At 34.3% G+C, this 72,089-nt stretch overlaps 1 protein-coding gene across 2 annotated transcripts; it reads right to left on the bottom strand.

The window, feature by feature from the left end:
• Nucleotides 1–38,391: 38,391 nt before the first annotated feature.
• On the bottom strand, nt 38,392–48,543 carry TGA10 (bZIP transcription factor family protein). Of its 2 annotated transcripts, none has more exons than XM_078973848.1 (11): nt 47,889–48,543; nt 47,554–47,687; nt 46,844–46,935; nt 46,600–46,728; nt 46,416–46,484; nt 46,255–46,314; nt 46,052–46,129; nt 45,857–45,935; nt 45,489–45,751; nt 43,108–43,347; nt 38,392–38,772 (listed from the first exon to the last, which is right to left on the bottom strand). In XM_078973848.1, exons 1-11 carry the CDS (start codon nt 48,215–48,217, stop codon nt 38,623–38,625), a joined length of 1,623 nt encoding a protein of 540 aa, XP_078829974.1. In that variant the 5' UTR covers nt 48,218–48,543; the 3' UTR covers nt 38,392–38,622. The 2 variants fall into 2 exon arrangements, with proteins under 2 accessions (XP_078829974.1, XP_078829973.1); XM_078973847.1 differs by having other exon boundaries at nt 45,489–45,760; nt 47,889–48,542.
• Nucleotides 48,544–72,089: the final 23,546 nt, after the last annotated feature.

The following is a 72,089-nucleotide window of genomic DNA, read 5'->3' as shown; positions in this document are numbered from 1 at the left end:
ATTTTACAAAATATAAAAATATCCATAGATTGCATAAAAACAATAAATAATTTTTCTACCAAATTTAAATACATATATGAAAAATCAAGTAGAAAAAAATTATCAGAGTAAAATTAGAGGTAAAATAGATAAACCATATATATATATATATATATATATATATATATATATATATATATATATATATATATATATATATATATATATATATATATATATATATATATATATATATATATATATATAATTTTGTCACATGTCAATCTCTAGTAAGTTTTAATAACACTTGTCATTTTGTGATATATTTAAATAAATAATATCCACATGTTAATTTATGATTTTTTTTAATTTTTAAAATTAAAAAAACACATAATCTTATACTTATATATATATATATATATATATATATATATATATATATATATATATATATATATAAAGTATCAAATCTAATAAATATTATACTAAATTGCAATCAACATGTTTCTTTATTTCGTATTTCAAATTTTATTTTAAAAAATATTTATTATTATATTATAATATCTTTTTATCAACCCATCTAATACACAGGTGTTTACACTAGTATATGCAAATTTTATCAATGATACTTTTAATGTTGAAAATCTCAAAATTTGTTTGAAGCGGCTACCAACGATAAAAATAGGATAAATAGCACAAAAAACACTTTGTTTATACCAAAATTCTAATTTGACACTGTGTTTTTCTTTTTTCAAATTTGACATTGTGTTTTCCAGTTTGTTACAATTCTAACCACTTGACCGGTCAACCAGGTTACATGCTGACGTGGCATGATGACGTGTCAGTTTTGATGATATGGCATGCTGATATGATATGCCGACGTGTTAAAATTGAAATTTTTTTCCACAAAAAACACTAAGTTTTCATTTTTTTTTTCGATTTTGACACTAAGTTTAACTTTTTCTTTCAATTGTGACACAATGTTTTTTTGTTCCAAATCACACATAATTTATTTCAATTTTATTCAATATTGATAATTTTCTATTTGAAACCGTATAAATATTCTTTTAATACATTTAAACCATATAAATATTTTTTTTTCAATTAAAAACCATAGTTTGTATGAATACACCTTGTATTTAAATAAAAATGTGGGTTTTAAACCAAAAATATATTTATACGGTTTAAAATGTAATAAAAAATATATTTATTTGGTTTGGAATGGAAAATAGTCAAAATTGGACTAAGGGTAAATGACACATAAAACACTTTTTTTATATAGAAATTCGATTGTGACACCTTTTTTTTTTTTTTTTTTTTTTTTTTTTTTTTTTTTGTCAATTTTGACATTGTGTTTTCCAATTTGTTACAGTTCTGACCACTTGACCGGTTAACCAGGTTGCATGCTGACGTGACATGCTGACATGATATGTTGACGTGTCAAATTTGATTTTTTTTCCACAAAAAGCATTAAGTTTTCACTTTTTTCGATTTTGACACTAAGTTTAATTTTTTATTTCAATTTTGACACTATGATTTATTTGTTCCAATCGAACATCATTTATCAAATTTTGTTCAATTTTGTCTATTTTTCCATTTGAAACCATATATATATATATATATATATATATATATATATATATATATATATATATATATATATATATATATATATATATATATATATATTAAAAGGTGTTTTTTTTTCTTACATTCAAAGCATTAGTTATATCATGAGAATCAAACTAACCATAAGCTTCTAATAAGATGTAAAAATTTGATGGGTTGCAAACTTGATATCCGAGTTTTGATCGACTACACACCTTCAAACCTCCAAACACATTTTAAAGTTGCATATTTAATATAAAATATAATTTATATATAAGTAATATATATTTATACATAAAAATATGGTTTGAGTGTAAAAAAAATTGTATTTATACAAAACTATGGTTTTTAAATGAAAAAAAACATATTTATACGGTTTAAATGTATTAAAAAAAAATATTTATATGACTTCAAATAGAAAATTGTCAGCAATGACCAAAATTGGAAAAAATAATGTTCGATTTGGAACAAAAAATTATAGTATCAAAGTTGAAAGGAAAAAATTAAACTTAGTATCAAAATCGAAAAAAAAAAAAAAAAAACTTAGTGTTTTTTGTGAGAAAAAAATTCAATTTTGACACGTCAGCATATCATGTCAGCATGCTATGTCATCAAAACTGACACGCCATCGTGCCACGTCAGCATGTAACCTGGTTAACCAATTAAGTGGTCAAAATTGTAACAAATTAGAAAACACAGTATTAAAATTGACAAAAAAAAAACACAGTATCAAAATCGAATTTCCATATAAAAAAATGTTTTTTTTGCCACTTACCCATAAAAATATTTATTTCCAACAATACATTCATCAAGTTGCAAGATTAAAAGGTCCACTGATCACAGATTCTCAAGGCCATTTTGTGAGCCCATTTCATATCCAATTAAAAACAATGGGACAAAACACAAAAGAATCAAAGACAAATTTCGAAAGTTTGTTCAAAAGTCAATGGCAACTGAGGAAATCAACAAGAAAAGCTAATGGTGTGTTTACGAAAAGTAGTCTGTTTTTCCAATAGGATTTCAAAAAAAAAAAAAAAAAAAAAGAATTCGTTTAGTTCAATTATTTTTTTAATTTTTTTTACAGAAAAATTAAAATTTTTCGTTTTTCAAAATTACAAAGAATTTTAATAAAGCTACAAAACCCATAATTATTGTTTTTATATTTTTTTTAATTTTATTTTTTTTAAATACAATGTTGCAAAACTCGTCAGGCGTTCTCAGGGCGCTCGACTAGCGTCTAGCGAGTATTCGGTCTAACCGGATGATACTCGAATTGGATAAATTATATGAAATTAATTTTAGAATATATATATATATATATATATATATATATATATATATATATATATATATATATATATATATATATATATATATATATATATAACAAGTTTATTAAAAATTATAACAAAATAGATAAATATCAATAATAATTATAGGTTTTTTCTAAAAAAAAATCGAAACTTATGAGTTTTTCCTATTTTTCTGATTTTTACCGGATTTTATTTTCAATTTTGACAGATTTCGGATTTTTCGATTTTTACCGAATTGGACCCGATTTTGACCGATTATGAGTTTTTTTGTTGATTCCTAATTAGAGCCTTGTCCCTTACCCAATTCGGATTAATGGTCTGTCTAGGCCGATTTTTTGCAACATTGCTAAAATACAAACACACACACACACTTCTACCCATCCACCTCTACATGCCCCCACCACTGCCACCGCCATTGCCAACACGACCGCCACTATCACCACCGTCGCCACCATCGCATCCACCACCACTCCACCCCCACCGCTACCGGTTTCTAAAAATGAAAACCGATAACAAAATACACGTCTAAACACGTTTTCTTATTTTCTAAAACATAAAATAAAAAAAAATAAGTTTTAACTATATGCATTTTCTAAATTTTTCCAATGAAAATTAAAAACTGAAACGAAAAAACAAAAAATGATAACGATTTTTCCGTAAACTAAAGCTTCTAGATTTATTAAGAAGTAATTATCAAGAAGAGATTTATAGGATTTATCTTTCAGACTTTTACAAAGTTTAAGAGGTTTAAAAAGAAATGCCAAACATAGGAAGTAGAGAGCTTGGTGGATCGAGAAATACACCACCATAAATTAACACCATACACCATCACTACTCCTACCATTCATCCACCATAACCCACTCTCACCACAACCACATACCACCCTTATTCCTCCATTTTGACCTACATATCCACTTTTCCCCACCAACCAACACCATATCTACCACGAAAAATAGAAAAAAAGAGCATGCCTTGTTCATCCTCTTCTCCACAACCCCAAAAAGAAACCATCATCATAACCTGCAACGCATCCCCATTACCCCCATTTCCGATCACCCACCACTTATAGAGCCTCCTCTCTACAACCCTAAAAGGGGGTATACATGGTTAAATTCGTAAATACACTTAAATGTAATTATGATTACTAAAATTTAAATGTGTAAGCTTAGCTTACAAGTTGTGCCATTTGAGCATATTTAAATTTGGATAGAAATATGGATGATCAAACAGTCTCACCATTGCATTGCTATATTCATTTCTGATTTTTACCACTACAGTCTATCCATTTCCAAATTGGAAGACAATATTTTAGCCGTTTTCACTCTTTTTGTCCCTCCTACTTGATATCCTCTAGTGGGTAAAAAGGACTTAAATACTTAATCAATGTCCATGTAGACATCAACTGCGTCAATTCTTGCATATAACTCACCAAATGAGATTCTACGTCCATAAGTAATCAACTGCAAAGGAAACGAAATTAAACTAAAAACCATGTGCAAATTAAAAACTAATAAGATAACAATAATATAGATTTCATAAAAATATAATATAGCATTTACTGTATCTAGCTTACATATCATCCAATGTTATCAACAATATGATTGCTTCCATCAATGTGAAGAACCAATGGATATTTAAACTCCAAATAGTTACAAATTGCTATTTAATAAGAAGTTCAATAGATTTACATTTGTTATTTAAAATGAAGAAACGGTCAAATTAAGACGACACAAATTACCTGATTTTGAGCATGAATAACATCATCATCTGTGACTCGGTAACATAGCATGTTTATCTCTTGCATTATTGCAAAAGCTAAATCATCCAAGCAACCAGGCTACGAAAAACACAATTCATTATCTTTAATTCAAAAACAAATGTTCTTTCTTTTTTCTATATAATAAAGATTAACCATAGCAACAAATAACACGTTTTCCTAACAAAATAGGAGGCCAAATACATGTAGCTAGAAATGTGATTCGTATCATTACTCCTTCGTATTTCCTCAACAACTGTTGTTGAATAGGAACAACTCCTGAAGACCCATAATTCCTAGAACACCAAAGATTTTAGGGTTCAATAAGAAGTTAATTGAGAATTTGAAATATAAACAGAAGATAGTGATTGACTCACGGACAACGGTGAGTGGTGGTCGTGTGGTTGCAAAATGAAAAACAATCTTAAATCTTGATCCAGACAACTTTGCGTTAAACAGTAAATTTACAAATACATTTTCCAAAATAAAGACTAAACAAAAATACAATCTTAATCTATAAATCTTTGCCCACAAATGAATCATACAAAAGGACAAAACAGTGGAGTATTCGCACTAAACCCCTTTTATTGTCTGGGTTTTCAGATGCATGCATATTGTTGATCTGCCTTGCAAGGGCTGTAAAGGCCATTCTGGTACGAATTTACCAAAATCACTAATGTGACAAAGTTTTTGGAAATCAATTATAGTTTCGATAAAGTCCAATATCAACTCGTTTGGAGTTATAGATTCTGTTTTATGATCAAAACATAGAGAAGGAATCGGACTGGGAAAAATCTAAAAAATATATAACTTAATTAACTCATTGAAACGTTGGTTGTTTTCGATAAATGTATGGTGTGTGTGGTTATTAGTTCAAGCCTAATTGTATCAGGAGCGGAGCAAATGTGAAGGGAGGTATTCAAGGAAAAGCCTAATTGCATCAGAAGCGGGCCATTTGAAGAAGTAAAATACATCCATACTCAATCTATGCAAGAACATCAACCACACAAGTGGACATACGCCTTTGAATCCAGAACCTATTAACATGGCACACATGATAAATAGATACATCACAAGGTATTAATAGCATAATCACCTTAATATGGAATGCAAAACATTTGAAATGTAAATTAAGCAAAGTAAACTACATCCAATTGTGTCAGCTCATTCAATATCCTTCAAATTCAAAAGGTACGTAATAAAAGATGTTAATACACAGGTAGTGGTGGCAGATATAGATATCTTCATGCCCATACACAAAGAATATACACCAAAGGAAGTTTACAACACATTAGATATGCAAATTTGAAGAATATCAAGGATAAATCAATGAATCACACTTTGAAAATTACCAATATTACTCTATTATAAACATGAAATGCATCATTTTTACATGTAGTTGATGTAAATATCACATTAAAATATGGACATTGATGTGCAGATACATAAAATGGATTAAGCTTTTTCCTGCATATAATGAATAAATACTACATGGATGATGTCTAGAACATATTCCCCTATTTTTCTAGACTTGTAGTTGTTTCTGAAGGAGGAAAGGTAAAATAGTTAGCTTTTAAATCCAAAACCCCTATTATAAATAAAAAAGAAAGGTAAAATAAATACCTTTTAAAAATGGTGTACTAAAACAACCAATAGAATAAAAAGAAATGAAGAATTTGCTCATAGAAAAACCTAATTTAAAAGATTTGGAATTAAGAATTCTTATTTTTGATGTCATTTTCTACAAGAGAGATATGGCTCCTTGAAAAAGGGCTCCACAAAGAAGAAAAGTCAATAAAGGTCAAAATAAAGACCCTATAACAACAAAAATTGCAGCATTGGGAAAGATGGTGCCTTAAGTTAAACTAAATTTGGCTGATTTCACCTTTTTTTTAAGTAAATATTGCTCTTTTTAGCTACCATCCTTCCTAAGATCCCAATTATTCTTGATTTCTGCACAAAAAAATGAACAAGTTGAGATAAGTGGCCAAAATATGGAGAATAAATGGCGATGGAAGGTTTCTAGATCTACCTAAGCCAAGATTCTAAATTGGATATAACTACTAAAATCCTAGATGCTTGTTAAAAATCAAAACAAATAGAATCCAACAATACAAACAAATGGGTAAAACGGAAAGATGTTTTATTTTTTTATGTTAAAAAAAGATTCTTACCATATAATTTCTTGGACAGATGAAAAAACTCCACATAAAATCCAAAGTCATCTCCAACCTTGACCAAAAGAAAAATGCAATTGTTGAGAAATGCCAATATGATTATAGATGATTATGAGTGGATTATAAAAAAGTCACCGATTTAAGTTAGCCATGCAAGAATAGATTAAATATAACCTTCAACAAATAAACTCATGATTAGTTAACGAGAACAAATTTGAGATGACCTGTAACAGAGAAACTCATGGTTGCTTACCAAGATGACCATATGCAACCATTATGGGTTTATCATCCTGATGGCAGTGTTGGATATTCGATTTCACAAAAAAAAGAAATCAACATAAGGACATGCTTGTCATATGAGGCCGCATCTAAAACCCTAAATTGTGGTTCAAAGAAGAAAAATTATAGAGAGAAATGGAATTGAGGATTACCGTGGTGGCGTTTAAAATCTGATTAGGAGGTGGAGAAGATGAATCATACCATCATCGCGATCGAGACCCAAAATTACCATTATCTCCACTGGAGACACATTATTTTAAAAAGAAATCCAATTAGGTCTACGGTAAGAAAAAAAACCAACGTTTAGAGAAGAATATCGTAGAAAATGTACCTAAGCCATGAAACAATTTATTACATGTCCTTATTCCTTGGAACTTTGTAAACAAAGAATATGAGAGTTTAGGATTAGAATCTTGAAATTTAAATGGCTACATAAATAGAGTGTGGGTTTTAATGGGGGAAGGTCGGAGATAACAATGCGCGATTGGGGAAATAAAGAAGGAAAATCATTTAATTGATGGAAGAGTATCGTTTGATTTTATTTATAAATAATTAATGATTAATGTGATTAATTTTTGAAGCATAAAATGTAATATGTGTATTGAAGGGTAATCATATATTGATTGTACATGATGTAGTAGGTATGGTACCTCTTAAATTTTAAGAAATGTCAAAAATGCTTTATATAATAGTAAAGATATATATATATATATATATATATATATATATGTGTGTGTGTGTGTGTGTTAGTGTGTGTGTGTGTGTATGTGTGTATGTGTGTGTGTGTGTCTAAAATCCGTTATCTTTTATCTTTATCATACTTACGCATATATATATATATATATATATATATATATATATATATATATATATATGTATATACACACACACACACACACACACACATATATATATATATATATATATATATATATATATATATATATATATATATATATATAGGGGTAATTATGATAAAGATAAAAGATAAAAGATAAAAGCCAATGCTTAATGCGTTATTGAGTTGGTTATTCATCCAAAACCCTTGATTAAATTCAGCATATCCCTAATACCTATAATCGTTAATCTTGAGAGAGCTAGGAAGTTATGTATAGATCTATACAGGGCCATGACAACCCCACCTACGATTGCTAGCTATAATCCCAACATGATACCTTCCATATAAGTTACTATTTGACATCCGATGAAGCGTCGTGATCAGGGGTACATTTACGGTCGTAGAGTCGATTATAGGGGCTCACATTTTTACATAAATAATTGACTTAAAGCTTAGATTACCATTAGGGACCTCTTCTATGGTAATTAAAATACGTTAGGCTTGTTAGAATTCCTTGAAATATAGTAAATTAGGATTAACAAAAGACAATCCTAATTAAAATACGTTAGGATTGTTAGATATCCTGAAAATATAGTCATTTAAGATCAATAAAATATATCTTAAATGATAGAAGACTATATGAATAAGAAATGTTTTCACTAAAGAAAAGTATTCTTAATAGGAATTCAAAAATCCAAAATAAAAAGTCGTTCATTCACCAACATTATGTTGACTTTCAAAATACATGTATTCTCAGGAATAAGAGTGTCGAAGAGTATCCCTCGATTATGAAGGAAGTTTGCACGGAAGCTATTGAAGATTAGTATAGTTATATTAAGATTTTGCATCTATCCCTAAAATAATGCAATCCTTCAAAATCATTAATAAATAAATATTTAAAAATATACCTTTGTGTTTGATTGTACCTGTTGCCAAGATCCAATTATCCCTACTTCACACTGCCCGGTGTTTCTGCCAACAATTGGGCATGGTGTGACAGATTGGTATCAGAGCCTCATGGTATAACGAACTAGTAATTCCTTAGGAAATATGACTATAGCCTAAGGCATAAAAACTCTAAATTAGTAAAACCTAATAAAAGTATGAATAATAATAATTGTATGGATAAACTTCTCTTTATGAGGTGTCTAGACTAGAAAAAATTTCCGTATGGTTATATGCCAAAATTGTCATGCCCTTCAACTTTTCCTAACTGGCCGATCCTTGTAGTTTAAAAGTACAAAAAGACAGGATTAAATAAAATACCCCAATCAAACATTAACCAAATAAAGAGTTGTGTAAAGTCTTATAAATGCACCCTCGAATCAAAAAGATTATCCATTCAAATCAGAACTTAAGATTTTAGGTCAAAAACAAATCCTAGGTTTAGTTAGTACTACGACTGAACCACAACTAGACCTAGAATGTGTAACTAAGTTTTATTATGGTCTGACCGACACACTCTCAAACATGGATGCCGTAGTTGAAAATCTAAATGATTAAGGATTTATGGATCGATAGTTAGTATGCCTAGATTAGGACGAAGTCTACGACTAGAAGATGATCGGATGTAGCACTAATCGACTCCCCCAAAGACTAGAGCCATATGGAGTGATACAACGAGAGAGGTTAGGGATTTACATCGTAAAGTTCTTAGGATCGAGTTCGACTTATTACTCGGAGAACTCCGTTCATAGCTCAAGGATGATGATCTAGACAACGCTTACCCGACCACCCTTAGGAGGAACTGACAGTAGATCTGGTACTACCTACTAAATACCTATAATTCTATAATTATATGTATTATGATTTCACTATTATCTCTTATAACCTTTTTGGATGTCTTATGAAGGGTAGTCGGAGCAGGCGTGATCATTAGGAGCTCATCCATGGAGGATATCTGGGAATGGTTTTCTCATCCTTCCCCAAAAGGAGATCAGGTGGTATTGCACCCTCCATTAATGGAGGAGGTTGAGTACGATCCATGGATGTTGAGGCCACCTACCTCCACGAATACATAGTTTATCAAGGACGAGGAGCTATATGATGATGAGGAGCCACTGGAGGAAGATCCGTATGAAGAGCAGGCATGAGGAGATCCATCCGAAAACTCACTATATCCCGACTCGTCATCCCACGGTGATGGACATCCCAACACTCAAGAGGATGAAACTCACAAGTCAGAGCCATCATCAAAGTCTCTAGCCTCAGACCATTCGTCCAGTGTGTACGCCTCAGGACCCTGAGTGATCTACACCCCCATAAAATCCATTCCTATTCCATCTAAAAAAAGAGCAACCTCGCTCCCATCATCTCCAAATCCATCCAAGAAACCTTGCCCTGCCCATAAATGGAATCCCCAAGTGGATCTAGGAGGACAACATTGTCCACTATGAGATCCGAGTGTCATCCCAGGCTTTGAGATACGACCCTATCCCTAAGGATCCCACCGATCGAGCAATTTCAGTGTTAGTTCCATGTGTGCATGACACGAGGATCACATACATCAATTAGTCGAGGATCGTGACTCATTGAAAAAGGAGGTTAGGATGTTGATCAACGTCGTCAGAGGTTTAGAGAAGAGGAGGAATTTTGATGAGATAAGAATCCTCTATGCTTGTGATCACCTATAGGAGACCCATTCTCTCGTGCAACATCAATAGATCGAGATTGAGAGTCTTGATCAGCACGCGAGAGAGGTGGGGTTAAGATTGTTGGTGTCAACAATAGGGGCAGCCTCTCTGGAGGCAATGATCAGGTGCCTCCAGCAGCAGTTAGCCGAGATAGTGGTTTAGTTGGTAGTTTACTTTAGGTTATGGTAGATACTTCTAGCGTAGGGTAGCTGGGAACTATGATATTTTTGGGTTTGAGGGAAGGAATAGCAGTGTAGCCCGTATAGGAATCCGCTACTTCTTTTGTGTAAAATAGATCCTATTCATGTTCAAACCACAATTGTATACACTTTTTGGTTATGATAAACTGATGTAAAAAGTTTATGAAAATCTATAAAAGTTTTTATGATCTAAATGTTTATGTGTTATTTGTTTGTTTTGATTGCTTTAAATAAGTTAACCCTTCTAACTTAGCAAGATAAAATAATAACTAACTGATAACTTAAATGTAGAATCATGCCTCACACTAGACGTAACCCAAGATCGCCTAAAAGAAATCATAAGCACTACTAGAAAAACAACCTTTTACGACGCTCATTGCGCGTCGTAAAAGGATCAGACGACGCGCAAATGCACGTCAAGGAAGGCCCTGTCATAAAGAGAGACGACGCGCATTTACGACGCTCATTTACGATGCGCAATTACGACGCGCATTTACGACACGCAATGCGTATCAAGGAAGGCCCAGTCATAACGGAAGACGACACGCATTCGCGTGTCGTAACCTTACAACGCGCGTGTTAATAACACGCAATGCGTATCAAAAAAGCCCCTGTCAAGAAAGGCCATGTCATAAATGAAGATGACACACATTTTTGCGTATCGTAAATTTAAATGTTTAAAAAAAATAAATTTATATATTTATTAATTTTTAAATTAAATTTGCATTTAATTTCTCATAATAGAAAATAAAATACCATATACAAAAAATACAATCCATTGCACAAAAGTTAATGTCATACAAAATACAAAATAAAATACAACAAATAAGAAAGATAATTCATTGCCCTAAAATGTCAAATACAAATAATCATCCCTAACTATATAACCTAATACTACATTGCTATTAAGAGACATCATCATAACTCACTGAAGGTCTTGGAACAATGTTCTCGTCATCAACTCTTACACCAACCTTGCTTTAGTAGATGGTCTTGTAGCTACTATCTTTTTCAGCGTTAAATCGCCACGTATAGCATACCTGCTCTTTGACTATATCCATAGATGGTCTTGGAATTTGGATTAATTAATAAACTATTATAATTATGATAAATATTTAGACAATTTTGCTAACCTTTCTAAAAAGAGCAGGACAATATCTTTCGTTTTGGCTCCTTAGTACTAAGCTCTTTGACTATATCCATAAAATCTTTACAATAAAATAAATGTGCTACATGAAAAATAGCATGGTACTGTAGTATATAAAATGATGAATCACTGGATATTGCTAACATATCACCACTGTCTGACCAGTAAAGGTTCTGGAAACATATACAAAAATATTAGAATATCACTCATATGTTCATGTTGTTGACATCTAATTAAAGAGGTACAAGTTGGTTACCGTGACATGGACATCAATCCTTTGAATCAACCTGCACTCAGCCCAATACAAAAATTAGCATTAATTGCTTATTATAGAATCTTTACTTTTGTTTCAGGGCATTTTGACATGATTTCATTAGTTTTTTTATTCACCAAATGTTTCTATTTTAGACTAAAGATTTTCGCATGTATAAAAATGGTAAACTTTTTTGTATACAGCACAGTGCATAAAAGAAAATAATCTCTTCTTCTTTTCCAGTCTAAAACAAATAGCAATTAACAATAATACAATGCTAAAAACTCCGGTTACTTCTTTGGTGAACCGCCAATAACATCCTCTTCAATAAAGGCCAGCTCCTAAAATTGAAATATGAATGCAGTAGTAGTGAGTTGAAAAATCAGCCTAGTTACACTTATAGCAGTAAGTATTGCTTAATTTATACTGGGATGACATTACCTAGAATTTTAGTAGTAATATAAGTATAAGAACACAACACTGCTATAAAAAAGTCAAAGAATGTACATTTAATCCTTTTTAAAAGAAAAAGAAAAAAACAAGTTGATGGTAAATTTAAGCAAAGAAATAGAAACTTACTCTATCATCAACATCAGCATCATCAACTTCTAGAATATCAGATAAAGCTCCACTGTTGTCAAAGCCAAATCCATGACGATCTTGAAAGAATGTGGCAGGTGTTTCCGTTTCCACATCATATACAAAAGATCCAGTAGATGATGTGGGGTCCGGTGAGGACCCTATTGTTGTCTGAACAAGATATGATCTGGACCCTCCTACATCAATGGTCATGACAGGGGTAATTCTTCCTTTTGAGGTGGAGGTGGAGAAGAGAATGATAAATTATTATGACGATGAATCTGAATCTAATGAGCTCTTGATGACATGTGAGCATCATCGAAAACTTTACAAAGATTATCAGACATCCCTGCACCATGCATAGTTTAATTTTAATGTGGTTAAATTTCTGTTACTGTAAAATAAAAATAAAAAAGCTAAAATTATCACTAACCATTAATTCTTACTCTTACAGGTGGAGTATGAGGAACATGACTGTAATAAAAAAAAAGGCAAAAATTATCACTAACCATCAAAAACTTTACAAAGATTATCATAAATTTCTGTTACTGTATTGTTCTCACTACTTTCTCCTTGATTACTAGGACCTGGATCTTGAAAACCACCAGTTCTTACTCTTACAGGTGGAGTATGAGAAACATGACTGTAATCAAAACACAAAAATGATAGTGAAAATCTTCATTTATCAGTAGAGAAGTGTCCATTCTCTACAAAGCATATAAATCAACAATTTACAGAGTTTCTATATAAACAAAAATAAAATTCAACTTTTACATTTATGAACCGACATCCATTGTTTTATAGACTGTGAATGGAATGGGAGAGACGGTTAATTAGGTATAAGAAATTGAATAGCAACATCTGGTATATGCAAATGCTAAAAGCTAGAATCACTATAATGACTTACGTTTTACCATTTCATGGTGTTAGCTAAAACACTTGAATAAAACAACTCTTTCTTATATTCATACACATATTTAACCTATAAATTATTTTCAAATCCAAGTTTTTTTTATTGTAAATTAATAAAAAAAAGTTAGAAATAACATATCAGTTAAGCTTCCAATGTTAGAAAACATTGTCCATACAATCCCCAAAACAACACATTTTATTGATCCATATGTAATTTCTCAATTTTTTTGGGTAGAACGCATAATTTAGTATAGTACCTCAGCATTTTTGATATCTGGAAGAACAAGGCGGTTGACTAATATATACAACAAAGATTCCCCAGCACATGGAAGAACAAACAATCCAAGTTCTCATCTTCTTCCTTTCTTCTCCCAAAGCACTGATAATGTAGCTAATCCACCTGCAAATCAGTACAACAACTCCAATCACTGCATGCCAACTAGTCTTAAATGGCGCATCCATAAACTTTTGAAGACAAAGGACAACAAAGGCTACAAAAGTCAAAGAGAAATAAAGTGGGAATGTTTTCCTGAATGTTGCTGATGTGGAGTATGCGTTATGAGCCAAACATGATTTTGTGGATGGTTGGATTTTTAAACAGGGTATTGGTAGAAGGGTATTCTTGTAAATCATTAAATTCAGAGTCGTTTATAGTTGATGGGTAAGAAGAGAGTGATGCAATATCTACTAGGGAACCTCTACAACATTTATAGCTTTGTATACGGGTTTAGTAACAAGGCTAATTTTTTGATAAAAATCTTAGTATGATTTTGTTAAGATTTTGGGTCACATTACAAAAGCATACATGACTTAAAATTGTTGAACAAAATGTAAGATTATTAAAAGGAAAAGATATAAAATTTAAGAATCAATATGTACCTGATCACATCATAAAGCAAGAGTAATGAATCCCTGTGTCTCCATGAGCTTCCCCAAAGGGTGAACTTTTTCTTTGATTTTTGCAGAATTATAAGCACACTGTTGAGCAGGAAAAAAAACTAAAATTTGAAAACTTACGTCTTACACGACACAAAACATAGATTACATGACAATTTAATTATCTGCATGAGCAAGCCTTGCAAGAATATATAAAGCAAGTTTACACCTTCGATTGGAATCATCTAATGCTAAAAGAGAAAGACAGACCCGCAATTGAACCAACTAAAATTCTGATCTGCTTCGTTCAATGAAAAAGCAGAGTTAAGGATTCTGATCTCACCGTGAATTTCAGATACTAGATCTTGTTGAGCTGCATCATGAGATGAGGTGATCCTCCGATCCATGATGAATTCGTCCTCTGGCTTCCTCTTTAAAAAGCCCTAGTCTGTATAGATTTTATGAAAAAAGATTACATACTTGACTTCACGAGAAACTAAAGGTATGCCAGGCATCCTTGTTAGACAACGATAATGGTGTAGAAACAGAGGTCGATGTCTTACTAGGATTAATCGAACCAGAAAGGGAAAAAAATAATACTTGTGGTTCTTGGAGGTGCGATTGATTTTGAGAAAGAAAAAGATAATCGGTGATTTTTGGTGGCCTGGTTTGTCGATCGAAGTGTGAAGAGGGAAAAAGACATCTGATCGATTGAAGGGAGAAGGAAGGAATGAATTTTGGAGGAGTTCCTCCATCTGTATGCGATAATTCATCAAGGTATAGCAGGAGAGAGAGAGAGAGAGAGAGAGAGAGAGAGATGTTTATATGATATTTGTAAAGTGTAAGATTGAAACAAGGTAGGAACATGGCGGGCCTTTCAAAACTTTTTGGAATTTCGTTTTCCCCAAAAAAAAGTGACCCGCGTTTCATTTAAAAAAATATAAAGCGACATAATTAGTGGACGCGCATTTTATGTTATGTGCCCTCCGTGTTTTTTTTAATGTAACACTTATTTTAGGGCGAGAAAAAATGCGTGCCCTAAATCCTTCTAATTTTTGGAGATCCGACATTATTTTTAGGGCACACACTATTGCGTATCATAAAACAGCGCGTGTCGTTATTCGCGCGTCGTAAAAGGCTATATTTCTAGTAGTGAAGCCAATGAGCTCTGCCGGAATTGAGGCACTAATTGCCCAAAGTGTAGTCAATGCCATAGAAAATCTAGAAACCCCTAGGTATATAGGATCGGGACACAATGGAGGTGATATTTCACAAGGAGACAATCGAGTTCCCACTAGATTCTGTTCATATAAGGATTTTACAAACTGTAAGCAAAAAACCTTCTATGGAAATGGGGGAGTATTTGGGCTGACTAGGTGGATTGATAAGATGGAATCGGTCTTTGAAATAAGTTTCTGCCCAGAAGCCTATAAAGTCAAATTCATCGCCTGCACCCTGGTAGATGTAACCTTGAGTTTGTTGAACAGTTACACCAAGACCATGGGCGTAAACGTAGCTAATGTCGTTTCTTGGGATGAGTTGAAGCAACTCATGATTAGAGAATATTGTCCACACAAGGAGATGTAGAAACTAGAGCTGGAGCTATGGAATCTGATGATGCAGGAAGTTGATATTGCCACCTATACAAATTAGTTCAATGAACCAACTGATGGGTTTTGGTCATAAGACATCCTATGTGCTCATACAAACCCTAATGCTTGGATCTAGGTTTCTCTATTGTACATGCTTTGAATCCAAGACTAAAAACCCTAATTACAGCATATGGAAATCAATATTAACATATAATTAGGTTTATGATATTACCTTGATTGTTATGTAGCAATAACAATCCCAATTCCTCCTTGAATTGACTTTGGAAGGCTTAGAGTCACAAGTGTCACTCCTCTAATGGCTTACAAACACCAAGAGCAAATGGAGAAGGTATAAAGAGAGAGGAGAGAGGTAGGAATTCGTCCTTAGGACTTCTTGGGAAGGCTTAGACGAATTCATGAGCCTTAGGGGGTTTATATAGGTGTAAAGATTAGGGTTTTAGTCCTTATCCTTATCTATTTGCTTGCCCACCAAGCAACCATAAGATAAGTCTTAGAAATCCTTATCCTAGTCGAATTCTAAGGCATTATCACCTTAAATTCGTTCACCCTATATTTAAGATAACCCTTACCTTATTTTGTAACTATCACATAATTACAATTCAGCCCCTCTAGTTTAATTAATTACACTTGATCACAAAATTAATTCTTAATTAATTATTGACCAATATTAATTAAACAAATATGATTTCTCCTTTAATATATTATTCTTATAACATATTAATAAATCATAATAACCTCTCTCTCTAATTATTTCTCAAATCAAGTTGCTTTGGTGAAGGCAACCCAAAAGGACCATGCACCATCGGGTCAAGTACATACAAAAATAGTTATGGACTTAGACACTAATCCAACAGTTTCCCACTTGGATAAGTCTAACAACTATTCTGCGTATGACTTCAGATCCTGATATGCAATCGTAGCTTTCCAAAGCCGCTATCAACTCTGATCATATCAGATACGTGTGTCCTTAGATAAGCGATCATATATTCCTCCATTCTAGATATCGTATGAGACATGATTTCTAATCATTCTCTTTGTACTATTTCTCGATTCCCGATTTAGGACGACTGACTAATTGAACAAATCAAATTAGCCCTAGCCCGGCCGAGCATTTACGTTTGTCATCACTAAACCATCGAGGGGCCCAAAGATATCGCTTTTATGCTACCTTGGATAAAAGGAACGGATAAACTTTGATACAATGCTTGCTTGCACTTACTAACCAAATCACACACAACAATATGTTTTATAACACCAAGTTACTAGTGTGTTTTCATATTATCAATGTGCAACCAATTCGCAAGATACAACTCACACATCTCGGTTTCAAGAATATAAGATGTTATCGTCTCACCAATCACTCGTGATACAATTCATGGAGTGATCCAAGTGAGCGTGGGTTTAATCCAATGCTCAAATCATATTCATAAGCACTCATGAACGTTGCAGCAAACATTTGCTTATGTCTAATGCTCTTTAGACAATCCACACACCAATTCACGACAGTCTTCATTCATATCTACTTCCAACATATGAACGACTGTGGCCCGTTTGAATAATTTGATTATTCTTAATAAACCCAATTATTCTGGAAGTCAAAACATGCAAACTGAAACACAAGAATAATACTAATCCCATATGGCCTCAAAACTTTAAGTATAAATAAAACTCCTTTTATTTGTCACCATATCGATTACTCATTATTTGTCGTTTCGGGTAATCAACTTCTTACTTGAATTACAACACTTGTCCCATGCTCCTATCATGCACACAATGTTTTCCTATGGTTCTTACTTTGTGAAATAGATCAAATTGAACACATTCCCAATCATTCTCATTTCACAACTCCAAATCCTTTTTCATAAGTGTGAGAATATCAAATTCTTGCTACTTATAGAATATGCTAGATTCTAACATTCTATGCAACTATCCTTTCATAATGTCACTGCACCAAAGTCACAAAGACTATTGCCAATGATATTACAAAGTTCTCTAACGGAGATTGTTACAAGACAATTCCTTAGATATGATGTCTCTCACTCAAAGTACATTTCTGTGAACATCCTTTTGCATAAAAGTTTCTAATCTAGTCATAGTTTTTCAATATTTACTTCCCAATATGGACACACTTCCATATTTTCCATATGAAAATTTATTCTTAATAGAATCTTCTCTATTCATCATAATGTCAATATGGTCCATTAATACCATGCTTCCAACTACTCACAAGCAACCAATCCTCGTCGAACTTTGGATTGTCCTTTGATAGTTGTTTAATTATTTTAGTCAAAACCGATTCTAGTCCCTTTTCCTCTAAATGCGCTAGACATTTGGAAAATTTTAGAATGGTCAAACATTAAAGCATTTTCAATCGATCCTATACCCGAAGCGTACGGGACACGATGCACAATGTTTTATTTGCTATGTTCTCAAAATTTTAATCATAATCATAATCGAAATTTTAAGAACACACTATGTACCTTTGACTAAATTTATTAACATTTCTCAACCTAAGCCTTTAGATTTGAAATGAAGCATAATATTCTCTCCCTTAATTATAGCAAAACAACTTTACAACCCTTACGACTTTGCAAGTTATAACTCTTGTTTTTCTATAATTAATATTGCTAACTTGCAATACTTTCCATAATAATCATACAATCATAACTTTTATGCTCCCACTATCATGATGATTATTATAAAACATAACACTTATGCTCCCACTAGCTTCGACATGTATTCATAAACATCTTAACTTTCAGAAAAACAATACCTATTGAATTTCTTAAGTCCATGTTTCCAATACTTAATGCTTTGATAATCTTTTATCAAGGCTTCTTGAACTTATACACCTTTGCCTTTATATAGTTCATATGTGTGTCTCAACAATTAAGACTAATTACCAAACCTCACAATTCAAATCATGGAAAGGGATACCGTAACCATAATTGAATTCGAGAATGCAACTTTACAATCACTATCTTCTTAAAATCTTTCTTAGTGAAAGCATTTCCTCACAATCATTTTCATGAAGGAGGAAATCTTATGACACTTAGATTTAAATGGTGTATGTGTTCCTATCCATGTGAATTTGTTAAAACCAAGGTTTAGGACAAATTCAAACTCATATGGACCGAACTTTCTTAATCTTGCTTTCTTGCCTTATGGTAGCACAGCTGCCCACCATGTCTTCCAAGTAGTTAAGCAGCTCACATTTTCTTATCAATGTACTTTTCATTGATCAAGGTCCTTGCCTTTTATGCATTCAAATGAGAACTCATATAACTCACATGCATAATTAAATCGATTGGACTGGCACAGAATCAAAATATTGTTAACACGATAGGTTGTAAACCTCAACTTGTGTGCTAGTGATGATCGATAAGGTTTATTTGATTTGTTCTTAAAACCTTTCCAGACCATTAAGACTCCCACTGAATCCTTGACATATAAGATTCTTTTGTCAATAAACATTTCTTGACAAACAAATATTCAAGAGTTAGTGTAGTTTTTTTTATCAAAACACTTCATAAATTGGTCCTAGTCGGTCTTTGTCTTATTCAAGACATCACAACTTTCCACATTTGATGAATGTTATAAACCTTTAATACTTTTCACTCATTGTCACAATCTTAACTTTAATACTTGTTATTGGAACGAAGTATGATAGACTTCTTGATTTAACCATTTCTTCAATCCTTGATTCCTCTTCTTAAATAGACAATTGTACTAAGACTCACTTAGAGGATCAATTGAGATATGGTTCTTAATCATTAAGACCTATCATTAAGCATAAAAGCTACTCTCCCTTCTTCTTAGAATGGAGAAACTTTTATCTTTCTGCCTACTTGATTCTTATTCGTTTTGCTATTGATTTAAACCTTTTAATCAATCCCGAATTACACTTAATCTTATAAGTATAATCATATTTGCTAAACCTTTAGTAAATCATGACGAATATCTTTGTTACTCTTATGGTGGACACACAACTTTGTGTACTCGATCTCCTAGTCCTTCACTTGACACTTTGTCAACGAATTAGTCTAATTATCAAATATGAAATTTCTCATTCATCATGCAACCAAGTTGCGTGATTCCAAATTTCTGTCCAATTAAAACTTTGGGCGATGAGAAACTCTCCCTATTTGGTAAATTCTCGATATTTCCATAAATAACATAACTAAGAATCATATCCATTCGTTGTAGAAATATGCAAACATCAATTTTGATAACGATTTCATTGTAAGGAAGTAAACAAATAAATAAATAAGTCAAAATTTATTTTATTTATAAAAGCAGCGGAAAAACATTTGTTCTTACAATGCAAAATCTATTGAAAACTATGTAAAAGGAAAATTTCTAACAACTCTATCATAACTATCTAAGCTCAAAATCCAATCTTCAAGTCCATGCGATCGAGATCCATCTCTTGTGATTAGATTTATCTTGCTCTCTTATCAAGCTTCCTTTCTTTTCACCCATCCTGCAAAACATTCAAATGCAATCTTATCACATCATGTATTAAGAATCAATGAATAGGAACTTAACAGAGTTAGATAGTGGATTTTACCTGAAGCGTAGTCTTACTTTTGACTCTCCCAGCTCTTAGATCTCTTAGGTAAATAAGGCAACTTCGTCTCCAATGCCCCTTCTCTTGACACTAAAAGCAAATTGACTCTTTTGGAACAACACATGGAACTACTTCAGACATCGCCTTTCTCTTATGATCAAACTTTTCGATCATTGCATGTCTTTCATTGCCATTGTCTATATCCATAGAGGTCTTGAAGGCAGATTCACCAATCAACTTTGCTTTTCTATTGCGCCAAATCATTGCTGATTCAGCAGCAATAAGCATATAGGTGAGATCAATAAGGGTCACGTCGTGGTTCATCATATAGTACTCTCTTACGAACTCACTATACGAGTTAGGGAGTGATTGAAGAACCCAATCAACAACCATCTCTTCACCGACAACGGATCCCATCATTCTTAACCTATCAATGTGTGACTTCATCCCTAAGACGTGTGCACACACCGACTTTCCTTCTTTAAGTTTACTTACCAAAAGGGCTTGAGTGATATTGAACCTTTCAATTTTACAATCTTGTGGGTTAGGGAGAATAATTGGAGGAGGAAGAGGAAGTGAAGCATGATTTCTTGTTCCTCGATTGAATCGTGGAACATCATCTTCATGTGGAATGCTTGTTCCACGGGATTTGGGAAGACCATAGTTGTTGAACTTTGACATCTACAAAATGGGAGAAACAAATTCAAGTTAGTTGATTGATTGATTGAGTCCTTAGTAAATCACCCAAATGAGATACTAAGGCTAGGACCCAACACAATACGCTACAACCTAGAAAAGGGATGCCGTAATCTAGTTGCAGAATATTTGAAGGTAAGTGAATGACGATTCACTAATTTCCACCATGAAAAACGAAAAAGAAATTTAAGTTTTAAATCTATGAAAACTCCTAGATCCTTTGAGATTCATTGAACATTTCAATGGCATGTTTAAATCTCGATATGCCCCTCTTGTTTGTGACTGGGATGCCGAGGATCACAAAGCGGGTGTGAATAACCATGCAAACTTACATGGTGCCCTCACATGTTACAGTCACCTATTCGATGTGCCGGTAAACCACACACGCTCCACCGAACTATGACAAACATTGAGTCACCCTTTGCTACCTTTGCTTAGAACCGTTTAGTGTGCCGGTAAACCACACACGCTCCACTAACATCTTCGCAAGGGCACAAAGTGTAATTTCATGGAATTGCATCAATTCACTTTGCCTAAGTAACTAAGATTGGGAATTTGCAAAACATTTAGTTACTTTGTATTTCATTATACTTATAATCGAAGGTTTCGTCATATCCTACCCATTCGGCTAACGACCCTCCACTAGTCAAGAGTGTGGTGGGTAAGAGTGGATACCCATTCAATCGCCATATTATAGGCAATTTCCTTAAACACCCCTTATAGACCAGCTTCGTGAATGAGGCCTACTAACGGTAAGACTGACTTTTACTCATACATATATATATATATATATATATATATATATATATATATATATATATATAATGTTAGACTTTTAATGTTATATATAGTATAGGGTGCATTTTACACTTTTAAAACATTAGGTGGTTAACTTTAACAATTACACTTTTAATTCAATTAAATGGTTAACCTAGACTTTTATGGATCTATTAAGTCTCTTTTAATTATAAACCTTAATCAATTAATAAAACCATAAGGGAGTGATTTGAACTTTTCAAAACATTACTAGGGTTTTAGAATTTAACATTCCTAATCAACTTTTAAATTCCAAAACTTGAGGGCATGTTTTGAAACCTTTTTCAAAACATTAGGGTTTTAACTATTTAAATTTCAAAACTTCAAAACTTTTGGGTTCAAATTTAAACTATAAAACCTAAAGGGGAAAATATGAAACTTTTCATAACAAAAAGGATCAAATAATTCAAATTAACATTTAATCACATAATTTGATTTATTTAATGATTTCTTGCAAAACAATTTATCAATTTACTCAAAATAATTAATCAATTATCTTATAAGAAAACAATTATCTTATTAATTGATAAATATCTTCAATTAGATCAAAAATATAGTCAAATATATCATATAATCGGATTAATATTGATCTAACATGATAAGGTAACTATCCATATGCAAAAACAACAAGAAATCCCGAGATAAGCACTATCTGCCGAGTTGACTCGTCGAGTCAAGCCTGGACTCGTCGAGTCACCTTTGGACTCGGCGAGTCCAGCCTCTAGAACACCAAAAAACGAATTTTTCAGATATACAATGCATCAATACAATTGAAACCATCCTAGGCTCTGATACCACTGATGGGTTTTGGTCATAAGACATCCTATGTGCTCATACAAACCCTAATGCTTGGATCTAGCTTTCTCTATTGTACATGCTTTGAATCCAAGACTATAAACCCTAATTGCAGCATATGGAAATCAATATTAACATATAATTAGGTTTATGATATTACCTTGATTGTTATGTAGCAATAACAATCCCAATTCCTCCTTGAATTGACTTTGGAAGGCTTAGAGTCACAAGTGTCACTCCTCTAATGGCTTACAAACACCAAGAGCAAATGGAGAAGGTATAAAGAGAGAGGAGAGAGGTAGGAATTCGTCCTTAGGACTTCTTGGGAAGGCTTAGACGAATTCATGAGCCTTAGGGGGTTTATATAGGTGTAAAGATTAGGGTTTTAGTCCTTATCCTTATCTAGTTGCTTGCCCACCAAGCAACCATAAGATAAGTCTTAGAAATCCTTATCCTAGTCGAATTCTAAGGCATTATCACCTTAAATTCGTTCACCCTATATTTAAGATAACCCTTACCTTATTTTGTAACTATCACATAATTACAATTCAGCCCCTCTAGTTTAATTAATTACACTTGATCACAAAATTAATTCTTAATTAATTATTGACCAATATTAATTAAACAAATATGATTTCTCCTTTAATATATTATTCTTATAACATATTAATAAATCATAATAACCTCTCTCTCTAATTATTTCTCCAATCAAGTTGCTTTGGTGAAGGCAACCCAAAAGGACCATGCACCATCGGGTCAAGTACATACCAAAATAGTTATGGACTTAGACACTAATCCAAACAAGTGTAAGGAAATTGGAAACCTCATAAGGGATTGTACACAATTAAGATGTCAAGGTGGTGCTGTTAGAGGCAAGGCATTTTTTATCGGAGCAAGGGAAACCATCGAAGATCCGATGGTAGTTATTGGTACGTTCCTAATCAATAATTTGTATGAAAATATTCTTTTTGATATTGGGGCCAATATAAGCTATATTACTCCCGAATTTAGGAATTTATTAGATCACCCCTCTAGTAAAATTAGGGAAGCCTATATAGTAGAAATGGCTAACGGACACGTCGGTAGTATTAGGAAAATACCTAGGAACTGCACCTTAAATCTAAATTCTCATCCCTTTCTCGTCGACCTTATGCCAATGTTCATTGGAAGTTTCGGCGTCATTATCGGCATGGATTGGTTATCCGCTAACCATGTCGAGGTGCTTTGCTTCGAGAAGGCTCTATGTCTACCCTTACCCGATGGAGAATCCGTGATCATCTTCGGCAACAAGCCTAGTAGAAACCTTAGGACCATCCCGTACATGAAGACTAGGAAATACTTGTAGAAAAAGTATTTCGCCTTCTTAGTTCATATTGCTGATAGGAAAGACAATAAGAAGAAAAAGATCAAGGAAGTACCTCAGGTGTGCGAATTCCCTGAAGATCTACTCGGTCTACCGCCAGTACGTCAAGTAGAGTTTCAGATTGATCTAGTTTTGGGAGCTGCCCCAGTAGCAAAGTCTCCTTATAAATTGGCACCCTCGTAGATTCAAGATCTCTCCATCCACCTACAAATACTCCTTGACAAGGGTTTCATCAGACCAAGCTTTTCTCCTTGGGGAGCACCTTTTTATTTATCAAGAAGAAGGATGCATCTTTCCGAATGTGAATAGACTATAGAGAGCAAAATAAGTTGACCATTAAAGATAGATATCCTCTACCCAGAATAGACGATCTCTTCAATCAATTTCAAGAATCTAGTTACTTTTCTAATATCGACTTGAGATCAAGATATCATCAACTTCGAGTCATGGAAGAGGACATTTGAAAAACTGCGTTCAGAACACGCTACGGTCATTATGAGTTTTTGTTCATGCCTTTCGGATTAAACAATACCCTGGCGGTCTTTATAGATCTTGTGAATCGGGTGTGTAAAGCCTACTTGGATAATTTATGATTGTATTCATCGACGATATTCTGGTACACTCACGAACCAAGGAAGAGCATGGGCAACACCTTCGAGTAATCATAGAGTTGTTAAGGATAGAAAAGTTATACTTCAAATTTTCTAAGTGAGAATTTTGGTTGAGAGAGGTATACTTTCTTGGGCATGTGTTAAGAAGTAGAGGAATTCATGTCAACTCATCCAAGATTGAAGCATTTAAGAATTGGGAAGCACCTAAGATGCCAATGGAAGTGAATCAATTTCTAGGACTTATCGGCTACTACCGTATGTTTATAGAGAATTTCTCTTGTATGGCCAAACCCATCACAATGATAACCCAGAAGAAAGTAAAATTCAATTGGGAAGACATGCATGAAGCAACTTTCCAAAAGCTAAAAGACATGTTGTGTATTGTACCGATATTGTCTCTTCCAGAAGGAAATGATGACTTCGTAGTACACTGCGATGCGTCACACCAAGGAATGGGATGTGTATTAATGAAAAGGGAGAAAGTCATAGCCCACGCCTCAAGACAACTTAAGGTGCATGAGAACAACTACACCACCCACGACCTAGAGTTGGGAGCGGTAGTTTTTGCCCTGAAGATCTGGCATCATTACGTCAACAGCTGAAAGTGTGTGTTATACACGAATCACATGAGTCCGCAGCACATCTTTAATCAGAAGGAACTCAATATGAGGCAAAAAAAGATGGTTAAAGTTGTTGAACGACTATATTTGTAAGATTTGCTACCTCCTAAGAAAGGCTAATTTCGTAGCTGATGCTTTGAGATGTAAGGAACGAGTAAAATCTTTTAGAGTGAAAGCCATTACAATGACCAATCAGTCAAATCTAATCTCCCAGATTAGAAGTGATCAGCTTAAGGCTTTAACAGAAGGAAACATTAAAGAAGAAAGCCTCAGAGGTATGGAAAGATAGCTAGAAGTAAAGGATGATGGAACAAGACATTTCATGAACCAAGTATAGGTTCCGAAATATGGAGGAGTCAAGGAACTAGTCTTAGATCAAGCTCATTACATTAGGTATTCCATTCATTCAGGAGTAGAAAAGATGTATCTAGACTTCAAGGCCCATTATTGGTGACCGAATGTGACATCCCCAAAATCACGGCAAGGAAAGACCAGTTTCATTTATGCTTTAAAACAATTTCAAAGTAAATCCATTGATTTAAAAGGGTTGCGGAATTTGTCCCCAAAACAAAACATGATAAAATAAAATTTATCAAATCATTTCTTAAAAAAAATATTTTTTCATTATATATCAAAACTCGGGATGTCATGTTCCAATACAGACAAAAAAGCATAAACAATAAAACATAGACCTTACACAGTTATGTACAACTACTGGTCTATAAACAAAAACGTCTTCACAATTTCTCCAACTTATGCCCTCGCGCCACTACCTATAATACAAAGAAACTGAGTGGGTCAGGCTTGAGAGCCTGGTGAGCATATAGGGTTTTTAACCCACAATAAATAATTATATTTAATTTCACCAACCAACAATAACCCGATTACCCATTCCCGTTATCCTGACTTTATGTCCCTAAAACAACAACTATCACAAGGGACCTAGTCTAGGATTTTTCATCAGGGCAGACACTACTGCAAAGGGGTTCCCTCAGCAATGAATTTCCTAAGGCAACCATGAGGGGGATAGAATACAACAAATGAAAACCCAAGTTCACTACACCTACATGTTATGAGCCTGTCAGCATTCCACTGAACTGTCTAGAAAAGTCTATGGTTGTCATCCATAATCTACTGGACGACTAGATCAAAATCACATCGAGGCCTCTCATCATTTTTATTTCATCACACATCACTATCTACCCATGTTCTACCCAACATATTTTTAGATAAAATATACTTGTATATATACAGCTTAAAACCTGTATAACATATTCATTCAATACTCATACCACATAACAAATAGTATATAATCACATAGCACGTATTTCATAGAGTATAATTCATATATGTGTATTATAGAAAGAAACTACACACTTACTCTTATCATATATCTAATACGTTCATCAATACTTGTATTAAAATCGTGTATATGAAAGGGACTATGCACTCACTTGATAAGATAACACTCGGACAACACTACAGCTCTTAAATCAGTATTCTTTGGTGAAACTGTGATCTCTTCACACACCGGGCTTCTCGCGCGCAGAGCTTCAGCTTGAAACTCTTTTCTTCTCTGGATCTTCAGAGCGTCGGGACTCGGGATGATACCGGGGCTTCGAGGGTACTTCAAGACGACTAGAGAGATTATCGGGAGTGAGAGAGTGATAAAGGAACAACTAAACCTGGTTGCCCCTTGAATTCTATTTATAGGGAAACTTTTCCTACACTCACGTCATGAGTTTCAAGTGCTCACGTTGTGAGCTCAACCATCATATGATGCGTCACCGCAAGTTGGATTTGATCGACTCTGGGGACATCCGTCACCTGCTCACATCGTGAGGACCCTGCTCACGTTGTGAGCTCTGACAGACCTCGAAGTTTGTGTTCCGAACTTCAGAAATTCATATCTCTCGCATACGAGCTCCGTTTTCGACGTTCTTTATATGCACGCATAGGTGAAATTATGCTCTACAACTCTCGTTTAGACTCCGTCGGCTAATTTTGACTTGAACTTTTATTATATTATTTTAGTAGGCTGGGACAGGAAAACTCCGTTAGAAAGTCATATCTTCTTCATCTGACGTCCGTTTTCGTCTGTCTTTTCACCGTTGGACTACTATCAACGAGATCTTTGATTCTTGTTTAGATTGTTTCGGCTAGAAATCACTCGATCTCATATTCGAACTTCGGGCTGCATACCGCTAAGTCGAAACTTCGAAAAATCATAACTTCCTCATACGAAGTCAGATTTAGATGTTCTTCTTATGCATGCTCTCGATTTAACATATTCGGCAACTTTAGTTTAATTCACTAAGGATAAATATCGCTTTATCGTAAATTCACTATTTACGTCATGCAGTGTCGTACCAGTTCTATCACGAAACTTTGACAGGTCATAACTTCTTCATTATAACTCGGATTTCAGCATTCTTCATATATTCGAAAACCTTGTCACGACCACTACCACATACTTCATAGATATTGGGTTTATCTAACATTTCATTTTGATGCTTATTTTTATCCTTAATTAATTTAAGTCACACAATTAAGCACAAAACACATAATACTCTAATAATACATCTTTATTATTTCAAGATGGGTTACAAAGATTAACCTAGACTATTACATCATCATTAATGCCTAGCCTAGACACATGTGCGTTAGACCGAACATGAAGGATGAAATTGTGACCTACGTTAGCAGGTGCCAAACATGTTCGAAGATTAAAGCAGAACATCAACAACCCTTGGGATTACGATAACAACTAGATATTCCCGAGTGGAAGTAGGAGCAGATTGCAATGGACTTTGTCACCATGTTTCTAAGGAATACTAGAGGTTATGACACTATTTGGGTAGTTGTTGATATATTAACCAAGTATGCCCACTTCATACCGAAAAAAGAGATGGACAAGATGGAGAAACTGACCAGAAACTAGCTTAAAGACATTTTTAGATTACATGGGGTACCCTTTTCCATTATCTCTGACAGAGATAGTAGGTCTACCTCTTGCTTTTGGCCGAGCTCGCAGAAATCCCTTGGTACGCTCCTATATACAAGTATAACTTATCATCCACAAAACCGATGGCCAATGCGAAAGGACCATTCTAACGCTAGAAGACATGCTCGGAGCATGTGTGATAGATTTTGGGAATGCATAGGATACTCACATACCCTTGGTTGAGTTTTCATACAACAATAGTTATCACACGAGCATAAAAGCAACATCGTTCGAAGCATTATATGGGAATAAAATTTGTTCTTTCATCTATTGGATGGAAGTTGGCAACACCCAACTAGCTAAGAAGTTTGCATGGGATAGCTTACGAATAGGCCTAGAGATCATCCAATAGACGACAAAGAAGATAATGCAGATAAGAGAATGCATGAAGGGAGCACATGATCAACAAAAGAGCTATGCCGATGTAAGACATAAACCCCTAAAATTCCAAGTGGGAGACAAGGTGATGCTCAAAGAATCTCCTGGAAAGGAGTTATAAGGTTCGTAAGGTGAGGTAAACTAAATCCAAGATACATAGGATCATTCGAGATCCTTGAAAGGATAGGTCCAATTACATATCGACTCAGATTACCTCTAGAGCTTAATAACGTGCATGACATTTTTCACATGTCAAATCTTAAGAAATGTCTTTCTGACGATACACTCGTCATTCCACTTGATGAAATTAAGGTTAACCCTAAGCTGAACTTCATCGAAGAGCCTATCAAAATAATGGACAGAGAGGTCAAACGGCTTAAGCATAGTTAAATTTCCATAGTTAAGGTACGATGGAACTCTAAGCGATGACCAGAGTATAAATGGGTAAGATAAGACCAGAAGAAGAACAAGTACCCTCACTTGATCTACAACGAAATCGATCTACAAGGTAAAATTTCGGGACAAAATTCCCTAAACACGGGGAGAGTGTGACAACCCTGAGAAATTTCATCGCTAGTCACCAATAGGAAATAATATGGAAATAAATGTAATAGAAAGCATTGTAATATTTTATTTTTAAGATAATAAGAATCAGATATGCGGTTACATTTATTTGCTAAAGATCATCCACTGGGCTCTAAAAATTAGCGATAATTATGAGATCATAAATATATATATATATATATATATATATATATATATATATATATATATATATATATATATATATATATATATATATATAAAGATCATTTCAGGATATATAGCCGGAAGAGGTGTATACATAGATAGTGTGATGTGTCTCCAAATTTGCCCGTCCACCGTCTTCCCTGTTCCTCCACCATTTGCTACGCTTGCTTCCATCCTTGTATCTTCTACATTCGTCCGTTCCCTCAATCTTCCCCGTCTTCTAAATAAATCGATTTTTCTTACTGTTCTCTGTCTTATTGCAACCATAATTGGACCCTCAGAATAACATATATGATCAGCATTTCGGGTTTATTTGCCAATGTCATCTGCTTCATCAGACGGTGGTTCCTCACGTCTACAGCTCTTTCCCTCTCATCGACTCTTGTGATTCATCTGACATTGATTATGCAAATCGATTTTAATTTGGAGGGTATGGTCTCGATTTTGCAATTCTTTTGGTTCTAAGGAATGTAAATTTTGTATTATGGTAAGTCTTTCTATACTTCTATTTTCATCCACGAATAGTATTGTGTTCCCTTTTGATTTCTCAATGATCTAGGCCATCCAGGAATGTAAAAATCAAGTAAGTCTTTCTATACTTCTATTTTCATCCAGGAAAGTTTAGGTATTTAACTTTATTTTACTTTTGTAGTGTGCTTTCTTCATTTTTGATTATAAATTTATAGTTGTATTGACTTTTTTTTTATTATTTATTATTTATTATTATTTATTATTATTTTTATTATTATTATCTATCATATTGTGTGTTATTAATTACAATGTTTGTTGTTATTTATAATTATTCATGATTAACATAACCTGATCAAATAAAATTTTGAAAAGTTATTTATAAGTTTATTTTTATATACATTTCAATCATTAATGAATTTAGCATAAAAGTATTTTTTTAAATCTAAATAAAACATACTTAAAACACAAAAACCTAGAAGTTATAAAAGTTATTTTTCATTCATTAACGAATGAATTCATCTGAAACATACGGGATAAGAAAAAAAATTTGATTATTATTATTATCTATCCTATTGTGTGTTATTAATCACTCTCTTGTCCAAAATTTCGTTTCCCGGTTTCCTGATTTGTGATGACCTCATACGACTTACTAATTAAATACATCAATTTAGTCCTAGCTGGGTCCAACACTATAATTCAACACCAAATTACTGAGGGGCCCATAAATATCACTTTTTCCATTTGGGCAAAAGGAACAAATAAACTTTGACTTATATGTTTGTATCCTTTACTCACCAAATCATACATGACACTACGTTTTATAACATCATGTCACTGATATGTTTTCGCAATAGCAATGCACAACCGACTTGTAAATTATAACTCATATATCTCGTTTCATGAAGTAATTCCCTAAGTGTGGGTTTATCGAATACTCAAAATCTTTATTTTCTAAGTACTCATGAATGTTGTAGCTACATAATTGCTATGTCTAATAGCCTTAGACAATTTGCAATTCAATTCATGGCAGTCTTCATTCACTACTTACTTCCTAAAGTATGAACGACTGTGGAGTTTCGAATAATGAAATCATTCAGGAAGTAAAACATGTAAATCGAAACACATGAATAAAGAATTAACAAAGGAAGTAAAAAAACTCATAAATAATCTCAATTATTCTGTCACCACAATCAATTACATTTATTTTGTTACACGTTTCAAACTAATCATCTAACCACTAAAACTAACATCATCTCTCAAACCAATGCTCCTAGCATGTTGGTTATCCTTAACCCTACTCAAAGCCTTCGTGACAACATTTGCAGGATTATCTTATGATAATACTCTCTTTACCAGGATATGATCTTCTTCAACTCTATGTCTAATATAATGGTACTTTTTTTTCGATATGTATGGATTTACCATGATACATCGGTTTTTTGGTCAAAGTAACCGCTCCTTCATTATCACAAAAAAGTTCCATTGGGTCCTGAATGGAAGGAACTACTCCGAGATCGTCGATGAAGTTCTTTAGCCAAGCTTCTTCCTTTGATGCTTCACTTGCTTCTATATACTCTGATTTATAAGTATAATTAGTCACCGTGTCCTGCTTGGAACTTTTCCAAGTAACCGCTCCACCATTTAATAGGAATACCCAGCCAGATTGAGAACGAAGGTTGTCTCCATCTGTTTGAAAGCATAGTTTATTTGAGGTAGACTATGAAGAGAACGAATGACAGCATAGTAGATGTCATTCATGTTCACTCCTCGCATAAGATGCACCACCATGCGTAGATCCTTAACCAAAAAATGTTGGGTAAGAAAATCAACAGAAAAATTGTTTGCTTTAGATAGTTTGGTACCATAAACTAGATTATTGCACAATTTATCAACAAATAAGACATTATGCAAGTGTAAGGAACGAGATAGAGTGGGAAAGTCGTGTGGCCGATGTGAGATATAGATAGAGCATTACCATTTCCTAACACAATCTCGTCCGGTCCACCATACTATGATAGGATGTGAAACGACGTAGTATTCAATGCAACACGATGCGATGCACCACTGTCAAACATCCATGGTGGGGTTAGGGATGTTGGTTTAGCTTATGATGTGTTAATAGTTGGGTTTTTGGGTGCATTCATGGATAGTGTGATGTTTTTTTCTTTAAGAAACTGGGCTAGTTTCGTAAGATCTTTATTTTCATGACCAAGGATATTGTAGTACTGATAATAACTTGAGTTTCTTTTACCTATATGAATATTGTTATTTCTGTCACTGGAAAGCCCATGACAACAAGGTGGTCGAGTTCTTGTGTTATTGAACCTAGTTAGAGGTCGAGTGTCATTGCTAGACCTGGGTGATTGGCATTTGGAATATTTTTAGGTGTGGTTCACTGTGGCAATGAGAGATACTGGTTGAGTTTCTTTCAAGGATTTTTCATGATCAACTAGTTTTTCATATAAATCAGGAAAAGTGATGGTTGTTTCTCTAATTTTTAAGGCAAAGGAGATTTACGTATATTCATCACCAAGTTGACTTAATATTGATAACATTGTCATTTGATTATATCAAAGAGAAGTTACAAGGGTTCTCAGAGAAAAGCATATAGACTACAATGAATAAAGCGGATATAAATACTAGCTAGACAGAAATCCTAATGGGCTAAAGACAAAAAGGAGCCCATAAACAAGCGGGCTAATAATATAGACTAACCCCCCCCCCCCCCCCCTCAAACTCACAATGCCGCAACAATAAGCATTGAAAGTTTTTCACATACAAACCGAAACCAAGAAGCCGATAAAGCCTTCGTAAAGATATCCGCAAGCTGCAAAGTTGATGAAACAAATGGAAGCGAAATGGTCCCAAGCTGCAAATGATGACGGGTAAAATGACAATCAATCTCAATGTGCTTCGTCCGATCATGAAAAACAAAATTCTTTGCAATTTGTATCGCACTTTTATTATCACAATTCAAGGGAGTAGGTGCCGAAATGTAAACTCCCATATCCGCAAGCAGCCAACGTAAACAGATAATCTCGCATGTAGTTACAGCCATATCACAATATTCAGCCTCCGTGGAAGATCTAGAGACAACATTCTGTTTCTTGCTCTTCCATGAGATAAGAGACTCTCCAAGTAATACACAAAATCCAATGGTAGACTTACGATCATGACGATCACCATCCTAATCAGCGTCACTATAGGCACGTAACTCAAGAGAAGACATCGAGGGAAACAAGAGAGTCTGAAACTGAGTGCCACAAAGATATCTCAGAATACAAAGAACAACTCCCCAATGAACAGAGGTAGGTGCAGTAACAAACTGACTGACAATATGAACATCATGAGCAATATCTGGACGAGTGACTGTGAGATAAACCAAACTTCCCACCACAGTACGATAAAGATTCGGATCAGACAAAGGAACACCATTAGTAGGAGAGTATCGAGCATTGGTTTCAAGAGGGGTATCAACAATCTTATTATCAGAAAGTCCCGCCTGTGTAAACAAGTCAGATATATATTTAGTCTGAGAAAGAAGGTACCCTTTCTTAGACTGAGTGACCTTAATACCCAAGAAATAACGCAGCAATCCCAAATCCTTCATAGCAAATCGACGAGCTAGATCATGCTTCAAAGACTCAATACCACCATGCTCATCACCTGTAATAATCATGTCATCCACATATAAGGATAGAAAAATCCGTCCGGCACTCGAGCATCTAACAAACATAGCAGAATCGTGAATACTTTGGACAAATCCGAGAGAGGTAATCACTATGGAAAATTTCTTAAACCAAGCACGAGGGGCTTGCTTGAGCCCATACAAAGCTTTACGAAGTCGACAAACCTCGCCCGGTCGGTGTTGAATTCCTGGAGGAGGGGTCATATAAACCTCTTCATGAAGGTCACCATTCAAAAAGGCATTCTTGACATCCATTTGAAAGATCTTCCACTGTCGAACAGATGCAATTGCAATCATAGTACGAACTGTCGTCATCTTTGCAACTGCGGCAAATGTCTCCTCGTAGTCAAAATCATACTGTTGGGAATACCCTTTTGCTACAAGTCTAGCCTTATATCGTTCAACAGAGCCATCAACTTTTGTTTTTATCTTGTACACCCAACGAAAACCTATCGTATGTTTCCCAGGAGGAAGAGAAACCAAATCCCATGTATGAGTCTAATGAAGAGCAATGAGTTCTTCAGCCATAGCATTCTGCCAAAGAGGATCTGAAATAACTTCTCTATATGATTCAGGTTCAGACAGATGATGGATGCTTGCTATAAATGAAGCAAACGGTCCTGAATATGTAGAGTAAGAAAAATCCGGTAGCTTGGTGGACTTGACAGGACGAGAAGATCTCCTGAGGGGTGGTGGTGGAGGAAGATCCTCAACTTCAATAATCGGAGGATCAGGCTCAGGAACAGGTGGAGTCGAGGCACCCTCTGAAGAAGTGGGTGTGTCATGTGTTGAGGAATCATGTGGCATAGATGAGTCTTGAGCCTCTATATCTTCATTAAAAGGATCAATACATAGAAGATCAGACTTTGTTACATTGTGGGTTGTAGCAGGAATTGAGTAGAAAGGAATATGTTCCAAAAAAGTAACGTGTCGAGAAACATATAACTTCTGACTCATAGGATCATAGTAACTGTATCCTTTTTGACCAATCCCATACCCCAAAAATACACAAATAGCAGATTTCGGCCCCAACTTGTTCCTTTCAACATGAGGACGAAGAACAAAACAAGTACATCCAAAAACTCGTAAAGAAGAGTAGCCTAGTGGATGACCATATAACTTCTCAAAAGAAGATATTACTTATTCAATGAAGTAGGGATATGATTAATCACATACACAGCAGTTACGACTGCTTCTCCGCAAAAGGCACTAGGGACCTGCGCAGATAGGAGCAATGAGCGGGCAGTCTCAACAATATGATGATGTTTTCGTTCTGCCACACCGTTTTGCTGAGGTGTGTCAGTACAAGAAGACTGGTGTATGGTACCATCAGAAGCAAGTAACTGAGTGAAATCATTAGAGGTATATTCACCCCCTAAGTCACACCTGAAGCACTTAATCACAGCTGAATGTTGAGTTTTAACAAGAGCTCTAAAATTGTTGTAAATACCAAAGAAATCAGATCTGCGTTTCATAAGATAAACCCATGTATATCGTGTATAATCATCTATAAAAGATACATAATAGGTTGACCCACCCTTTGTGGATACTGGTGCAGGACCCCACACATCAGAATAAATAATATCAAAAGGAGCAGTAGAACAAGACATACTTTTATTGAAGGGTAAAGCAGAAAATGTTTCTAGTTTGCAACCACTACAATCAGAAATATCACAAGAGTTTAAATGACCAAAAACACCACTAGATGCTAAAAAATTCAACCGTGATACTGACACATGCCCCATGCGAGAATGCCAAAGATAAAACTCAGACGACAAATGACTCAAACGAAAAGAAGATAAATCAATGCTGGAAGCAGCAACAGGAGATACTTTGAGGACCTCCAAGACATATAGTTCCCCCACCCTACGACCAATCCCAATCACCTTTTGGGTGTGTTGATCCTGTATAACACAGACAGAATCAGAAAAGAACACCCAGTTACCAGACTTGCATAACTGGCTGACTGAGGCAAGGATCAAAGTAAGTTTAGGAATGTAATAAACATTAGGAAGAATTATATAAGAAACGGAGACAGACCCAACACCCTCAACTAGCATAGATGTATCACTAGAAGACTTAACAGAAATAGATGACACTTGCGACAAAGAAGTAAATGATGACAAATGAGGAGTCATATGATGGGTTGCACCAGAATCTAAAATCCACAAAGATGAGGGAACACCTGAAGTGTCAGACGAAGAAGGACCAGAATAAGACATAGATGCATACATGGCAGTGGGATTAGAAGCCAAATACTGTCTAAAGCTCTCAAACACCTTGGGATCCAATGCAGATGGTGGCATATATCCAACAGATTCTGTGTCAACTGGTGGAACAACAGCAACAACAAACTGTGGAGGACGAGGGGTCCATGGAGGAGTACTAGAGGAACGTGACTGATACTTCTGTTGACCAGACCTATTTTGTTGCCCTGACTGAGGTTGACCAGATTTACCCTTGTTGACTAACAATGGACACTGAGCTTTCCAATGATTCTTCTATTTGCAGAATGCAAACTCATCATAAGCGACTCTTGAAGTTTGTCGAGATTGACTAGAGGAGACAGCAAGCACAGCAGGAGCGGAAGTAGGAGTAGATGTTGCTTTAAACCCTTTATCTGCATGGGACTTGATACGAGTCTCTTCTGCAATTAACTCATGGACAACTGAATCAACTGAAAGAAGAGGAGAGCAATGAAGAATTGTTCCACAAAGACCTTCAAAATCAGAACGCAAGGCCATCAAGAACTGAACCAAGCGTTGTTCTTCCTTCCTAGGAATGTAAGGCTCAAAGTCTTTTAACTCTTTAGATTCAGTAAGAGCCAATTGATCCCATAGATCATACATAGCAACATAGAAATCTTGAATGCTTTGGTCATTCTGTTGAAGGGCACGCATATCATATGCCAATTGGTATTGTTTAGCAAAATTGGACTGAGTATACAGTCTCCCCAAGTGATTCCAAACTTCCTTTGTTGTATCATACTTAGCCAACTGCATACCAATGGACTGAGTAACAGAGTTATTGATCCAAGTAATAACCTTGGAGTTATCAGTCTCCCAAGCATCAAGCAACAGATCAAAATTCTCAGTTTGAGGCACTAAGAGTTTGACTTTAGTCCCAGTGACATAGCCCCACATATTCTTCCCACGAAGGAAGTTCTTCATAACGTAACTCCAATACGTATATAATTCTTTCCATCCAAACGAGTATTGATTGACTGAAGGGAATCATCCTTTCCAGTCATGTTGATAGTGAATGAATAACCACAATGACAATATAATAATCTGAGAATGAAAGCAGTAACAAACTAGCAGAAGCAATCACTTGAATAACAAATCAACAACAATTATGAACCAACAGCAGCAACGAACCAACAACAACAATGAATCAACATATCAAAAAAAAGGACGAGTACCATTGATAATGAACGAAAATGGCATGCTACAGTAACCCTAGAAAATTTCGATCGAGCCTCCGCCCCGAACTCCGGACGGGGGCGCGCTACCCCCTGTAACCCCAAGCGAACTCACCGTATTAAACATTGTCATATAATTATATCAAAGAGAAGTTACAACGGTTCTTAGAGAAAAGCATATATACTACAAGGAATCAAACGGATATAAATACTAGCTAGACAGAAACCCTAATAGGCTAAAGACAAAAAAAGAGCCCATAAACAAGCGGACTAATAATATAGACTAACAAATATGTGGACAACTAAGTCTATTTCATCAAACAAGGCTCTATGCTAGGGTAAGTTCATCAGCAATGTATTTCATGTCATGGAGAAATTCAGTGACAAATCTTGCACCCTTACGGTTATTAGCAAGTCGAGATTTTAAGGAGATGATGCATGACCTGGAGACGTCATAGCTATCTGTCAATTGTTTAAATGCTTGGTCAGATGTCTCTGCGGAGGAGACAATTGGTTGAATAGTATCGGGTGCCTTATATTGGCGATTACATGGTTGGAATGTACACAATTACATGAGTAATGCTAGGAACTATTATCGGTAACTATTCTATGTAGCCTTTACATATGAAGACATTTGACTATACAATTGAAGTGGACAATCTCTAAATGGGTTTTGATAACCCATTGGGCTCGATACCCTTAATTTAATTTCTCTTTGTTGTTCAAAAAACAAAGATGGATGGCTAGTATAGCAACAAGCCAACAACCTCTAAAACAAGGGTGCAATTTTTGTTTCAAGAGCACCCACTTCCTCAAAAATGACAGGATGTCCTTTTTACTTGGATAAATTTCGAGAATATTATTGTTGAAGGATTACCATGCATGCAACTCACTTCCTAGAAACGCAATGGGACTATAGTGCACATTGCTATTGTTATTTCTTGTTCCAAAACAACTTTGACCTTTAAAAATTTGGTTTGACTTCCTACAGGGGTTGATTAAATATAAACTGTGCAAGTTATAAAAGCAAATAGCACGTCCCCATTGCAGCAGAAGAGGTTAAAATCGCAGCAGAGAGAGCAGTCTACAACATATACTTCCATATTTTTAAAATCTAGTTACGGGACTTCTGTCTATCTATACATCTCTCTAAATAAAGGATGCAAAGTGAACAAAAAAAAAAACGTCATAAAGTACTTAAAAAAAAGGGGGGGAGAAAGAAAGAAAAAAACTAGAACCAACTGAAAGACAAGATCGATGGGTTGCTTTTTTCTCCTAATCTTGTCGAGGGCGTGCCACCCAAAGAGAGCTGAGAGAGCGAAGGCGATGGAAGTGCTCGGCCACTGCTAGCAAACTCCTGGCTGCCTGGCGGGTTGTCAGGAGTTGGAGTACATGATGAATTGTCTGGCGTCGCAAATTATCAGCCTGTAATTAAGGTATTATTAGTTGTAGTTAGTCTGTAAATAGATATAGTTTGAAGAAGTTGATGAATAAAATAAATTAAAACTTTCATTCTTGAATGACATTTTCATGTAGCATAAGCAGGCCTGATCATATAATTAGTCATAAATTAACTTACTAATTAATACGTTGACATTTTTCAAGAGAGATTGTCAATTTGTCAGAGTGAGTGGTCGCATTGTCAAATGAGCTCAAATATTTATATAATCATTTTCATTATATATTTCTTTTAGATAATTATAATTTTGTTCATCATCTCTGTTTGTGCGTGAAGTTGCTAATGGAACATGGAAAATGTGAGTTTTTCTTCGCTTAGCTGGATATGAGTGGCAAATTTTTGGACATAAGTTCAAACTTTGGTAGTTAATCCAGATATTGAAAGTAGGTAATTGTATATTGAGTTGATGTAAAATAAGGAAATTGCAAAACATAATTTATACAAATAGAATAACAAGTCATTAGCATAAGGCCTACAACAGTAGTCAAATAAAATATTGTTATTAAACTATTACCTCCCTTCATCTAATCTGCATAAAATATTTAAATAAATAAATGGTGCAATATATAGTGGAAAAAGAGAAGATATGCCGTAAATTGATAGATCAACTTATTATTTCTCATTGAATTGACAGGGTAAGTTGTTTAATATGTAGTAAATAAAGTCAGACAAACCTTAAGTTTATGGATATTAGCTTAAGAATTGCATTTTATTAATACGTGACGCATTGCTGGCTACGTGCCATCAAATATGTTAGAGGAACCAACTTTGGTATAAAAAAATTCTAAGAAACTAATTAAGGGCAAAAAAAAGGAGTATGCAGCAACACAAAGAGATTGAAACACCAAATTTTATATTTTTTGAATAGCAGAAACATCAATTTATTTAACAAACATTTGATTCTATCTCCTGTGTCTAAGGGGTATATTTACTACATAAATAATAGAAATGATTTTCAGTTTAATATAAAAAAACTACAAAAAGATTTATAAAAAGCTGCAAAAAACCGATAGTATATATAATACGTGTGTCGCAAAATTAATTGGCAGCTGATAGCTAGAAATTAAAGTTTTTATTTGTTATATTAATGTTTTGTAAAAATAGTTGGTGCTTTTGAAATGTATAAAATCACTTGAAATGATTAGGATGTGTTTGGCAAAACGTTCAATTTAAACAAAAAGTTTCGTTTATCCATATGAGATTTTAGATTTTTAGTTTAAATAAAACGTTTAAAATATAAAAACTCTTCATGTTGCGTTTAAAAAAAGTTATTGAGCATTTTGAATTAATTTCCAAAATTGACCTTAAAAATATATTTATATGTTTATTAATTTAAAACAATTGTTCTTTTATATCAATTTACACATTTGAAAAGCTTTCATTTAAATTTGTCAAATACTTAAACTTTGTTTGACATATAACAACTAACTTATTTTTCAAAGTTTTTTAAGTTGTTATGTTTGGCAAACCAATAAGTAGCTTATAAGCTAGATTTTAAAAAAAAAAACTACTTAAACTATCTTTTTAGGAGCTGTTTAAAAAAAAATCAAATATACCTCTTAATTAATTATAGAAATAAATTCTTTTAAATGTGATTTTATATCATTTTATATTTTCCAGCTAATTTTACCAAATATTATTTTTTATCAGCTATCTTTTCAATTATTAAATAATTTTTTATTTAATAACTAGTTTTTTAGCTATTAGTTATTTTTTCAGCTAATAATTAGTTTTTCAGCTAACAACTAATTTTTCAATTAATATGTCTAACATAGTCTTATATAACAAATAAAAGCTACAACGTCAAACTACTAGCTACAAACTACCAGCTTGTTTTGCCAAATACGACTTAAACAACTAAATAGATTTTTATTAAATGGTACATGAAGTAGCTTTTGATTTTTGAAGTTTACATTTTTTAAACTAAAAGTTAAAGGTTCGTAATCTCAAACGAATTTTTTTATTTAAATCGATCTTTTTTCTAAAAGCTAAAAACTAGAAATACTCACACGCTTGCAACAAACATGCCCCGCAATATCTTAGACTAAAAATTATATCCATAAAAAAGAAGGGTTTAGTAAAAGTAAATGTAGCTTTTGGAACTAGTAGCTTGATGTTGTAATTTTAAGAACATCCACAATAACAGAAAAAAAAATTATGAGCTTTTTCAAAAGAAAAAATAAATAAAAAATAAAAGAAAAGTAAAAAAACAGAAAAAAACAAAAAACAAAATAAATAATAAATAAAATAAAACTCTATTAAAAAGATAATACCATGTTCATAATCACAATTGTTTTTGAAGGATGGTAATATCATTAGATAACCACTATTGAGACGATAGTGAGAAAAAAATTGAAGCTATTGAACCAATTGATCATATCAATAAAATGATATGTTTCTTCTAGATATGATCTTAAATGTATATTTATTTTAATTATAATCTATCGTTTAAAAAAAAATAAAAAGAAAAATATAAAAAAAATAGTTATAAAGTACAAAAACATATATATGGAAGTTGGTTTTGATGTTATTGAAGTAGTTGTACTTTTTTATTATAGGGTTTAGTGTGGGGATGGTCTAATTTGTTGGTAAAAATCAAATGATACTGAAAATGACATCATGTAAATATGGGCATTCGGATATCCAATGATGGGGATTGGGGATGTTTGTTTTTTTTGGGTCCACTCCACTCTCTTTAAACACAACGATCACCATGCCCCTTTTCCAAAACTAGGTCAAGCAAATTACCCTTTATCTCATATTCATGCATGCCATGTCTCATGATTCGTATTCTGTTTTCTGTTCTTAAATCTCAATCAACTATTCAACTACAATTATTACAGTTGCTAAAAAAAGCTGTAATAATTACAAATCGAATGAGGTAGTTTAATTATATAAGTTGACAATTCATTGTTCTTAATTTTGAAATTGACTAGTTTATACATTATACATGTATGAATTTTTAATCGTTATATATATATATATATATATATATATATATATATATATATATATATATATATATAACCCTTGAGAAAATTTAATTTCACTTTGATAATAAAATTCAAACTTATTAATCAATTATTTAAATAAATTATTTACTGATATTTTTTAATTATATAAAATTATAATCATCGATTCAAATAAACACATGAAATTATATCTTTTTATAATCTATATTAATTTTATTTTATTTTCTATTTTAATGTTATTAATTTAATATAAAATTTAAAATAAAAAATCAATAGATTCATAACTGACTTGATATTTATTAAGAGGTCTAATAGGTGAATAACAAAAGAACTATTTTTTTATTATTATAAAGAGAATATATATATATATATATATATATATATATATATATATATATATATTACACAAATTGTTAGGAACGAATTTGTGAGTTTACTTTTATTTAAAATATTTAATTTGTATTAGTTATGTTAAAAATTAATTATAGATCTTAATTAGCAATTACATATCAGTATACATTTGGAGTGGCTTTATAGTGGTTAATAGTTTACATTAACATGTTTTAATATTCTTTTTTTAATATACATTGAAGCTTATTTAATACAAAACAAAAATTATTAAATATAAAAAATATTATATTTTTTAATATCGAGTAACAAAATAACGAAAAAAATCCATACCATCCTCGGACATGATTTGTCTATAATTAATTAAAACCCATTATTAAAAATAAAAAACCCAACTCTTCACTCATCGAGAATTCAGTCGGATTGAAATTAATAATATTAATAATCACGATGATGATGATAAAAGACATTCTAATACAAACTTTATACGGATTTCATAAAACTGCAGTTTTGACAAAGGAAGAGGAAAAAAACTAATAAATTTAAGACCATAAGAGAAAGTACGTTCTTAATTAATGAATCGAGCAATATGTAAAAGTTCAAGATTTATATTTTGTCAATGATTAGTGATTGAATATTTTAATCAAGTCAATGTGGGGGATGTGGATATAGGACCAAATGAATCAAGACATGTGCCAACTGTAAAATTAGGGTTTCCCATTTCATTTAATTTTATCTAATTATAAAGTCACATATAATTGATATTGATATAATTGATGGACCGAAGGAGCAGGTTAATAATCTGTTGGAGTAGGTTCCCTAACCAAAGACTGTTAGTAACATATTCTCATCCATGGACCCACATATATTTTGCACTTTGAACTATATAATCATATATAAAGAACAACTTTTTGCTGTGATAATTAATTATATATATAGATACTATATATCTTTTTGAAAATAGATAGATAGATAGTGTACCTGTATAACGAAACTTTCTAGGGTGGAGAGCTTGTTCATGGCTGCAGCCATTTGACCCATGTAGTTAGCCATGTTTGTAGGGGAACTTAGAGCATCAGAAGCAATGGTATCAGATAAAGATTGATTTAGTGCATCGAGCCCTTGTGAAAGTGCTTCTTCGGCTTCTTGTGTAGCTTGTTGCACTTCACATATCGCCATTAGTTGTTGCTCAGTTAATGGCTCGATTTGACCAAGAATTATCTATAGATTAAAATTCCAACAACCCAAATAAGGATTAATTACTCCAGTAAATTTTAGGCACCATGCTAACAAGTAATTATATAACATTCAATATGGTCTTTTAATTTTGTTCATATATATTAAAGAACTTATATAAACAAATTGGTATTCATATATAATTAATAAAGCATGTACATATTACCACGTTATTAATATATATATATATATATATATATATATATATATATATATATATATATATATATATATATATATATATATATATATATATATATATATTAGTTCTAATTTATTCTAAAAAGGAATCAAATGACCATGTCTTATAGGATGGATTCATATATCCATCCAAAAGGTACAAGTACGAGAAGTAACATGATACAAATTTGTGAAAATGCAATTTCCTCTTTCCAAATATTTTGTTTGGAAAGATGTAGAGAGTGAGAGGATACAGACACAACACAGAAAACACACAAGAGTGCAGAAGTTGTAGTGACAGACATGGGCTTTTTGGCACAGTTTGGAATAATACCTAACTCATCCTACAATGGAAAAATACCCCTTCGTCATCATTGTAATTATTCACTCTGTGTCACCTTCACTTTTACACACACACAAACAGAGTGTATAAGTACAAGCAAACAACAGCTTGCAGTACTCATGGAAATTAACTGCTTCCTATACTTCCTGGAGTATCTCATCATATCAACTCTTCTTACAATTTATTGTTATCCTTTCTACTTATGGTATAGCTATTTCAAATAAATTAGAGATTGTTTTTCGTTAACTATGTCTATATTTTAATATAATAAAGCCAGTTTTATCCTTTAAAAAAGAATATTTTACTTTGACATGTATTTTAATGCAATTGTTTGATTATTGCTAATATTTCTAAAATTCTAGTTGTAAAAAAAAAATTAAAGAAACCAATTGACATAAAATAAAAGATATTATTCCAATTAATTATTAATGAATGAAAAAGTATTAACTATAATTCAAAACTTAAAATTTATTGTTTCAATAAAAATTAAAACTTAAAAAAGTTTCCATTTTTTTAACAACTTAACTAAAAGAATATTGTATTTTTTTTCTTGGCAAATTAGATAGTTAGTGATTCGTATATTTTTTTTACATAATAATTTATGTTTATAAAGTTGTAAAATACTTAAACAGATTAGAATATATAATTTTCCTTATAATTTCGTAAAAAGATGTTTGAAACTCGAATAAGAAAACAACAAAAATCAGATCATTAATAATTTGTAATGGTATAAAATACTATATAGACAATCTTATTTGTTTTGAAAATTTTCTAACCAAATCTTGCAATGGTTATTCCGAGAAATATAACCAACAAATATATTAAAACATTGTTATATAGACTTAATTCTTTAATTATATATAAGACATTTCTCTTTCAAAAAAAAATTATATATCAGACATTTATCAACTACAAATTAAGTCGATTTGACAGTGGTTGTTATCTATGTATTTATTTTATTGTATCTATCTTATATAGTGATTTTTTTAAACAAATGCATTATATATATATATATATATATATATATATATATATATATATATATATATATATATATATATATATATATATATATATATATATATATATATATATATATATATTCAAAATGATTTATGCTATATGAAGTATATGTAGAGCGAAATGTAGCATTACTTTTTATCCAAATAATAACTTTTTTTTTTTTACATTTTTTCAGTTAAATAAGTTTGAAATTATTATATACATTATATAATCTCTAGAGGATGTTTAGTTTAATTTGGTAAAAATATATTTTATAAATAATATAATAAAATTTTAATGTTTAACCTTAATTATATCAAGTTAAATAAAAATAAATTAAAATATCTCAAACACATACACGATAAAATGTGTGGTTGCACATACCGGGGACCAGAGTGTCCTCTTTTAGAAGGATTCACTGCAACACTTTCACACTTTTGACTATTCTTGTGGCATTTTGAGGATCATGTACCATGCTTTCTCTCTCATTTTAGTGTGTTAAATTTAGGGTTCTTATTTTCTTTTGTCCATTTATATGTGTGTGTTTGTATGTATAGAGATATGTGTCTGTATGTATTTACGTATGGAGATAAGTTTAAACCTTGATGAGCTCAGATGGTCGAAACCCTCCAATCCACATGAAGCACCGCTCAGCAGGAGTTTTCCAGGTTCCGGAGATGATGTGGAAAACATCAGATTTAGCAACGATGCTCTTCAGATTCATCACATCATCAATACGTGCTATGCAGTTATCAACATAGATTCGGAGCTCGTTTTCTGGCAAGTGTTCTTGAACTGCAGCTTGAAGCTCACACATTTGACGATGGTAGTCCTCCAGCCACCTTGCATACTCCATGTCAAAAACTGCAGCATCTATTATAAGTTTTTTTGGATAAGTCATGAACAAGCCTTCAAAGATCAAATTAGTAATTGATGATCATTTTTAATTAACTTTGTTAATTATCGTACCTGAGCTTATGTTGCTCATGCCAAGTGGAACACCTTGATCAGCTCCAAGAACACCACCGCCATTACCAAGATAAACCCCCTAAAATTACAATACAGAAACAAAACAATACAAATTAAAGAAATATATAAAGGTATAATCCATGCGTTTAAGTAGAATTTATTTTCGAGAAAACAATTAAAGAAATATATAATCACCTGAGCTCTAGCTCTTTGCAATTCTTGTTCCAATTGGGTAAGTTTAATTCTGCTTGATTCTAGCTGCTGAACATAAGCCTGTAAAAAGGAACACAAAACGATGCACGGAAATTCATGAAAGATTAATTTATATTACCGAGGTGTAACAAACATTTGTGAAACGTATACAGACAAAATTATTCTCTTTTTCATAAATTTCATACCTTTTTTCTCAGCCTGCTTTTTCTTGCTGCCTCTCTATTCTGGGCAAGTCTCCTCAATGTCTGCTTAATAAGATAAAACATGTTAAACGGTTCATTTCTTACATTTTTAGTATTGAAATTATTTTCTTCTTTTTCACAAATTAAAATCAATAATAGAGAACCTTAGGATCGGGTGTTTTGGGGCGATTCTGATCTGAACTAGTTGTAGGCCCTTTCTTGTTTCCCTCGTTCTACATCAACAGTGAAAATAAAATAAATGAATTAAGTATAATTTAATGTATAAGTTGATGATGATTAAATAAACACTTAAAAGAATACGACAAATTAAGAAGTATATATGGTTACCTTGATAGCTTTAGAGGATTGAGGGGCAGGTGGAGGAGCATCCTTTTTGTGGATTGCAATGTTATCCATAGACTGCTCCGATGGTCTTCTTGAACCACTGCTTGATGGAGAAACTAATCCAGTAGTTGCCTACCAAAAACACAATTACAAATTCATTTTTCAATAAATTAATTTGATCAATCAATAATATTTAATCTGGAATATATTAAAAAAGATACAATCTTTATTGTTTAGAAAAGGATACCTTAGTAGTAGAGGTCGAAGGGTCTACCACATGCATCGGTTGGGAAGGGAAGATGTTCAAAGTTGGAGGTCTCATACCCGATGCCGAACCCTCTGCAAACATTATCAATACTAATGAATCTTCAATTAATAATTAAATATATTTTGTTTTTAAATAAGTTTAATTGATAGGGGTGAAATGATACAACATGAATTAATCAACAAAAGTTATAAACGGGTTCGGAAAAAAGGTATTTGATTATTTCGCTCGTATTTAATTGATAATTACTATAAAAATTAGTAGGGAAAAGAGAAAAACATAAAATCTTTGTTAAATTTTAATTAATTTTCATCTACGACGGTGAAAAATAATTCTTGGTGGAAGATATATAATTAATAAGAGTTGCGATGACAAAGATTGTTTTGCTGCATGTTTATGGTCAGAATCTTGACACAAGAAACCTTCTATACGAAACAGATGGACCAAAAAAGGTTTGAAACAAGAATATTGTTTGGAAATTAAGTAAAGATAAGTTGTTTTTATATAAGTGAAGGGTTAAGAAGATCTTTTTGTTTCTTCAAAGAAAGGATCTGGTCAAAGCAAGTACCATCAGATCATATTCCCTGAAGAACATGCTTTTCTTATGATAAAAAAAGAAACGTTCTTGAGAGAGAAAGAAGAGAGAGAGAGAGATGAATATGTTTTATTTTAGAGGATATGATCGATCTCACGTCTTTGATGATCTTGTATAGAAGACAGTGCTGCAGACGGATCACCACCAGTAGCAGCTTGTCCTTGGTCGCCGTAGAGAAAAAGTGCTTGATCTAAATCAGCCAAATCATAAGGCCCACCGCCATCGTTTCTCCTGTATAATACAAAATCAAATGGATAATTAGAACATGTAAAAACAAACATAAAAGTTTACACTTTTGTTGCTTTTCTAGGCTCCTATAATTACTAGGTGTATAACACTCTCATTAATTAAAGCCGCTAGCTAGTGATATATACACGTATGTGTAAAATTTGATTATCAAAAGAAGAAAATTAAAGGGTTTCAAATGATCACATGATATTTTCGTTGGTGGTGGTGGGATTGGTCGAGGGCATGGAATGATTGACCATAGCGAATGATATCTGATTGCTATCATGGTGATGATGTTCTTGATGCTGGACAAACTGTAGTTGGTGATGAGGCTGCTGATGATGATGATGGTGATGATGTTGTTGTGGGTCTAAGAAAGTGTTGGTTGATGTATTTGAATAGCCTTTGTTGGTGGTAGCCATGATATTCGTCAAAAAGGGAGGGTTTTTGGTCTTTTCTTGGTGGTCTTGAGGTGGCGGTGAAGGGTGGTTTTGATGATGACGACGATGGTCTTCACCTCTCTCAAAACTCATATGTGTATAATTACCAATCTCACCCACATCTATACATGTACGGATAAGTCTCTAGAGGGGGTGGGGTGTTGAAAGAAATTCAAGCATGAATTGAATGCTAAAGATGAAAAAGACAAACTTCTAAGCTATTTTTATCGCTTCCCATCTTTCTCTTTATCTATCTCTCTCTCTCTCTCTATCTCCCTCTCTCTCTCCTAGTGTTATTAGAACATATAGTTGTTATCTGGCACACAAAACCCTTTTCTTGCTTCTCTCTCTAAAATATTTCAATCGGCAAAAACCAGCAACGACCTGGAGATAGAGAGGAGAGAGAATGATAGGGAGAGAGAGACACTTTATGGCTTGCTTGTCCGACCATCTTAAAGTTGTAGGAGTTAAATGACCGAAATGCCCACTCGGTCTTCGAATTTGATGATTCAACTAGTGTTTTCTAACATAAAACATGTTTTATTTGGTCAACATCAGGGGTACTACGAGAAGGATAAATTAGTTAACAACCCTTTTAACAACATTTGTTTATTAACAACCCTTGAAAGTAAACGTAGTATTTAGGCGGAAGTTGACAAGTAATCTAATTAAGTTATAGTACCAATCTTTTAGTTAATTTACTATTTTGTGATGTTGTAAAATATTTCGTATACAACAAAAGAGAAAAAACTATGCAAATATATTTATTATATAAAAATATAAAATATATATTAAGATTCTCATAAAATTACCAACATATCAATTTAATCTAAAATTATATATATTAATCGTCATCAATGCTTAGATAATAACAAATAGATTAATTACAGAAATACATGAAGAGAACCAACAAAGTTGTTACTTTTTAGGAGTTTTTATTTTTAAAATTATTAATTGTTGTTATAATAATTGTTATTCATGATTTTACTTATTTTATATATTCCAAAAAATATTAAGATGTTCAATTTGATTTGCAATTCAATAAAAATTCGTACTTTAATAATAACACACACATATATATAAATGACGACACACTTGAAATTCTAAAAAAAATAGAGATCTTGATATTCAACATCAGTCATATATTTCTCATTTGTTGCACTATATTGGATGAATTATGAACATTGGTTTGGCATGCGGAATTAAAGAACACACAAAGAACACGGTCATTTCGGTGTTTAAGATATGCATTCGATTATGTAAGGTGTTACAAAATGGATCTAGATCTAAATCTACATAATTAACACACACTAATACTCTTAATTTTACATCTCTCAAGCACACATTTATAAGTGGTACGAACCCACTGTATACATGTCTCTCTTTATCTCTCATATCATAAGGCTAATTTACCACATACAAGTGGGTCTACAAAAGTCAAACTATTTACAAAGTCATACATTGATAACTTTGTACCCAACATTCTCCCCCTCAAAGTTAGGAATGGATGACCCGCTTCAAATCTTCCAAAATCAAGCAACTACGCGCACCAAGCCTCAAACGTGACACATGTAGAGATAAACATCAAATATTCAATTATTCCATGATTCTTCAATTTGGGTTCTAGAATGTGAGACCATACAAACTGAGCATCAACGGATAATTAGGAGTTTCTCAATCTCCAAATAATCACCCTAAAGTTAAGCATAAAAACACACTCCAAAAATCTTCAATAAGTCCAAACCCATCATGAATTGAAATCACTTCCGAATCTCCAATCGAATCATTTCATAAAATTCAAATACTCAAGGTCATTTCAGTCTTCAAGTCCGCGTAATATGAAAAATTCAACTTTCGAATTTTCATATAAATCTCTCCCCCTTTTTATAATCAAAAATTGATTATAAAACCATAAAAGGGAATGAGAAAGCACTCAATTCGGAATTTTTCTATCCAAAACTCCCCCTTAACACATGGCATAAACATTTTGCTTCAATCCGTAAAATCCAAAAAATCTTCAATTTTTAGCTTCGTTCATGGACCGCTTTTGACAAAATTTCTCAAAATTGTGTAGAAATTGTCAATTTCAAGATTCTGCAGTGACCCGATACGCCCAAAACAGCCAAAAATGCGAAACTCTCCCCTATTTGCAAAACTTGATAGAAAGCGTCAATTTGCATTAACTGCAGGGGCCAGAAATGTGTATGTTTCAATTTCAAAGCTTTGGAACACCATTTTCGAAATTGGGTATAAACTGCCAAACTTTCGAAACTTTAAATACTACTTTCGAAATTTCTGCACATATCTTCAAACTTTCGAAACTGGGTACACATTGGCAAACTTTCGAAACTTAAATGATCAATTTCGTAATATTGCATTTTCTTCCAAACTGTCACAATTTTATCCAACTTTCGAATGTAGGGCTAAAGTGTCAAACTTTCGAAACTTTTATGTTTTCTTCCCTAATTCGTTTCCCAGATAACGAAGATTTCCAGTTGCTACAAAACCTTCGTAACATTGACACAAAACCTTCTTTAGATGAAACCCAAAATCTTCGTTAGTTGTTACCCAATTCTCACAACCAAAACTTTCGAAATTTTTAACCATTGACAACTAATCCTGACTTGATTCCAAGCCTTTGACTATCAATATCAAGACTAACACCAGGATTCGCTTTTAACAATCAGGCATCGACATCTAAACATCAACTCAAAACATGTGGAATCCAATATCACCCTTATTCGCTTTCAAAATCCATGGCATCCATTCGTTATCAACCATATAGCCTTACAAAATCAACCAATAACGAACTCAAATGTGACCCCAGAGGCTAAATCATAAGTTTTGACATCCAAAATAATCACCACAAAACGAAATCTACCATCATCCCAAATCTTTGTTCTCAAGCCAAAACTATCAAACCATTTGTTTTCCTTCCCATATCAATTTCTTCATTCTCAGTCATAAATGTTCGACATCAAAAGCATAGATTCAATCAATTTTCAAAACTGAACCCCGAATCAAACATGATTTTGACATCCATAGCCCAAAAATAACTTGTACAAGCCAATTTCACATTCCAGTTCAACGTATCAACACATGGAAATTGAGTTTGACTTTTTCTGGGATTGACTTTACGAAGTCAAACATCAATAAACACAAAATCGATGTATCTAATGTCCAATTTCAAATCAAAAAGTGTTTAAACAACTGTTCTAACAATACTCTTCACAAAAATTTGAAAGTTCTTGATCAATTTCATCAAACCCAAAAACTCAATTTTTGAAATCTTAGTTTTAACTTTATCACAATTGATCTTTGGGATTAAATTCAATGTAAAGAATCGATTCACAAGTACATCTCCACAAACAAACTAATCAATCCACAAGAGTGATGAAAGAAGAAAGAGATTCTAGAACTATGAATAGAAGAAAACGTTGAATACAGTGTACAACAAACACATATATCTCGACTCAAGTAAACGATGGACTCAATTAAATGAATAGTAGTGGATTCATTTGTAACGACCCAAAATCACGACTGAATTTTTTTTTAAACATTACTGAAACCATATTTATAAAAACCGTATCATAAGTCATAACATAATTTTCGAGTTTTAATTCAAAACATAATCTCATTATCAGAGTAAATCACTCCCAGGTTAACTGACTATGGTGTGTGCACTGCAACCTCGCCGAGCTCCTCTTTTGAAAATTGAGTACCTAAAACCAAAAACTGAAACCGTAAGCACAAAGCTTAGTGAGCTCCCCCAATCTACCACATATCATACAATAACATATAAAACAAATATTGGGACTTTCCCACTGCATCAGATCGAGGTCCGGTCTAACTGGGGCCTTGCCCCCTGCATCGGACTGAAGTTTGGAAACTGACTGGGACCTTGTCCCCTGCATCAGACCGAAGTCCGGACTAACTGGGGCCTTTCCCCCTGCATCGGACCGGAGTCCGGACTAACTGCATCGGAACGAAGTCTGAAACTAACTAAACAAAGTATAACATAAACATATCAACTAGCAGGAACACATATAAACTGCATACTGCGTCGGGCCGTAGCCCGGAACACATAACACATAAATCCTGTCTGAGCCACGAAGGCATCAAACATACTAACTACTACATCGGACCGAAGTCCGGAAACTACTGCTAACTAAATGGGCCGGCATTGTGGCCTTAGACCCGTTCCTACTTGAAGGAAACTCACCTTGTGATGCTGACTGCTGAACTCCTGAATGAGAAATCCCCGACTGCTGCTTCGAGTGCTTCCCAGCTATCATGGGAAATAAAATACTAAATCAAAATAGGGATTCTCCTATAGGTAAAATGACCATTTTACCCCTGATATGGCATGGTCACAACATGGCCCAAAAACCCTCAATTCCTTCTAAGCCTATCCATGGCCCCACTAAAGGCCTACTCATGGCCCAATTTGCTCAATTGGACCCAAATCCCTTTATTGGACCTTACTCAAGCCCAATGTTAAATCCATGATCCTTAGAAACTAAATTCTGATGGCCCAATAAGGCCCAAGGATCCTAAGTCTCAACTCAGCCCACACCGAGGCCTAAAATGCAATAAGCTCAACTGACTGCGTTACGAGGGGCGTACACTATTGTACGCTTAGCATACTGGCCTGCTAAAGAGTACGTGGGGCGTACCTGCAATTACGCTCGGCATACTCATTCTGTTAAGACACTTTCCATTAAGCACTTAATACTCCGACTCAAGAGCCATAAACTTAGATCTAGGTCTTATTCCATTCCCTAATCCATAAAGTTGCTTGCTTTATGGCTTCCATGACTTTCATAAGTCCCAACTCCAAAACTCATGTTCTAATTCCATGAAAGAAGGTCTTAACTCATGCATGAAGTCATTGGGACCATAAAGATCGAAACTTTACTACTTATGGGACTCATATGACTGTAAGGGAGGCAACCCTGGTCTTAGAAACGAGCTTAAGTCATAAAGTCTCAATCTTGGGACCAAAAAGGTCCATAAACTTGTACTAAGGAGATCAAAGAGGTTAATCATCAAGCTCAAGACTTTTTACCTTGCAGAGGTCCAAAATGAAGCAGTTATCCTAGATCTACAAGCTCTAGTTTCAAAGGTTCCTCTTTGCCAACCTTCTTCTTTTTGCTTCCAAGCTTTAATCCACAAAAATGGGGTCTCCAAGGTCAAGATCTCATAAAATGATGATAGGGATGTTCTAGGGTTTCCTCTGAGGTTGGGGAGACTGATATGGGGGCTAAGGTTGGAGCCATAATGTCCTTTATATAGTGCTCAATTCGAAATTAGGGTTTCATAACTTTTAGTGTACGCTGGGCATACGCCTTGGACATCCGCAACCAAGCTGCCTTATTACGCTGGGCGTGACCCAGCTTACGCTAGGCGTACCCACGCGTGTCCCAAAGCTGCATGCACGACCTTCCATGCAAACTTTTCTCTATAAGGGCCATTCTCGCCAAATCTTTAAAGTGTCATAACTCCCTCGTTCTAGATCCGTTTCTGATGAACTTTATATCCACGGAAAGGTGGCGAGAAATCCTACGCTTCTAACAACACACTCCAACCCGAATACTTCTCGAATAATACCTCTAAATTTAATAAAGGACTAAAACGCCCCTGGCCTTAGCCTCTGAAATTCCATAAATGAATATGTTTAGAACAGGGCATTACAACTCTCCCCTGCTTAAACTAAACTTCCTCATCGAAGTTCGCTAAGTCCAACTGGCCTACAATCCGCCTCCAACACCCTGCCTGGTAACTCTAACCCTTATGTCCATCACTCCGGTCACTCTAAGTGCTGGTCACTACTGCTGGAACATACTAAATGCTTCTTGTTTCCATAACTTAGTGCTGAGCACCCATCCCAACGAATGGATCAGATAATCCTTCGAGTGAAAGATTCATCCCTGCAACGGTTAAGACTCATACAAGAGCTGCGCAACAAGGTCAAACCCTCCCCTCTGAGATTATCCAACCCTGCTGTGAGAGGCGAAGCACCCTCTGTCAACTTGCTTCCTCTTACCATACTTCCCTTATCGTTACTACCTCTGACTGAAGATTCTGCTGCCTCTCATCCTCCTACTGAATGCACTGAGACCACCCTGGTTCAACCAATCTGCCGTTATCTGGGTTACCGGACTCCCACCGGTCACTACACCCATCACAACCTCCTAGTCGCTTCGAGCGACTTCTGAAGGTAGTTCGACTATCTGTAACTGTTCTACCCACTCTACCATTCATACTGAATCGATGCTGCTGGAACCAACCTGCTTATCTCTCATCTGACTACTCAACTTCCAATAACTCGTATCTTCCATCCTGAAAGAAAGGCTACCTGCCTAATTATCCTTGCAAATCACTTATACTTGGCAGAAGACTCAACTGATCCTGCTGAGAGGGATTTGTCATTTCAAATCAACCAACTATACCATCAGCACTCGCATTCCAACACAATTATTAATATTGGCCATCACACTACAACTACCTGAAACACTGAACTGCCTGCAATACTGAACTGCCTGAAACACTGAACTGTCTGAAACACTGAACTGACTGAAACACTAAACTGACTGAAGCACTGAAATGGATGAAACATTGAACTGGCTGAAGCACTGAACCGACTGAAGCACTGAACCGGCTGAAACACTGATCTGCATGAAATACTGAACTACCTGAAACACTGAACTGACTGAAGCACTGAACTGCTATATGGCTGCTTCCCAAAATATCTCAAGACCTTCCTGGTCTCCAATCATTCGTCGGTTATCTGCAACATCGAGTTCCAACTCCACTGTGGAGCCCAAGGACTCCTTACTTAGTCGTTACCACGACTTCTGAACGAAATCTTCCTCAGGAACTAGTTTCCACTAGTCATCCTGATACTGTGACCCTAACAACCTCTCGATCAAATTGACCGGGTCCATACGTCGAATCCTGACATCATTAAAACCAAGACTAACAATGATGGCTCCTATACTAATGGTAGCCCTTAACATACACGAACCTAAGCGGTCCACTGCTTCCCTGATCTCATAATTGTGGAGACGATTCAACTGTCGAATCGTCGGCTTAACCATAACTGAACCATTTGGGAAACCCAAAATCCAACCCGTGGATTCCCATATCCTCACTGTTGCACCCGAACTGGTGGGTACTACTGCTTCCCCCCCCCCCCCCCGTCCAAACAACACGCTCATGCTAACTATTAGCCTGACGAATGCTATGGCTACATCCTCAGGCTTACAACTCCCTAATACTATCTGGCTGCTAGTGACTGCAACGACTACCCCCGCAGACTTACAACACTACTGCTATCTGACTGCTAGTGTATGCTACGGCTACCCTCGCAGACTTACAACACTCTACTACTATCTGATTGCTAGTGAATGCTACGGCTACCCCCGCAGGTTTATAACACTACTACTACTATCTGACTGCTAGTGCATGCTACGACTACCCCCGCAGACTTACAACACCCTACTACTATCTGATTGCTAGAAAAATGTTGCGGCTTCCCCGCCACTCTACCATGCTCTGCATGCTGTCTCTGCTACTAACTACTAACATGGAAGCATCTCTTGCTAACCCTTCTCAAGATCCTCATCCCAACTTACTAGAGTCCTACAGGCGGTCCTCCAATCCTGGATTCCCAACCAGCTACTAACCATCTCAATTACATGAACTAACTGCTGGGAAGTTCCTCAAACTCCCAATCCTGAACTCCTCAATCCATCCCTCGCTGAGCTACTATTTTTTCTTCTCAGAGGCTACGTACTCATTCTGGGTCTTCGTGCTCTAATCCTTGCATACTCGGAGGGTTCTCCCCCACTTGGATCCGACTAACTCCTTACTGCTCACTGGTCAAAAGGCTTCCCCAACCTTTCTTCCATGAAAAGGGGCAATCCGCTGCCCGTCCACGTTTACCTCTGATGGCGCTCCAACTAACCTTACCAGATCCGAACCATTCTTGCTAACTAACCGAGCACCCTTCAATCCTTAACTGTACTTGTTTTAATGACTGCATCCCGAGAGCCTGCATTCAAGGTGAACATCCTTAACCAACTTCCTTACTGACTGCTAGCTACTCCACTAGAAGCTCTGGATTGTCACTACTGAGAATATAATTGATCATTACCCGACTAACACCTTCCACAAGTACTGAGGCACTACCGAATCTTACACATACATGCTATAGTTACTGTCTCCGATGTAACCTGATCTAGAGGGGACGACTTCCAATTCACCATTCTAATTCCAAGGTATGCAATAGCATATAACTTAACCATAGGCAGGTAATATAATACCCCAACATATATACTTACTGATATCAATGTAGCAACATAACAATAATATCATGAATAATAATTGACACGAAGGTAAAAGATACATACCCCCATCATTCAGTGTTGCTCGAATCCTTGTTGAAATCAACCGGAATACTCGGCTCCGAGCCGTAGGCGCTCTTGCCCGAACCTGATATCTGCTGGTGGCTCTCCCAGGGTCAGGAGCTGGCACCTGCCCTGTTGTATACAAACTCGGACAGTGCGATTTCTTGTGGCCCCTCTGACTGCAATGGAAACATATCGGGTCATGTCCCTAGGCAATGGTAACAGTACAAATCTTTACTAAAATGGCCACTCCGGCCGCACTTGAAACATCCAGCATCACCACCACTTCTACGCCTGCACGCACCCTCGTGCATCCTACCATATTTCCCGCATTGACTGCGACCCTGATAGTCCCTCGATCTCGAATCCGACCCCTTGTGCCTTTTGCCCAAACCTATAGCTTCCTGATTCTCATCCGTTTTCCTCTTCCTTTTTGACTTCCTTTCCGAATCTCGCACATGCGTTACCTCATTGACCCCATCCATCGTTTGAATAACCGTTGTCCGGTCCTGGAGCTTTGCGGTCAACCTATTAGTGACCCTCACGACAACGTCAGGCAGCTCCTCGCGAATGGCTCGCGAAACCTCCCTGACTATCCAATTATGCAGAGGTCCCTCCCTGATGGATCCCTGAACTCCATAAGAATCGGGCTCTAAACGAGCCCTAAACTACCCTGAAATTATCCCGGCCCTAAAGGCCTCAAGACGACTATCCAAAAGCTCTATAATAGCCTCCCTAACTGAACCAAAAATCACTAGAGTCTGATCAATGATGTTGCGCATGATCTCTGCGGAAATGAAATCCCTCATCTGATCATCAAGATGCCCGACTCTAGAACCTGAGCCAGATCCCTCCCCGGCACCTAAACTGCCAACTGATATCTCGTGCAACGTCACCATGCTGAATACATAACACATTACTGATCAATACACACCGCTACTGAGGGACTTCTCACACCCTCTACTAGTTCCTTGGTTTTGCCTTGGCCCCTCTTGAATCGAGTACGGATCCTCTGCTGTCAGTAGTATGGGCCCATACTACCTTCCACATCTATCCGTACTTTCCTCAAGAGTTACCTCAACTCCACCAAGTCCCTTTTCTCTACTGCTAGTCTTTGCTACTCTCATCCTAGGCTTGCCCTAGGGAGCCTCTGACTCCACCCCACCCAGTCATCAGCTGCTGAAGGCCTTCTTGTAATGCCAATTAGCCACCACCTGAATACCATCACATGCAATGAGGCTCGGATAATCCTTCGAGTAAAAGACTCATCCCTACAATGGTTAGACTCAAACGAGAGCTACGTAGTAGGGCCAAATCCAGCACTTTGAGATTATTCATCCCTGATCACATGTGATGTGACGTATTCACCTAATGGCTAACTCCCATCACTCAGAGTCCCACAAAGCACAAAGCAAGCAGTATTCAGATAAAGGAAACATACTCATGCAAAACTATTCTCATAACAAGAAACTGTACTAGCATACAATGCTAAGCTCATACTATCAGGCATAACCTACACAGGATATCCTAGTACTGTCTACTTAATACTAGCATGCAATTCTTATCAAGCTGAAACACATAAAGCAGGCACATAAGGCATCCTCCTAGATCCTTAGTCCTATACTAGCATGTTGTTCTACTGAAACTGAAACTGAAACTGGAATAAAAACTGAAACTGGAATAAAAACTGAAACTGAAACTGGTGATCATAAACTTGTATGGGTAATTTGGGAGTACTTACTTGAGCTCGGCTGATTGCCTGCACCACACCTTTTTCTCTTTTCAAGTTATTTTCTTTCTAAATATTCCTTTCACTTTTTCTAAAACTCTTTTCTTTTCTCAACTCCTTTTACCAAAATTCTTTTCAAAAATGTTCTTCTTTTGAAAACCTTTTTACTGCTCCCTTAGTTTGAGTCCAGACACACTCTCAAGTATTTCCAAATCCCTCAAACCAAGGCTCTAATACCAACTTGTAACGACCCAAAAATCACGACTGAAAATTTCTTTTAAAACATTACTGAAACCATATTTATAAAAACCGTATCATAAGTCACAACATAATTTTCGAGTTTTAATTCAAAACATAATCTCATTATCAGAGTAAATCACTCCCAGCCTAACTAAATATGGTGTGTGCACTACAACCTCTCCGAGCTCCTCTTTTGAAAACTGAGTACCTGAAACCAAAAACTGAAACCGTAAGCACAAAGCTTAGTGAGCTCCCCAAATCTACCATATACCATACAATAACATATAAAACACATATTGGGCCTTGCCCACTGCATCAGACCAAGGTCCGTTTTAACTGGGGCCTTGCCCCCTGCATCGGACCGACGTCCGAAAACTGACTGGGACCTTGTCCCCTGCATCAGACCGAAGTCCGGACTAACTGGGGCCTTTCCCCCTGCATCGGACCGGAGTCCGGACTAACTGCATCGGAACGAAGTCTGAAACTAACTAAACAAAGTATAACATAAACATATCAACTAGCAGGAACACATATAAACTGCATACTGCGTCGGGCCGTAGCCCGGAACACATAACACATAAATCCTGTCTGAGCCACGAAGGCATCAAACATACTAACTACTACATCGGACCGAAGTCCGGAAACTACTGCTAACTAAATGGGCCGGCATTGTGGCCTTAGACCCGTTCCTACTGGAAGGAAACTCACCTTTTGATGTTGGCTGCTGAACTCCTGAATGAGAAATCCCCGACTGCTGCTCCAAGTGCTTCCCATCTATCATGGGAAATAAAATACTAAATCAGAATAGGGATTCTCCTATAGGTAAAATGACCATTTTACCCGTGATATGGCATGGTCACAACATCGCCTAAAAACCCTCAATTCCTTCTAAGCCTATCCATATCCCCACTAAAGGCCCACTCATGGCCCAATTTGCTCCATTGGGCCCAAAGCCCTTTATTAGACCTTACTCAAGCCCAATGCAAAATCCTTGATCCTTAGCAACTAAATTCTGATGGCCCAATAAGGCCCAAGGACCCTAAGTCTCAACTCAGCCCACACCGAGGCCCAAAATGCAATAAACCCAACTGATTGCATTACACGGGGCGTACATTATTGTATGCTTAGCGTACTGGTCTACTAAAGAGTACGCGGGGCGTACCTGCAATTACGCTCGGCATACTCATTCTGTTAAGACACTTTCCATTAAGCACTTAATACTCCGACTCAAGAGCCATAAACTTAGATCTAGGTCTTATTCCATTCCTTAATCCATAAAGTTGCTTGCTTTATGGCTTCCATGACTTACATAAGTCGCAACTCCAAAACCCATGTTCTAATTCCATGAAAGAAGATCTTAACTCATGAAGTCATTGTGACCATAAAGATCGAAACTTTACTGCTTATGGGACTCATATGACTCTAAGGGAGGCAACCCTGGTCTTAGAAAGGAGCTTAAGTCATAAAGTCTCAATCCTGGGGACCAAAAAGGTCCATAAACTTGTTCTAAGGAGATCAAAGAGGTTAATCATCAAGCTCAAGACTTTTTACCTTGTAGAGGTCCAAAATGAAGCACTTATCCCAGATCTACAAGCTCTAGCTTCAAAGGTTCCTCCTTGCCAACCTTCTTCTCTTTGCTTCCAAGCTTTAATCCACCAAAATGGGGTCTCCAAGGTCAAGATCTCATAAAATGAAGATAGGGACCTTCTAGGGTTTCCTCTGAGGTTGGGGAGGCTGATATGGGGGCTAAGGTTGGAGCCATAATGTCTTTATATAGTGCTCAATCCGAAATTAGGGTTTCATAACTTTTAGCGTACGCTGGGCATACCTCCTGGTATGCTAGGCGTACGCCTTGGACATCCGCGACCAAGTTGTCTCATTACGCTGGGCGTAGCCACGCGTGTTCCAAACCTGCATCCATGGCCTTCTATGCAAACTTTTCTCTATAAGGGTCATTCTCGCCAAATCTTCAAAGTGTCATAACTCCTTCGTTCTAGATCCGTTTCTGATGAACTTTATATCCACAGAAAGGTGACGAGCAATCCTACGCTTCTAATAGCACACTCCGGTATGAATACTTCTCGAATAATACCTCTAAATTTAATAAAGGACTAAAACGCCCCTGGCCTTGGCCTCTGAAATTCCACAAATGAATATTTTTAGAACAAGGCGTTACATTATTCTTTTGAATAATAATCAAATAGCATATTAGGTTTCACATTTTGGATGATTGAATAGTAAGGAGATCAAGAAAACAAACCAATGATGAACACTGACAAACTTAAAAGGTTTTGGGCTAAATCGTGCTTGATGACCAGTAACGAATCAACGATTAGCCTCAAAGTTGAATTTGAACATTAATAAACTCACGATTTGATTTGTTTTTTGGTCAAATTTTGATTCAAACGAAGGATTAAATATAATATATATATATATATATATATATATATATATATATATATATATATATCTTTCTCTCTCTCTCTCTCTCTCTCTCTCTCTCTCTTTCTCTCTCTCCCTCATGTCACAAGGTTAATTTACCACATACAAGCGGGTCTACAAAAGTCAAATCATTTACAAATTCATACATGGATAATTTTGTACCCAACAGTTACTCATTAATAACATTAAATATAATATATGATTTAATAATATTTATAGTTATTATTATTAGCTAACTTTAAAATGTTTATTTGCTTAAGATTTTAATTTGTATCAATATAATTATTTAAAACATTAAACATTGTTTTTGTTTTTAACAGTAACAATATAATTTTTATATATAATGTTATTTTTTACTTTTGTTGTTATAAGTTATTTAAAATAAGGTATTTAGAAACTTCTAATTATTTTAATTTGGTTTCAAAAATTGAACTTTTTAAAATTTATTTGATGAATATTTTTAGTTATCTTTGATTGTAATTATTTAAAACAACAAACATTATTTTTGCTTTTAAAGATAACATTATAATTTTTTATATAATATTACTTTTAACTATTCTTATTGTAAGTTGTTTTTAAACTATTTATTTGAAAATTCTTAATGATTATAAAAAATGAGTTTCATGGTTTTTTTGTTAATTACAATTTAGGTTTAACAATATCATTTATAACTTTTAACTATTGATTAAATAGTCTCTTGATTTTTTTTTTCAAGTTTAACTGAAGTTTTGATTTATGTTAACCATTTAACAATATATTAAAATTAATAATTTAATTATTTTGCATAAAATCATAAATTATACAAAAGTTGTGACTTTAAAATGACAATTGCTCACTTACGACAACATGTCTAAACTAATAAATTAACTATAATATGTAAAAAAAAAAAAAAGTTAAAGTCATAATTTTATAAATAAAAGTAATATGATATTTTAATATTGTAGTTTAGTTAATTTATTATTATAATTTAGTTTTTTGCATCAATTTAACATTATTAACCAATTTATAAAAATTATTAGAAAAAAAATTGAAAAGTCATGGAGGTTTCAAATGAATGTGGTGCAAGTAAAATGCCTCTTTTATGAATATAGTAGGCAAATAACCACACTTTGAGCGGAATACAACAATATATTTGAAATTTTTAAAAATATATGTTTTTTAAATATATCAATGATATTGTTAGCTCTTATATGATAAATCTTATAATAACTTGATATAAACATTATTTGTTTTGAATTATATCATAACGTAAACATCTTTTAAAATTCTACAATCTCAATTGTCTCAATGGTCTCTACATGTGGATTACTTATGAATAAAATTAAATATAATATATGATTTGATGATATTTATAGTTGTTATGATTAATTAGTTTTAAAAAGTTTACGTGCTGAAGATTTTAATTTTTATCATTGTAATTATTTAAATCATCGTGCATTGTTTTTGCTTTTAAAGGTAATAATATAATTTTGTATATAATGTTACTTTTAACTATTGTTGTTGTAAGTATTTTAAAATAACGTATATAGAGACCCTTAATTAATTTAATTTGGTTTCAAAAAGTATAAATTTTTTTAAAAAATTGATAAATATTGTTAGTTTATTTGGTTATAATTATTTAAAACAACAAACATTGTTTTTGTTTTTAAAGATAACATTATAACTTTTTATATAGTATTACTTTTAACTATTCTTATTGTAAACTATTTTTAAGCTACATATTTAAAATTTTTAATGATTATAAAAAAATAGTTGCATTGTCATTTTTATTAATTTAGGTTTAAAATTATAATTATAACTTTTAATTATTTATAAAATAGTCTCTCTATTTTTTTTAAGTTCAACTAAAATTATGATTTAAGTTAACCATTTAACATTGTATTAAAATTCATAATTTAACTATTTTGCATAAAATCATAAATTATACAAAAGTTATGACTTTAAATGACAATTGTTCACATATGACAACATATTTAAACTAAGAAGTTAACTATAATATATTAAAAAGTTAACATTATAATTTTATAAATATAAGTAAAATATGATATTAATATTTTAGTTTAGTTACTTTATGATTAGAATTTAGTTTTTGCATTAATTTAATATTATTAACTAATTTATAATAATTATTGGAAATAAATTGAAAAGTCATGAGGGTTTCAAATGCATGTGGTGCAAGTCAAAATGTCTTTTTTATAAGTATACTAGGCGAATGCCTACACATTGCGCAAGATAGGAAAAAAAATTATATTAAAAATAATTAAATCATTGTTATTAACAATTAAATAATAGTTTCATAACATAAAAAATGATTTTTAATATTATCACTATGTTGAACTATATCATAAGAGATAAGGTTGGAACTTGGAGTTGTTGTGCATATACAAAGTTATATGATTAAAAGAGAGAAAAAATAGTAATTATTAAAAATAAATTAATCATTATTGTTATCTACTAAATAATAATTTCATATTAAACTAAAAAGTATATATATTAAATATTATCATTATGTAGATCATACGATAATGGAGATATCTTCTTATCTATCTTAAATGTTATCATTATGTACAACATATGATAACAGATACATCTTTTTATCTTAAATAGTAAAAAATGTTTTTGTATTATAAATATTACTATAATTATGTAGAACATATGATAATAGAAATATCTTTTATAAGGTTAAAACTTAAAATTATATTACATATAGGGTTGTAAAACTTGGCTAACACAACCAAATACTTAGCATGTTACTTAAACTCAACCTGCAATGGAAGCGAGTTTGCCTAAATCAGGCAAAAAACACTTGGATGTTAATCAAACTCTATCCAAATCTAAAAAATCCAGTCCAAAATCATTTTTGAAATTCTGAAACTTAATTGGTAACTTGTCAACAAAAACAATCCCACCAAATAATACACTCAACGCCCTACAAAGGTAGATGCAAGGAAGATCCCATGGCTTAGTCACTTTGAAATATTTCACAACATTTCCTATTTATATAGGAGGAGACGTTCTCTTATTTACTCTCACCATCGATGTGGGATGAAGATATTTTAATTAAACTTCTTTCTTTATTAGGACTAGAGTGGCCTGATATATGATGCCTTAGTCTAGGGGTTTTCTTGCTAGAGATGCTTAAGAGTGATTTAGATAGCAGCGAGGCGCTTATGAGAGTTTGTTAGTGAGTAGCACATGATAGAAAGAGTAGAGTACTTGGGATTTGAGGCTCAAGGAGGAGGACTTGGGATAAATGCCAACGCGGTATGGACGGTAGTATTGGGCGCAACTGACTTTCATATCGGGCCCTGAGTCAGATAAGTGTAAAGATATCTCTTTTGGATGAACCTGCTAACTACAAAAAAGTCATGGTGGGCCCTAAGTCAAATAAGTGGAAAGAGGCAATGGAAAACGAGATTCAATCCATGTATGATAATCAATTTTGATACTTGGTTGACAATGTACTAGGTCGAAAGATAGTTAGGTGAAAATGGAAGAAGACCGACATGGATGTAAAGGTGCACACGTTCAAGTCACGGCTAGTTTTGAAGGGCTTTATTCAAACCTCGGGGTTGACTATGATAAGACCTTTTCACCAGTGGCCAAAATCAAGTCTATTAGGGTTATGTTAGCCATAGCTGCGTTTCATGATTATGAAATCTGGCAGATGGATGTCAAAACTGCTTTCCATAATGGGAAGCTGGCTGAAGATATTTACTTGTGTCATCCAGAAGGTTTTGTGGATGCTAAATACCCCAATAGAGTGTGTAATCTTGATAAATCCATCTATGGATTGAAGAAAGCTTCTCGCAGATGGAATCTTTGCTTCGATGACAAAGTCAAAGAGTTTTGTTTCTTTAGGAGTGAGGATGAGTTATGTGTATATGTCAAAGCTAGTTGGAGTATAGTTAGCTTTATAGCATTGTATGTTGATGACATACTACTCATAGTGAAGCATTTGAGGTATCACATTTAGGCTGCTAGGGTCACAAGCTATTAAGGAATCCAAGCTATAATAAAGGCATGCCATTCTACTAGTTTTTGTATTACAAATACCCCATGATATGCTAGTTAGGATGAAACCTTGCAAAAATGAAAGTTTGCATGTATAATAGAGAAAACATAGATCCAAGGTTTCTAGGGTTGCATGCACACCATAGAAGTGTTAAAATGCTCAAAACCCATCAGTGGTATCAAATCCAAGGCTTGTTTTTAATTATACTTGATGCAAATTGCTTAAAAAAAGCAATTTTCTGCTCACTGTTCACTGAACTCGTCGAGTCCATGGGGTGACTCGACGAGTCCATGTGAAATTTCATCCAACTCGTCGAGTTGGTTCATGCACTCGAAGAGTCGGAGGCCATGAGTGCAGAATTTCGAGTTTGATTGCTGGAATTGGACTAGGATCATTACCCTAAATTGTTTTTCAATTGTTAAACCTGTTTTTGATGTGGTAATGATTGTGCTTATCCAATTTCAATGATAATTGTCAAAGTTTCAGGTTTTATATTAAGTTCATATGATAGTTGAAAATTGTTGATTTGAATTATGCATGCTTATAAGTTTTGTTAAATCATATAAATTATTTGACATGCTTGTTAGTGTAATTGTTGGTCTAAATGCTTTTTAATGGACTCCATAACTTGTCCTCAAGTTATGGAATTCCAAAAGTCTTTTCCATTAAAATCATTAAAACTCATAAGTTATAGAAATGAAAGTTTTTGAATAGTTTCAAAACCGCTATCCTTAATGGAAAGTTGGCTGAGGATGTTTACATGAGTAAGGTAGAGGGTTTTGTTGTTGTAAAGTACCCTAATAGAGTTTGTAAGCTTGAGAAATCCATCTATGGATTAAAACAAGCATCTCGCAGATGGAATCTTTGTTTCGATGAGAAATCAAAGAGTTTAGCTTTTCGAGGAGCAAGGACGAGTCATATGTATTTGTTAAGGCTAGTGGGAGAATAGTTAGATTTTTGGTATTGTATGTGAATGACATAATACTCATAGGAAATGCCATTCCAACCTTGAAGGAGGTTAAGTCCTGGCTTGGGAAATGTTTCGCTATGAAGGACCTTGGAGAAGTTGCCTATATCTTAGGGATAAGTATATTGAGAGACAGGAGTAAGAGACTAATTGGACTTAGTCAAAGTACCTACTTGGATAAAGTGTTGAATAGGTTTAACATGCAGGATTCCAAGAAAGGTGACTTACCAATCCAGAGTAATTCCAAAATAAGTAAGACATAGAGCCCGAGTACAAAGGCTGAAATAACTGAGATGATTCGAGTAATGTATGCTTCTACTGTAGGCTCGATTATGTATGCTATGACTTGTACTCGAACTGATGTAACCTTTGCTTTGAGCATGGTCAGCTGATATCAAGGGAACCCTGATAAGGCTTACTAGACTGCGGTAAAGAATATTCTCAAGTACATGAGGACGACTAAGGACTGGGTCCTTACCCTTGGTGGGAGTGATGACTTGAGAGTAATGGGGTATAATGATGCTAGCTTTCAAACTGATAGGGATAATATCCGCTCTCAGTTGGGTTGGGTCTTTACCTAAATGGAGGAACAATTACTTGGAAAAGTTCCAAGCAGGAGATAGTAGCTTATTCAACTTGTGAATCAAAGTATATAGCAACAAGTGAGGTGGCGAAGGAGGCAATATAGCTGAAGAACTTCATTGGAGACCTTGGAGTTGTACCAGCTATAAAGGAGCCTATGGAGATTTTCTGCAATAACAAGAGTGCAGTTGCCTTAGCCAAGGAACTAAGAGATCACGAAAAGATCCAGGAACATCGACAGAAAACACCACTTCATTAGACATCGAATCGAAGAAGAACTCCTCGTGGAAAAGAGGGTATCATTGGATGAGAACCCGAAAGATCCCCTCATGAAGGGACTGTATAGGGTTAAGCATTTACAGCATGCGAGGCACGTTAGGCTGAAGGATGATATTACTTTTAGTAATTAGATAGCATTCGAAACTTGTAATAGTTGAAATGTAATAGACATTTGATGTTTAGATGAAAGGTGTTTTATTTACTAGTATGGTACTATCTTGTTTCAATCATTTACTATTGTTTCATTTTGCATGTTTTGACTTCCAGAATAGTTATGTTATGGAATATCATATTATTCAAAACTATCCATCGTTGATCATACTTTGGAAGTAGGTATTGAAATAAGATTGTCATGAATTGGGTTTGTAGATATGTCTGAATTGTATTAGACATAGAAATTGTTACTGCAAGATTCATCAATGCTCATAAGTTCTGAGTATTGGAATCAACCCACGCTCACTTGTATCACTTCATGGAATTTATGTCGAGTGATCGTGAGATGGTAATATCATATAAGTCTTCAAACTAAGATATATGAGTTGTTTACTATGAGTTGGTTGATAGTACGAAAACGCATCAGTAACTTTATGTTATAAAATGTGTTGTTGTGTACAACTTGATGATTAGTTAGTACAAGCATATGAGTCGAAGTTTATCTGTTCCTTTTAGTCCTTGGAGGATTAAAAGAGATATCTTGGGCCCCTCAATGATTCTGTTTTAACTTATGTGTTGGGCCCGATTAGAACTCAATTGATGTGTTTAATTAAGTTCTATGTCAAACAAATAGGAAATCGAGAAACAAACTGTTGGACAATAAGTACGATGTTGTTCCATGTATTTGTTCGGCTGATATCTTGAACAGAGGATTATATGATCACTTATCTAAAATGGCACAACTTAGTTCCGCAAGACTTTCAAAGAGCTATGATTGCTGGCCGGATACTGAAGTCGTACTTGTAGCTATAGTTATTAGACTTATCCAAGTGGGAAACTGTTGGATAAGGTGTCTAAGTCCATAACTATATTTGGTATGTACTTGACCCGACTTGGTATGGTTCATTTGGGTTGCATGACATCAGAACAATTTGGATAGACTTTTGTAAGAAGAGGATATTTATGGTTTATTAATATTTTATAAGTTCTAATATATTAATATGAATTATTTAATTAGTGTTGATCAAGAATTAGTTTGGAATTAATTTTGTGATCAAAAGAGACTAATTAAATAAATGGGGATTGATTTGGTAAATCATTCATTCTTATATAGTGGGCTTATGATCCATAGTTCTTCATGATGGGCTAAACCCATATGGTTACCCATGGATGCTCCATGGAGGTTAAAACCCATGGATCATGAAAAATATGGAAGGTCATGAGTTACATGGTCTAACCCTAATATGCACACTATATAAAGAAGCCTCATGCTTGTAAAATCGGCACTTAAGTGATTATAGTGAGGGCTAGCCGATTTTGGTGCATATAATCTTCGCTCAAGTTATTCCAAATTGTTGGTGGTGTTGTGTGAAGCATTTGAGGCATCACATTTGGGGTGCTAGGCTCACATGGTCTTAAAGAATCCAAGCTACAAGAAAGGTATGTCATTCTACTAGTTTTTGTATTACATATACCCCATGATATGATAATTACGATGAAACCTTGGAAAAATGAAAGTTTGCATGTATAATAGAGAAAACATAGATCCAAGGTTTCTAGGGTTGCATGCACACCATAGAAATGTTAGAATCCTCATAACCCATCACATAGGAAATGACGTTCCAACCTTGCAGGAGGTTAAATCCTGGCTTGGAAAGTGTTTTGCTATGTAGGATCTAGGAGAGGCTGCCTATATTCTGGGAATAAGGATTTTGAGAAACGGGAGTAGGAGAGACTTAGTCAAAGTACTTACTTGGATAAAGTGCTAAAATATTTTTGCATGGAAAATTCCAATAAAGGGGAGTTACCTATCTAGATTAATACCAAACTGAGTTAGACTCATAGTCCGAGTATCAATGCAGAAATAGTGGAAATGAGTCGGGTGCCATATGCTTCCGCCGTTCGCTCGATCATGTACGCTATGATATGTACTCGTCCTGATGTGGATTTTGCGTTAAGCATGGTAAGTCGATATCAAGGGAATCCGGGTCGAGATCAATGGATAGCAGCTAAGAACATTCTAAAGTATCTATGAAGAACTAAGGATAGGGTCCTTATGCTTGGTGGTAGTGATGACTTAAGAGTCACAAGGTATAGTGACGCCAGCTTTCAGACTGGTAGAGATAACTTCCACTCTCAGTCAGGTTGGATGTTTACCCTAAATGGAGGAGCTTTGACTTGGAAAAGTTCCAAGCAAGAGACCGTGGTTGATTCAATGTGCGAATCAAAGTACATAGTTGTGAGCGAAGTGTCGAAGGAGGCTATATGGTTGAAGAACTTCATTGGAGACCTTGGAGTTGTACTAGCCATAAAGGAGCCCATGGAGATTTTCAGCGATAATGAAGGAGCGGTTTCCTTAACAAAGGAACCAATGGATCATGGTAGATCCGAACACATCGATAGAAAATACCACTTCATCATACATCGGGTAGAAGAAGTTCTCCTCGTCGTCAAGATGGTATCGTCAAAAGAGAATCATGGAGATCCTCTCACAATGGGTCTGAGTAGGATTAAGCACATTTAGCATGTGAGGAGCATTGGTCTGAAGGACGATATTAGTTTTCGTGATTAGATAGATATTATAGAAACTTGTAATATATAAATATAATTGACATTTGATGATTAAGTAATGTAGATTTATTTATGAGTATTGTTTACTATCTTATGTCAATTGTTTACTATTGTTTCACTTTTGCATGTTTTACTTCCTGAATAATAGGATTATTCAAAACATCCATAGTCGATCATACTTTGGAAGTAAGTACTAAAGTAAGATTGTCATGAATTGGCTTGTAGATTGTCTAAGTGCTTAGACATAGAAAATGTTTGCTGCAATGTTCATGAGTACTCCTGAAATAGGATTTGAGTATTGGATTAAACCCATGCTCATTTGAATTACGTCATGGAATTTATCACGAGTAATTGTGAGACGCTAATATTGTATAATATTTATACTGAGATACATGAGTTGTTGTTTACGAGTTGGTTGTGCATTGATAATGCGTCAACGCATCAGTAACTTGGTATTATAAAACATATTGTTGTGTACGATTTGATGAGTAAATAGTACAAGCATATAATTCAAATTTTATATGTTCCTTTTATCTCAAGGGGTAAAAGAGATATTTTAGGCCCCCGGGTGATTTTGTGTTGACTTAAGTGTCAGGATCGGTCAGGACTAAATTGATGTGTTCAATTAAGTCCGTTGTCAAACAAATCAGAAATCGGGAAACAAACTGTTGGACATTGAGAATGATTTTTTCCATGTATTTGTCCACATGATATCTTGCTGAACAAAATATTATATGATCCCTTATCTAAAGGACACATCATTGACTAGGTTAGAGTTTGAAAGTGGATTTTGAGAACTACGATTGCTAGTCAAATCTTGGAGTCATACTTGCAATTATAGTTATTAAACTTATTCAAGTGGGAGACTATTGGATTAGGTGTCTAAGCCAATAGCTATAATTGGTATGTACTAGATTTGATAGTAGCATGGTCCTTTTGGGTTGCCTTCACACTGGCAACTAGACAAGATGACTATTGGAGAGAGAGGTTGAGTTTATTATTTGGAATAATAAATTGGTGCATAAAATGATTTTATTAATATACTATATGAATAATATATTAATTAGAAATCATATTATTAATTAGTATTTAATTAGAAATTAATTTGGAATTAATTTCGGGATTAAAGGAGCTGATTAAAAATGCAGGGCCTATTTTGTAATTATTTGATAGTTGTGGTTTTAGACCATTCGATCACCCTTACTAGGGAGGGCCGAAAATCCCTATAAGGTTATAGAGATTTTCGTCCAATCCCTAAGTTAAGGGTGTCATGGACTTGCTTAGGACCTAAGCTATGGGATTATGGTTTCTACCTCAAAACCCTAGTTAGCCTCAAGTATAAATAGAGCCTGTTAGCCTCTTGAATTCAATCACCTCATTGACACCTTAGAAGAGACAAATTTATGAGCAAGTGACTTCTCTCTCATGTCTCTCATATTCATCCTCTTTCCCTAGTGTGTTGTGAGCCATTAGAGGTACTATGCTTGTGGTACTTGTTCTCAAAATCAAGGATCTTCAAGAATTTATTGTTATTAATATATAGCAAAAAAGGTATGTGGTCGAATATTTCTTATGTAGATTTTGAAATATTATATGCATATTAGGGTTTTATATTTGTGTTCAATGCTTGTATTTCTAATAGAGAAAACATAGATCCAATCTAGGGTTGCATGCACACATAGGATTGTTAGTATAAAACCCATCATATACTTCGCATACAATGCTCCATGTTGGGGGGTTCATCATATCTTTGTCATATGATCCAGATGATCAGAGTTGATAAGTACCATCCCCATCACGACTACTCTTTGAACCAAGCGACATTCCCTTTGTCTTTGCTCTCACTTCCTCAAGCCTTTCAACATTATAGGATTCATCCTTCACTTTTTCCTTCTTCTCCTATCTTTTAATTAACATGCAGTCAATTTCCATATGGTTTGCACCACTGCAGTAATGGCAATCAAAACCATAATCTCCTTTTAACTACTTATCACCAGTAACCTTACTCTCCTTCTTTTCAGTCTTCGAATCTTCTTTAACATTCTTCCCATATTAGTTTCCCTTGAAATCACTTCCTTTGAACTTCGGGTAGAATGGCTTTTTGACAAATTTCTTGACTTTTTTATTTGAGTAATATGCCACCGCTTCATCATCCTAGTTCATGACGAAACCTTCATCATTAGGACCTTCAATATCAGTAGTTTCGACATCAGTCTCTTTTCCAGACACCTTTGAAACCAATGCAAGTGGACCACCCAAACTCAGTTTTCCTTCTTCATCAATTTCGTTAATCTCACTTTCATGGGCTTTCAGAACATTATGAAGATCACCCAGAGAATAGTTGTCAAATCATTGTTGTGTCTTGATAATTAAAATAATGTTCCTCCACTATTTTTGAAGTCCCATCAAGAAAGTAAGATTATAATCAAGAGTCGAACGTTAACACCATATTCACTACTCTTGAAGATTAATTCATTTAGACGATCATAGTATAGTTCAATGGTCTTATTTTCCTTTTGTGTGAATTCACCTAATTCAAGCATACATTACTTAACAGAACTCTTTATTGTATTCTC

Source organism: Lactuca saligna, chromosome 9 (genome assembly GCF_052625555.1).
Source record: "Lactuca saligna cultivar CGN05327 chromosome 9, ASM5262555v1, whole genome shotgun sequence".
NCBI lineage: Eukaryota > Viridiplantae > Streptophyta > Magnoliopsida > Asterales > Asteraceae > Lactuca > Lactuca saligna.
The sequence above is the reverse complement of the archived record's forward strand: the minus strand, read 5'-3'. Positions and strand labels throughout refer to the sequence as shown.

Bases quoted from the DNA above. Each gene is read 5' to 3' on its own strand.
- TGA10 (XM_078973847.1), bottom strand. From the start codon at position 48,217: ATGAGTTTTGAGAGAGGTGAAGACCATCGTCGTCATCATCAAAACCAC. The intron at 46,485-46,599 runs GTAACCATATAT...CTGTTGATGTAG, and splicing joins AATCCTCTAAAGCTATCAAG to AACGAGGGAAACAAGAAAGG. The intron at 43,348-45,488 runs GTTTAAACTTAT...TTTAATCTATAG, and splicing joins GACCATCTGAGCTCATCAAG to ATAATTCTTGGTCAAATCGA.